We start from the raw sequence: 72,089 nt of genomic DNA on the forward strand, positions 1-72,089 counted from the left end.
CCCTCTCTGATCATTGCAGAATTTCTCTTGGGGTGGTTTTGGGATAGCTGTGTACAAGCAGAGTGAAATTGATTTTTTTTTGTTAAATGTAGGATGCTTAAAATAAACCCTGAAAAGTTTAGAGACTTGGAGGATATTCCCTGACAGAAGAATTAATTCATTCCTTTGTTCAAAACCTCACCCTAATTATTGATTGTAGGGATATTTAACCTCACATCATCTGTCAGGCAGGTGAAGTAAGTTTTGAGTTGGGCTGGTCTTAATACACACAGCCAGAAATGGTAGCAAAAGGAGTGTTTTTTCTCATGTCCCCCTTCACTGGGTGGAGGAGACATCAGTAGTGACTTCCAAGTAGTGTCTGGTTATTCAAAGCAGATTTTATTGGATAGTGTTTTTCCTTTTCTTCTGTAGGTGAAGAAGAGACAGGAGTTGCTGACACCATTGCACATTAGGGTAATTTAATAACACTGTGAGTAAACAAAGCACAGTTTGGCAGCCTAATCAATATAGCCACACACTGAATTCTTTCTAGGTATGCGTCATATTTAGACTCACAACAAGCAAACATCTCATTCTGAATCCTAGAAACTAAATCGCACTGCTGAACAAAAATAGTATACCAATTCTTGCTAAATCAAAGTTAGGCATCAAATTAGGGTGCATTTTACCTTCTTCTCCACAGGGTTGTAGAAAATTTATAGAAGTACCTACTTGATTAACTCCAACTTCATGTATAATAGGCTATCCCTCTTTATTGCACGGCATGTCATATTCTATATCATATGAAAATCACTAAGAGCTCTTCTGAGTGAGAAAACTCAGAGAAGGTTAAAAACATTAACTTTAGGAATCTTACGCATTCAGCTCAGGTCTCTGTGTAAAGCTGTTTTGAGGACGCTGTAGTCAGTTATTGTATTCTTTACTCTGGAACACTGAAAGTTGGGATGTCAGTTTTCTTTGGTGGTGAAAAACTTTCTAAGTCAATAAGTACTATCTGCCAGTACATCACCAACAGTTTTGGTTTATGGGTTAGTAATTCCTCTGTCATGAGGCAGATGGTTTAGATTTTGATATTCTAAGCTAGCATTATCCTTAATGTAAAGAAAACATAATTTCCCTCCAAACTGAAATTGTCTTCTTCATACATCAAATTTGCTTCTCATTACTGAAATGGTATCTATAGAGATTAATGAATAACATTACAGATGGCGTGGTGAAGGTTTCTTTTCTCTAAATAAGAGTATGCCACTATAGATCATTCAGACTTCAGTAAACTTCCTCTGAATAAGACCTCTTATTCTCACGTTCAAATTTTTAGTTTCAGTAGAAAAGTCAAACACAACTTAGTTTAATGTGAATAAGAAGGGGAAACTTTAATTTACTGCTGTCTATCAGTAGAGTATGTATCAAATCTTGAAATATTTTCAAAAGGAAGTAATGCTGAAACATGATTAGGAAATTAATCCTTAATTAATTCTGCACTTGTGTGTGTTTCAGGTTTTTTTCAGTTACAAGCAAGAGGTATAGGTATACATCATTTTTTCAAGAAAGCATGTAGGGTTCTAAGTTAACAATCTGTGGGGTTGGGAAAATGTATAAGACAGTGATGGAAACATATTTGTATTCTCATAGAGTAATAAATGATCTGTCATCATTAATAGCCAAAGGAAAGGGCTGGCAACTTAACCAGAATAAGTAATAAAAGAGCATGAAAGCCTGTCATTACCTAATGAAGCTGAGGCATTAAAGGTATTCAATCATAGTATTTGACCAGTAAACCTGGATTCTCTTTATTAAAAAGGCATTTATCTAATGATGCATAGCAAGGTATTTCCAGTAATTGAAGATGGTTTCCCTGATGGAAAGTGCATTGCAAAGGACCAGAGGAAAAATAAAGTGTTGCAAGGCCCAGACTGTGAGTGCTGGTCCTGCACATTTTTGTGCACACACTCAACTTTATGCATATGAGCAGTTCAGTTGTATGTTACATATGACTATTCACGTACATAAAATTACTAGCAAGCTTAAAATAATGGAGATTGAATTTTGGCTGTATGTGATCAATCCATATAGATTTGAAAACCTGGGGGACATATTTCTCAGGTACAGTTCCACTGACAGAGTTTGTTGTCTTCAGTGAAAACACTTTCATGTGCTTCAGAGGGATTCTGCTCTAGACAGAAATAAATTCAAATAAATTAGGAATGGCTCATGGATTTTCCATACATAAAGAAGGAGGGAAATTAATCCCATGAATGATTCACTACAAATTACTCACTCAGCTCAACCGCACTCAAGGAAATTGGTAGTCAAAATAATTGATTATAATTCTGTGAATTTTTCTTGCTCATTCAATGTGAGAACAATATATACCCTAGAGTAGTGTTGTTCAGAATCTCTTTATTTGGACACAGCAGGAAATTCTGATGTTGCATAGCCCCGAGGGGATAATAGAGAAACCTGACAAGTAGCAATAATGGGATTTTTCTGATGCTTGCCCATGTACCGTGCTGAAAGGCGTGAGGAAATTCATCTTCATATAAAAAAGGAACTTTTCAGAGAAAATGATAACTTTGGAATTCCTGTATAGAAACATTTCTTTTTTTGCAATTTAATACATAGATGAAAAAAGAAATTGTAATTATTATAAATTTGCTTTAATCACACTTCTGTTTTTTGAGTTATTTACCAGGAAATAGAGTACAACTTTGTTTAAAATTGAGACAGGGACTGCACAAGAGAGAAAGTTGCAAAAGTTGTCTTGAAATTGCATGGTTTTTGCTTACACACAGAGTGAATGAAATATTCAGAAGAATTCTTCTAAATGCTATATAAAATTACTTGTTTGCACTTTCAAGGTCAAAAGATGGTGATACAGCATCATCCTCCTATCCCACTTCACTAGGACATCTTAGTGCTCAGACCTAAGAGGAGAAGTAAAACCTGGCTTGTGTTTTAGTTTTTGGACTTCTGCGGCTTGTAATGTCTCTGGGCTTGTCTTGTCATTTTATAAGCAAGAGACAGACAATTCTTGGTCACAAAACCCATTTCCTAACAGAAAAGGTTGATGGGGAAAAAAGAAGAAAAAAAGAAAACTTTCAGCTTGATTTATATAAATACACTCTCCTTTCCCAAAACAAAAATATTTGACATGACATAACCAATGACATAAAGAGTATGCTAATATCACCTTAATTTGAAAGTGAGTATTGCTAAAAAAGAGTTTTAAAACAAGTAGCAAGCAGCCTGAGGAGTTTAGACAAAAAAAACCCCACATAAATCTTTTTAATCTTTATCAGACATTGCTGATGGACAAGATAAGATGAAATATTACCTCTGGTCTGTGCATTATCATATATTGCACCACTAATAAAGTTGCCATTTTTCTCAAGCCTCTCTGTTTTTTCTTTCTGAGAGCCAGCATACTTGCACAAGCTGTTTCCAGTTTTTTGCCAAATTTTATCAATTTGCGGCAATTATTGAAGCAAGGTCAAGCTGTTGCTTTTAACCCTACTAAGACCTTGATAATAAAGTAATATGTTAAAAAAAATTACCATGGTAAAGTAAATATTAGTTGTGAGAAAATGTAGAGGACCTATGTGTTAAGCAGGTGGATTGTTAACAGGAAATCATGCTGCTGGCAACTGACCTTACCCACAATGCTTGTGAGAAGAGAGAAATACCTCATTTCATCCTAAATACCCTGCAGGGTTATCTCACCTTATAAGTGGTCGCTTATTATGCCTGCTACACCAACTAAGTATAGTTTCATGAAACACCACTCTTCGAACTCAAACCTTCTGAAACTGTAATTATTAGCATAATCTGGTAGGTAATAGTTACTTTAAAAATCTTCATACGTGTTAAATTCTCAGTTCATTAACACAATAGAGTCTTAGTTGTTTAATAGTAATGTATACTTAGTTCAAAGTACAGTATAATATATAATATATAATAATATATAATATATATTTACAGCTACAGAGTATATATATATCTTTATTTCTTCAAACTGAATAGTAAAGTTTGGTAGAAAAGGTACTTTCAAACTGAAGAAAAATTTAAAATATATTTGAAGAAGAAAATGTATACTATTGCTACTTTCTCCTTTGTTCTTCTGGAATGTTTGCCTTTTAAGATTTACTAGATACTGAATTTGGAGTAATAATATCAAATCTCAAGTGGTTTTTTATGTCCTGCTATAATACTATGAATAGTCCTAATAATTTCATCATATTTAGTATGATGTAAATTCTTAATATATTACATTTGTGACCCCAGAATATCCATATCAATGGAGTTAATGTATAAGCCAAAACTCATTATTGTATTCAGAAGCAGGCTAATTAAGAACCTAGCTGTAAGGAAAAAAAATCTCTTATTAGAAAATTAAATGAGAAATTCAATCAATTAATAAGGAATACAGAGTACCTTTGACTTTCTTCTAATGTTGCTATTTCTACTTTTATTCATGGGTGAAACAGTTGGGTTTGTAAATGAGTTATCTCTTATGAATTAACGAGGTTCTTTGTAGATTGGTTTAATTCTGTGCATACTTCATTGATTTTGGAAATTTTTGTTGGGGAATATGATTTCATGTCATATTATCTATTGTGTATACAAACAAGTCCTCATTCATCTACTAACTGGGGATTTTGCAATTCAAGAAATGCAGTTGACATGCTGAAAGGCCAACAAGATTTCTGGAGTGCCTGACATACAAGGAGAAGCTGAGAGAATTGGGACTGTTCAGCCCTAAAAAAAGATGGTGAAGGCAAGACCTTACTGCTGTCTACAATGACCTACCAAGAAAGTGTAGTGGAGATGGAGGCAGACTCCTTTTGGAGGTGCACATGAAAGGACAATAGGCAATGGACACATGTTGAAACAAAGGAAATTCTAAATGGATAGTAAGGAAAAATTTAACAGAGAGGATAATCAAATATTGGAACCAGTTGCCTAGAGAGGCTGTGGAATCTGCATCTTTTACCATATTCAAAACCCGACTGTATATGACCCTGAGCAACCTGATGTAAAATGACCCACTTTTGAGAGGAGAGTTGGATCATGTGACATTTAAAATCCCCTCCAGCTTAGATTATTCCATGACCCTATTTTATAATTCCATGAAATGAAAAAAAAAAATGTTTAATACTATTTTTCTTATCTTTACACTTCAGAAAAGGAGCTAACAAAGGAGAGGGAAATTGTTCATTCATGCAGTAGTGTACACAAATGTCTGCCAGTGTTTTTTCTGTTGTTCATCTCTTCTATTTCTTCTGCTCAGAGTTCAACGAGACAAAGAGTGGAGCGACTTTCCCTGCATTTTTCTCCAATGTTTGTAATCCTTTATGTGTCTTAGCACTGAATACACCATGACTTTATTCAAACAAGTAAAGATCTCAGAAGTATCAAGCACAGTCTTTTCATTTACCTACTTTGCTCTGTCTCCAAAATGCCCTTTAGAGTGATATTTAAAGTCTATCATTATCTCCTGTTTCAGCACAATTCATCCGTTCTTTCTATCCAGCCTGTTTTATCTTCTTCCCATTTTCTTCTATATTTGAACCTGTTTCCCGTTCCATCCTAGCTAAGGGCTCTTCCTCTTCTCAATTTTAACATTCATTGATTTTAAAGTAGTTTTGTAACGGCATTATTTCATGTTCTTGTAGTGGCTTTTTCTTAGTTTCCTACAGTTAGCTACGTTTTATTATCTTCTTTTACAGTTAGTATGATATCATCCATTTATAACTACTAAAGAGAATTGGTGTGTATAATCTCAGCCAAGTTGCAGAACCTTCAATTTGATGGTTTTCCCTCCCTTTTTTAAAGAGACATTTTAATTCCCCAACAGAGGGGGAATATATAAGTTTTTTAATCTACTAATGACCATTTCAAGTAGACTGGAAAGTTCTATACACTTTATCTTAGTGCAGAATTTTATCTGATGTGCTCTGCAATTATTGTTTTTATCATACAACAAACTGATGTTGATGCCATATTGTGTTCAGCACTAAATAGAAACTTGGTACATTTTTTGCAGTTGAGTGTCTGCCTGATACATTTATCAGAGCATTCTTTATGTTCCCCAAAGTCCTTGTAAAGCAGAAAGAAATAGTGTAAGGATAAACAGCTTTATCTGCAGATCTGCTCCCAGGGTTTTTTTATCACAAAAAGAGAAAAAGGTGGTCTTATATAATGCAGTAAAGAAAAAAATTAAAACATCAAAGAAAAAGCAACTTGATGAAATATGTCATCAACAATGTATAATAATGAATCATTGTATCTGGGTAATAAGATATCCCTATTGTGACAATAAGGACATCCCACTGTTGTGACTTCCCAAGACAAGTTCAGTTAGATGAATTATTAGCTGTATTTAAGATAGTTTTCTCAAGTTTGTAGTAATAAAAATATACTTATTTTTAGGTTTGTTTGCATTCAGTTTTAGACAGTTCATCAAAGGATAGGAGTAGAGCTGTTGAAAAATAGTACTCTGATATTTACATGTTTACTTTTCATTTTTTTTTAGGAACATTTCTTGGAATTTTAAAATATAAACTAGACGATCACACAGAATAATAAAGCTAATTCTTCCATCTTACATTTTTCTCAGGATCCCAAGGGGGCTTCATGCAGGAAAGCAGCGTGGAAGATGCAGTTCAGACTGGGAGGCAGGACAATTATGGGGAGGAGCCATGAAGCACACGCATTACATTTGTCATAAGACAGAACTGTGATTTATGTTTGAGGAATGAAAGAAATTGTTACAGGATGAAATCAGCAGTCATATAGTACAGATTTAGGAACATTTGGATCATGTCTTCATTCAAATACTCTTGACAAGTCTGTATAGCTGAATTTCTTGCTGCTGGGTAATCTGGTACACAGATATGATTAGAAGTGTATTAGAATTAAACTAGTCATAACTGAGAATGATGCACATTTCAAAGTGTTTCTGTTTTCATAGGAGCAAACCGGTAAACTATGTTGAAGATCATGACAATGATGAAATCCCTTCTGGCAAAGACACATGGGAATATTTTTTAATATAAGATTAACAACTCCCCTGCCTCCTTTAAATTAAATGGTTGTTCACCTGAGCTATTAGTTCTGTAAAGATGTTCGAGTACACAGACTTACCTTGTCTGGTTATTTGGTGAGGGGCCTTGATGGGTCTCAGAATAGGTTACTGTGTTCAGCGATTTTCATGTCGTAAGCTCTCATCTCAACATGGAAATCAAGCCCATTTTTCACTGTCATTCTTTCCATTCTGTGCTCTAACCCTCTGAAAGCATCTTTCCCCAGTGCAACCCATATGAGCCACTCATATTGTAATTATCTGAGCAGCCAAAAGCCTAGTGATTTATTGGCTTTATTCTAGCTGGGATAAAATGTAAATCTGGATAATAGCTGTCATTTTCAGGTTCAGAGCTGGGAATGTGAGACAGTGATTGATTTTTAACTGTCCATTTCCTTAGCTCAGAACATTATGTAATGTTTCATTTTGGCTTGCACTGGATGTCTGTCACTGCAGACACAACAACATGTGACCACATCAGGGTGTCTAACCCCTTTTAAAACTGTTTTGTTCTGGCACCTCCCAGAAATTCTTAATCGAAACCAATTTTCATTTGGGACTGAATATTCTCAAGACTAGACAATATTTAATAGGTTGTGGGTTTTTTCTTTTTCTTTTTTTTTCTCCTTCTCTCCCTCCAAGCCCCCCAAGACATGAAAATTTGAAAGGGCAACCAGTAGATCATAGCATTGATCCATGAAGTTATTATCCACAAAAACTAGAAAGCTGAGGAATATTAACACAGCTGATGACATCTAGTTTTCATATCAGTATTATGTTAGTGCTGGTTTACACATAGTAATCCTATTAGTTCATGGTGGAAACCCTTTTTCTGTTTTACTACATATTAAACAGGCTTCATAATGCCATACCAGTTGGGTCTGTATTTGAACTACCAATAATGAATATAGAAGATTATCGGTTGACATGATTTCTTTGCAACAGTGTATTATCCAAATTGGGTTTCACATAAATGGTAGGCACCATGGAAGAAAGAAGCTGTTAATGCACTGTGTTATATTGATCTCACTGATCCTTTCTATATGAGATATGTTAGCTAATGAGGTCTTCCATTTTTTTTCTCTGAAGCAAAATTCACCAGAAAATAGTAATAAGGCCTCCTCATAAACACACATTTATGAGCACTAAAGCAAATATTTCTAAAATAGCATCGATAATATACAGTGCTCAAAGGATTACTGTCATCTTCATAGTTTCTGACAAGTCCATGTTTTACTTAAATGAGTGGAGACTGAGTTTAATTCTGCCACAAGGAGTTCCCTGATGATAGGACAGCTGTATCTCAGACTATTTTATTTTGTTAAAACATTTATGTTCATGGAACTAGTGAGAAACTGACTCTGCAACAATACTTATAGACTAGAAATAACCTATCACACTATCCACCTGTAAATATTAAAATTCTGTGGTTTGCTGAAAAAACCCACAGAAATGAAGCTATGCCTGTTTTCCTTTGGTTCAAAGAAACAGAATAAAAATAAAACAATAGAGATTAGATGAAGAGTGAAAGAAGTTACATAGACCACATCTGAAAACAAACACACATTTTTGTGAATTATTAATGGAGAAAGTAGATTTTGAAAATGAACTTCAGTGAATGCAAACATAAAAAACTTTTTTGCAGCTAATAGAAAATGTCTATTCTTTCCTATGGATTTTAAATTAAATGCAATCTTTACATAATAATGTGCTATCTGGCCATGTTTTGTATAAGGAGCAAAGCACAGTATTTGTGCAAAATAAAAAGAAAAAAAACCTCAAATAATAACTCAAAAACCCACAAATAATAGCAAATCAGAGTATATTGCCTATTTAGCAGCATTTGTCTGTAATTGACAACAAGAATTAATTTTTCATAATTAAAGCTTCCTGGTCTCCACTGAGATATGGTATACACACATGATCAGTTAAAATCTATTAAATCCTTCTTCCCTTAAACCTATCCATCCTATTCCTACTTGTCTCCATTTTGCATTATGTAGTAAAATAACTGCTCCTGACACGAAGTCTTTGCAGTCAATAGTATTCCGGTTGTTACCAGTTCTTTGATGGAAACGTATGTTTAAAACACAAATAATACTTCTTTAGGCTTGCAGAACAGGAATATATTTTACATAGAAGCACATCAGGTCTCTTTTAAAAGTAATAATTCATTTAGTTTTTCTTTGAAATACTTTTTTTTTTTTTTTAATTAAAGCCCATTTGTGTTCTGGTTTTGAACGTGGTCTGGCAAATAACACAGTTATAAAACAGTAACAGTATTAATTATTTTGTTCCCCAATTACTACTAGAAGCAATTGAATTGCTAGCTATTAGGGGAATTGCTATTGTTTTAATTCGATGTCATGATTATACAGAATGATGAAGTGAACACTAGCAGAGGTCAGATTAGCAGAAATTCTCTCCTATTTCATAGTGTGTGCCTTCATATGTCACAGTGACCATTTGTTGTTCATAAACACATTGAGTTCCTCCTAGATGCATCTGAATTTGGTAATTTTTTGTTTTAGATGAAGTGGTGCTAGAGCTCACTGCAGTTATGTTTATCTTTATTAGTCCATCATTTCCTTAGGACTAAGGATGTTCTGCTGGCTGACAATTTATGTTGCTCTCTGTTCACCACCTGCAGAAAATTTGAGAAAAAATAGCTTTCCCTGCCAAGTACTTTTTGTTTGGGTTATTTGTTTGTTTGTAGAAGCTCATTACATGCAATGTCATGAAAAATAATATCCTGTTAGGGTAGGGAGAACTGGTTGTAAGCCAGTAAGTCATCTTCATCAGGGGCCCTACTTAAATGCCTCTATGCAAACATACGTAGCATGGGGAACAAACAAGAGGAGTTAGAGACGTGCGCATGCCTGCAGGGCTATGATCTTATTGGCATCATGGAGACATGGTGGGATGGCTCCTATGACTGGAATGTTGGAATGGAAGGATACAGGCTCTTTAGGAAGGACAGGCAGGGCAGACGAGGAGGGGGTGTCACCTTCTATGTCAATGACCAGCTGGAGTGCAGGGAGCTCGGCCTGGGGGTGGATGAGGAGCCGACCGAGAGCTTATGGGTCAGGATTAAAGGGAGGGCAGGAACAAGTGACATTATAGTCGGGGTCTGCTACAGGCCACCCGACCAGGAAGACCAAGCGGATGAGGCCCTCTATAGACAGATAGGAGCAGTCTCACTTTCACAAGCCCTGGTCTTCATGGGGGAATTCAACCACCCCAGTATCTGTTGGAGGGACAACACAGCAGGGCATAAGCAATCCAAGAGATTCCTGGAATGCATTGATGATAACTTCCTTCTCCAAGTGACAGGGGAGCCAAAGAGGAAAGGTGATATGCTAGACCTTGTTCTCACTAACAAGGAGGGGCTGGTGGGGAATGTGAAGCTCAAAGGCAGCCTTGGCTGCAGTGACCATGAAATGGTGGAGTTCAAGATCCTTAGGGCACCAAGGAGGGCGCAGAGCAAGCTCATTACCCTGGACTTCAGGAGAGCAGACTTTGGCCTCTTCAGGGAACTGCTTGGTAGAGTACCATGGGATAAAGCCCTGGAGGGAACAGGGGCCCAAGAAAGCTGGTTAATATTCAAGGATCACCTCCTCCAAGCTGAGGAGTGATGCATCCCAACAAAGAGGCAGTCATGCAAAAATAGCAGGAGGTCTGCATGGATGAACAAGGAGCTCCTGGACAAAATCAAACACAAAAAGGAAGGCTAAGGAGGGCAGAAGAAAGGACAGGTAGCCTGACAGGAATATAGAGAAATTGTCCAAGCATCTAGGGATCAGGTTAGGAAAGCTAAAGCCCTGATAGAACTAAATCTGGCCATGGATGTCAAGGGCAACAAGAAAAGCTTCCATAGGTATGTCAGTAATAAAAGGAAGACTAGGGAAAATGTGGGCCCTCTCCAGAAGGAAACAGGAAACCTGGTTACCCGGGATATGGAGAAGACTGAGGTACTCAACAACTTTTTTGCCACAGTTTTCCCTGGCAAGTGCTCAAGCCACATGGCCCAAGTCGCAGAAAGCAAAGGCAGGGACTGGGAGAATGAAGAACCACCCACTGTAGGAGAAGATCAGGTTCGAGACCATCTAAGGAACCTGAAGGTGCACAAGTCCATGGGACATGATGAGATGCATCTGTGGGTCTTGAGGGAACTGGCAGCTGAAGTTGCTAAGCCACTATCCATCATATCTGAGAAGTCATGGCAGTCTGGTGAAGTCCCCACTGACTGGAAAAGGGGAAACATAACCCCCATTTTCAAAAAGGGGAAAAAGGAAGAGCCAGGGAACTACAGGCCAGTCAGTCTCACCTCTGTGCCCGGCAAGATCATGGAGCAGATCCTCCTGGGAACTATGCTAAGGCACATGGAAAATAAGGAGGTGATTGGTGACATGGTTTCACTAAGGGTAAATTGTGCCAGACAAATTTGGTGGCCTTCTACGACAGGGTTACAGTGTTAGTGGATAAGGGAAGAGCAACTGACATCATCTACCTGGACTTGTGCAAAGCTTTTGACACTGTTCCACATGACAACGTTGTCTCTAAATTGGAGAGACATGGATTTGACAGATGGACCACTCAGTGGATAAGGGATCGGCTGCATGGTGTCACATCCCACCTGGGGAGGAGGGGGGAGGAGTGACTAAGATTCGCAAATCCTCTCGGTGTGGATTAAGGTGGGCCAACACTCAAGGTCCATACACAAACACCAGCATTAATAGAAAGCTTCTATAGAGACAAATATTGAGTACAAATATTCAATACCCGCCAACCCTCTCACAGTTATATCTACCCCAGCTATGCGGCTTTATGGAAAGTCAAGGTAAGCTGTGAAGTACTTGACTTCAATTTAACAACTTTAACAACTTAATCGCCTTAGGAAAACTGAAAGAGAGAGAGAGAGAGAAGGAAAAGAGAATCACCAGTCCTGGATCCAGCGTTGGTCCTGCCAACAAAGGTATTCGGTGAGGGAAGGAGGAGAAGAGTGAGGAGAAGTGAAGGTTCTTATAAAGATGTTGATTCTGCGGAGGATGCTCGGTTATAATTCCACAAATCAAGCATGCACACCGTCATACAAACTACAGCACATTTATCAGGCTACATGATTAGTATAAACCCACCTAAATTTACACTTATTGGTTAGTGATTAACATTTCACACACTATTGGTTTACTGTATTTAAATTAGCCTTGCTTATTATGTAAATTAGCACGCATGCTCCTTTCAGGTGTGCGGGGGCAAGTCTTTTCAGTCCCGAACTGAGTTGATGGTCGCGATCTCCCCTCACCACATTTACCTTTCACCCAGTTTTTGCAGTTTTATCAAACTTCATGCTTCTCTGGCCACTGTCCAGATGCCAAGATGTTCCCTTTTATTGGCTTGTTAGCAGTTCTTCAAGGTTAGAGCCGTTAGTTTTCCACAGTTCGTTATCTTTTACCTCCCTCCCAAATTGCTTTCCCAAGGCAAAAGTGGTTAGTAGTTTTGCTAATTGGAATATTACATCAGAGATACCAGTTGAATTAAGAGGAGCAACCAGTCAAACCAAGAGAAGTGATACCAGGACTGTCCCCCAGACAGCAGGTGTGTGTGTAAGGAATAAGATGTTTCACAGACCGTGGGGAATGGGGCCAAGGCAAGGCCGTCCTGTCTCCACAGGGCTCCCTCCCTCACCCTCACTCCAGGGTACTGTCCAGTCCTGGGTCCTAGCGACCATCACTCTGCTTTGTGGTTTTAGCACCCAGGCTGTTTGAGACATCTTGTTGTTTTGCACTAGCAGTTCTCTACACATGGTCACACTCAGAGTTGCATTCAATGGCTTGATGTTCAAGTGGAGACCAGTGACAAGTGGTGTTTCTCAAGGGTCAGTATTGGGACTGGCACTGTTTAACATCTTTGTCGGGAACGTGGACAGTGGGATTGAGTGCACCCTCAGCAACTTTGCCAACTACATCAAGCTGTGTGGTGCAGTCAACATGCTGGAGGGAAGGGATGCCATCCAGAGGGACCTTGACAGGCTTGAGAGGTGGGCGTGTGCCACTCTCATGAGACCCCACCTGGAGTACTGCATTCAGCTCTGGAGCCCCCAACATAAGAAGGACATGGACCTGTTGCAGCAAGTCCAGAGGAGGACCACGAAGATGATCAGAGGGCTGGAGCACCTCTCCTATGAGGACAGGCTGAGAGAGTTTGGGTTGTTCAGCCTGGAGAAGAGAAGGCTCCAGGGAGACCTTACAGCAATCTTCCAGTACCTGAAGGGGGCCTACAAGAAAGCTGGAGAGGGACTTTCTGCAAGGGCATGTAGTGATAGGACAAGGGATAATGGCTATAAACTAAAAGAGGATAGATTTAGATTAGATACAAGGAAGAAGTTCTTTACTATGAGGGTGGTAAGGCACTGGAACAGGCTGCCCAGAGAAGTTGTGCGTGCTGGTTTTGTCTAGGGCAGAGTTTATTTTCTTCATAGTACCTAGTATGGGGCTATGTTTTGGATTTATGCTGGAAACAGTGTTGATAATACAGGGATGTTTTAGTTATTGATGAGCAGTGCTTACAGAGAGTTAAGGCCTTTTCTGCTTCTCACACCTCCCTACCAGCGAGTAGGCTGCTAGTGAACAGGAAGCTGGGAGGGGACACAGCCAGAACAGCTGACCCAAACTGACCAAAGGGATATTCCGTACCATATGATTTCATGCTCAGCAATAAAATCTGGGGGACGAAGGAGGAAGGGAGGGCATTCAGAGTGATAGCGTTTTGTCTTCCCAAGTAACTGTTAGGCGTGATGGAGCACTGCTTTCCTGCAGATGGCTGAACACCTGCCTGCCTATCGGAAGTAGTGAATGAATTCCTTGTTTTGCTTTGCTTGCGTGCATGGCTTTTGCTTTCCTTATTAAACTGTCTTTATCTCAACCTACCATTTTTCTCACTTTTACTCTTCCAATTCTCTCCCTCATCCCAGCAAGGGGGAGTGAGCAAGCAGCTGTGTGGTGCTTAGTTGCCGGCTGGGGTTAAACCATGACACTGGGGATGCGCCATCCCTGGAAATGTTCAAGACCAGGTTGGATGGGGCTTTGAGCAACCTGGTCTAGTGGAAGGTGCCCCTGTCTATGGCAGGGGAGTTGGAACTAGATGATCTTTAAGGTCCCTTCCAACCCAAACCATTCTATGATTTTGTGATTCTATGATTTTATGATTCTATGATTCTATGATTGTTTAGGCCTTTGCAACATAATGATGAATATTTTATGATCAGTGGCTTCAGTTCTGAGTACTGGCTCCACTCCTCTGAATCAAAGTTTTACTTTTGCAGATTGATAACAAGTTTACATAACTTTTCTTAAGGGTAATCTTTGATCTTATTGAAAGAAAAGTTAGGCTATAATGTTCTTAATGTCCTTGTAGAAGCTGAGAAAGCCATGTATGATTTCTGTGGTGATACTAAGGAACCTTTACACGTAGCTGTATAAGACATAAAATGAAATAGATTTTGGAAGCTGGCATCATCAGCATTTCTCCACAGCTCTAATTGATTGCATCTGTGCACAGATATGTTTTTGTCAATGAGCAGAATCATTCCTTTCATACATATTTTTAGCTCTCTAGGTCTCTTCAAAAAAGTCTGTTTTTCAAATGTAGCTTGAGCATTTCAATTACAAATGTGGGTAAACAGGTGGGGCAGAAAAGCTGTCGATAAGGTTTTCCGAACATATTTTTTGTGAGAATTTGCAGGTTTTTAGTCCCTTCCATTCATTTTTTAGGTACGTTACTTGATTTCAGTCATACTTAACAAACCTCAGGTATAATCTACCACATTTTTGAAGTGCTTCCTAGTCATAGACACAAAGTTATATCAACTTCTTTTTCTTAAGATCATCTCCATGCATAAATTGGAGCAATCCATTTAAAGCTTGCAATCTCCCTTTTTTTTTTTTTTTTTTTATTAATAAAACAAGGTGGGAATCAGTACTGCCTAAAGTTTTACTCATTATGTTTAAATACTTCTTTTGCTAATCTTTTCTTTTTATTTGTCCACAAATGGTGAATTGAAGTTAATGAGTTAATTGCAGTATATAGTAATATTTAAGTCAATAGAGATACAGGTATTTAAATTGAGTCTTTGGAGTTCTGCACTATGGAAGACAACAATTGTGTCTGGAAGGTCATAAAAGGAATGTGGTAAGCTGGTTTTAGCACTTTCAGGCATACACACTAGTTTACTAAGACCCTGAATGACATAAAAATGCAAGAATATAACTCTCTCCCCTCCTCCCCCTTTCCCCCGACTCGTCCCCCACTTTTTTCCTTTCTTTCTTTCATTTATTCATTTTAATAGCAAAGAGTAACTAGCCTTTATTGTTGCAGCTTTATCTTAGGTTTCCCTAAAGTGTCTGAGGAAAGAGAGAAACAATATGGGAAAATTGTTTCTTGCTTGTTTGGTAGTGATATGTGGTCTGTGCTTTTCTCTTCCCTCCCCTCATTTTTACCAAGTTTTGTATTTTAGATTGTTGGAAATTTAGGGAAACTATATATTTTAATTAGTGCTGGGTCTCTCCCAGGTGTCACACTTTACCTAGTGGGCGAATATGAGGTAAAATACTCAGCCACCCCAGGAGGATCCAACATTTTCCGCACATTCCATTGAAGACATGGTCTTTTGTGAAATTACAAATCAGCTTCCCTCCTCATCTTTTGACTCTTTTCAGAAAAACTCTGCCATGCTATCTGTAAGTCCAGGCAATTCAAATCCTTTCACGTCATGATGCTAAAATCTGCTGTCTTTAAAGCTGTGTTCTCCAACAGCATTTAGTGGGGTATCAAGCACTTGTTTTAAGCATGTACTGAATGAAAGTCAGCCTTTCAATGTGTACATTTGAGCTTGAAATATATATTAGAAAGAAGCCTAGGCACTTTGAGAAAGTATTTGGAGATTAGGGAAGAATACATTTTCTTGTCAAGTTAAGTTTGTATAAACTAATTTTTTATTATCAGTCACATCAGAGATGTTTGATATAACAATGTTTATACATTCTAGTTCATCCAAATATCTTCTAAAATTATTGTGTTTGGGGGACTGGGGGGTGGGGCTTTTTGGAATTTATTTGTGGAGATTTTTTTCTTTGGCTTTCTACGTTTTATTTTTATTCTTTTTTTCTGACTTATTTAGAATCATAGGATTGTATGAGTTGGAGGGGACCTCTGGAGGTCATCTGGTCCAACCTCCTGTCCAAAGCAAAGCCAACTTAGATTAGTTCTTTCAAAGCTTTCTGAAATATATCACCATTAAGTAATTTAACCCTTCCATTTCTGTTATGCATTTCTGATATTTATATTTTTAACGGATGCCCTTCTGAGTGTTCTTCAAGTTATATCCGTTTTCTTCCAGCTTCCAGTTTAAATGTTGCTTTTTGTCAGCAAAATCTTACTCATTTCTAAACCTGAAGATTGAACCTTCTTTGATTTGGTCAGAGTCAGAATTCTTTTCTTGGAGGCTTATGGTGCAGAATGAAAACTTTATCTCCTCTGAAAAACTTAGGAAGGATTTTTGTAAAAGTTGTATAATCTTTTTGCGAAGTACATAGCTATAAAACCAGTTCTAAATTGATAAACAAAAAAAAATCACATATTCCTTTGTAAATAATACTTCTTAGTTTAGCAAATGATTCACAAAACAGCTGTCCTAGGACATCACTATCTCCTGGTAGGATTCCAGCCTATGACAATAGGGGTTTTTTACATCAATTTTCTTCAGGTAAAGAAGTCAAAGTTTAGTAAGAATAATTACAGAAATAACAAACAATGTGATAACACTGAACTTTTTTTTTTTAGGTGACACAGGGCTTTTTGTACCTCACATAATTGTAGAGGAAAACTTGAGACATAGCAATGTCTATAAAATGTCTCCTTCATGTGCAATTTCACAGATTTTTTCCCCACTCAGTCCTAACAAAGTTTTCCAGGTTTAAGTATAATGTTAGTTGACATAATTTCCTACATGATCTGAGATAGCATTTCTTCTGGCTTTTATCCTCTTTTTTTGTACAATACCATGATAAGACTATTTTGAGGACTGGGCAAACCGATCAAGTGGGTAATTTGACTTTTCTTTCCTTGCTTATAATAGAGTTATTATGACAGAAGAAACTCTAAAATATTTTTTTCTGCAAGCTGACATGCCATTAGGTAGAGAATTGTCAATATTTTTTAAGCAGTAACCCAAATGTGAATCCAGCATGGCAAAAGCTGTAGGTCTTTAATAATCTTCATTTATTGCCATGTAACATTTGCATTGACATAGACTTTGAATGCTGATAGACTTTGTTGTGTCCTGATGATTCTTTAAATCTAATTTAATAGAACTGTCATAGCTCACCAAAATTGTTTACCAAAAGTTTCAGCAGCACACCACTAGTAATTTTTGTTTGTTTCCCTGAACCAAGTACAAATAATTATATGATAGATGTTAGGGAAATGAGGATTATATCAATGTATCAATTTCTTTGCCATTTCAGGATTGTGTGTTCTTTGAAGTACTTAATACAGTAGCAATGAGCAAATCTAGATCAGAGGAGATGATACAGGTCTATGGGGCAACAGTGATCAGGTATGGATACAAATCACATCTCAAAACTGAATAGTTGTTTAAAACTGAAAAGAAAAAAAAAAACCAAAATCCTAATCAAAATCAAAGAATATCATTATTTTCATCAGATTTCTTTATGTCAGACTAAGTATAAAGGGTCAAATATCACCTTAAAGGTTAAATGACATGAAAGGTTTTGTTGAAAGCTAATGGCAAAACTCAGAGTACATTCTGTAAGATTAGACTGCATGTGAAGAAAAATCCTGAATGGAAGAAAGAAAAGTAGGAATCTGAATTATCCCCTTGGTGACCTGTGTGAATGATGTATTTTAGCCTGAGGTGTCAACTTAAATAGAAGAATTAGTTAGAAAAAAATAATACACCAGATTTATTTTTCTGACTCCTGCTTTCCCTTAGCAGAAGCTTGACTTGTAAAATTACTTCCACTTTATGAAATGTTTAATGTATTAATATTTCTTTTTATGATGATTTAGAATAAACCAAAATCTTATAAAACAATATTTACACAATAAATTACCTTGTGCTGAAAAGTTTCCAGTGGATGGAAACCTGCTTCATATATAGTGAGACAGAAAAAAAGTAAGTGACATCTGCTTATAACAGGAAGCTCCTCTGATTTGTTTATAGATAACTGCACTGTGTCTGATCTCGGAACATGAACAAGGATTTCTCAAAATTTGACCATTCCTTGTAGAATTCTTTATCTGTAAAATCTCGTAATCTCATAAAATAAACACAGAACAAGGTCTACTAACATATAATGCATTTCAGGTACAAGATAATCCATTTATGATTACATATTTCTAGAATATCTTAATGCCGCATTAATGTCCATAACAAGTGAAGCACAGAGAATCAAAATGTTTTATTCATGAACACATATAAATTTCTTCCCCTCCCCTGACATTTTTACTAACTTCATATAATTTAAGTTGAACATAAGAAAAAGTCAACCTGGAAGCCTAATTTCCAGTGCTAAATATTCACTCTAGATATCTGGAAAACTGGACTGGATCTTGAAACGTACATATCAAATGGAGTTTTAAGTGAGAAGAGTGACCATTAGGGCCCTTCATGAATGTTTGAAATACAAGCTTTCAATAAAACAGAGAGGTACACATTCTAAGATTCTGCTAAGCTTTCACTTTGGAAGCTGAAATTCAATTTTATCATAAAATATATCATTTGTTCTTTACATCCATTATAACCGCATTGTGTGCTTAATTATAGCAAATTAACATTATAGTTTTGTGTTTGGGGTTTTTTTGGTGGTTTTGTTTTGTTGTATAGAAGAAGCAGCCAGTAATACAAAGAACACAAAAGAAACATTCTTTACTTTTCTGAACCTTTTCTTATTTCAGCTTTCTTCCATACAGTCTTATAACACTATGGGGCATTCTATAATGTATGGGGGATGCTGTTACTGAGGTCAAAGGGTAATTGATGGAATTTGTCATGATTTTGTAGAAAATAAATGTATATTTTGGCAAAATTTACCTATTTTCTCACCCTGTTCTTAAGACCAGTTTACATACTTTAAACATTTTTTAAATAATGGTGTATTTACTTATGATATAAAATTAAATGAAGAAGAAAAAAGAAATATAAATATAATATTAAAAAAATCTGGAAGTCAGATAGTTCTATTCATAGTAGCATTAACAGGTGATAAAAATGGTGCTTATGAATCCCCAACCACACTGCCTGATCCAGGACAACCATAGTACTGTTTTAGAGCTTCCATATCTCTGTTTGGGAAATCTTGAGGATAGGTGCATATATGCGGTAAAGGACATGCGCTACTGAAGTGCATGTACTAGTCCACTACATAGACAACCAGCACAGGGACACTTTTCATGTGTTCTGGATAAGCCGAACCCACAACTTATGCAGAACTAATTCAATGAACACTCAGTAAATTCCAAATGATCCTGCTGGATTCAGAGAGCAAGTGTTGTAGTAAGTCTCTTAAATATGACTCTCAGATCTCATACGTTTTTTTCCCCACATGCATGTATATAATATATAGATTTTTTACCCAATGACTTCAGTTCTGATCTTCTGGACCAAAAGCTACAAGTTTATACCATGAGCCGAGAGGAGTCTTACCCTGCTGCTGATGTACTCTGCTTTCATTTTCATTACTAGAAGTTATGAAATTCATAAGTTGGGGCATTTATAGAAAAGCTGTGTATCTTTTTCTTTTCTTTTTGCTTCTATGAATCTTGCAGAGCAAAGGCATTAATGTATAAAACCTCTCCTGTTTATTTCTTTGGGCTATATGGGTAATTACAGAACAGATGAGGGAATAGTATAAAGATTGACAGAAAATCCTTAGAAGTAATCTGAGTTTGTCTTTCTTAATGTACATGCTCATTAGTAGTCTGTCATTTTTTTATGCAGAAGTTTCTAGGATGACTCCAGGCTGTTCTTAGGCTCACGGGGTCCTCAGTAAACAGCAAAGTATAGACCCTTTTTTCTTCCCTGCTGCATTTTCATGACGTAGACTGTTATGTTACTGTCAAATGAAATGTCTCTTCTCTTCATCATTCAAGAGGTCTAGTACCTCAAAAAATTGTCTTTTTAACTTCTCCTTAACCTTAATATCTGTGACTTATGGCTATTTCTTATAGAGAAAGTATATGAGCTTGTACCCATGTACCTTAGGTAGGTAACATATCACAGAATCATAAAATCATAGAACAGTTTGGGTTGGAAGGGACCTTTAAAGGTCATCTAGTCTAACACTCCTGCAATTGGCAGGGACATCTTCAACTAGATCAGGTTGCTCAGAGCCCCATCCAACCTGATCTTGAATGTTGCCAGGGATGGGGTATCTACCACCTCTCTGGGCAACCTGTTCCAGTGTTTCACTACCCTCATCCTAAAAAATTTCTTATATCTAGTCTGAATCTACCCTCTTTTAGTTTAAAACCATTACCCCTTGTCCTATTGCAACAGGCCCTGCTAAAATGTTTGTCCCCATCTTTCTTATAAGGCCCCTTTAAGTACTGAAAGGCTGCAATAAGGTCTCCCTGGAACCTTCTCTTCTCCAGGCTAAACAATCCCAACTCTCTCAGCCTTTTCTCATAGGAGAGGTGTTCCATCCCTCTGATCATTTTTGTGGCCCTCCTCTGGACCCTCTCCAACAGGTCCATGTCTTTCCTGTGCTGAGGACTCCAGAGCTGGATGCAGTACTCCAGGTGGGGTCTCACCAGAGCAGAGGGGCAGAATCACCTCCATCAACCGCTGCCCATGCTTCTTTTGATGCAGCCCAGGATATGGTTGGCCTTCTGGGCTGTGAGTGCACGTTGTCAGCTCATGTCTAGCTTTTTATCCACCAGTTACCCCAAGTCCTTCCCGCAGAGAGAAGGCATGTCCATGCATTTGCTGTTTGTTCTATATGTAAAAATAATTTTTAAAATCACCAGTTTCCCATTTCTTCTCTCATTCCAATAATGTCTTGTATGCTTGAAAATACACTATTTGAAGTGAGGGGTAGGAACTTATCTCAGTGCTGTCCCCTGTGGCATAGGACTTAATGCTGGTGTCTAATAAATAGTAACAGCTGGGGCTCCGGTGAATATTGGGCTTTTTCTAGTTTCTTGGAAAAGAAATGTTGCAGTTTACTGAATACAATATAGGAAAGTGGTGGGTTGACCTTGTCAGGTGCCCACCAAGCCACTCTATCACTCTCCTCCTCAGTAGGACATGGCGGGAGAAAATAAGATAGAAAAAACACATGGGTAAAGATAAAGGCAGTTTAATAAAGCAAAAGAAAAGGCTGCATGCGGAAGCAAAGGAAAACAAAAGATTTATTCTCCATTTTCCATTGGCAGGCAATGTCCAGTCACCTCCTGGGAAGCAGGGTTTCTGTACACATAGTGGTTGCTCCGAAAGACAAATGTCGTAAATAACGAATGCCCCCCGCTTCTCCTCCTTTCTCTTAGCTTCTGTTGCTGAGTGCATGTCATATTGTATGGAATATCCCTTTGGTCAGTTTGGACCAGCTGTCCTGGCTCTGTCCCTTCCCAAGATCTTGCTCACCCCCAGTCTACTGGTAAGGGGGTGAAATGTTGGAGTAACAGCCTTGATGCTGTGCAAGCACTGCTCAGCAGTAGCCAAAACACTGGTGTGTTATTAACACCTTTCTAGCTACTAACACAAAGCACAGCACTATGAGGGCTGCTATGGGGAAAATTAACTCCATCTCAGCAGGACCCAATACAGAAATGCAACAAAAATAAATGCCCACTGCTGCTCCATATGTGGCTATGAATGAGAACATAACAATATCTACAACTCTATTCATAGTGTCATAGAGTTCAGAGTTAGTTCTGAACTACTTAGTCATCTTGTCAGCCTCCAAGGCCCACATGAATGGTCATTTGTGTATTTTCATCACAGAGCAAAATGGAAAACTGCATTGTGAATTGACTATTCAGCAGGCAATAGTTCTGAGTTCCAAGGCATTTAGAAGCTTCACATACAGTACTTGTGCCATTCAAAGACCCTAATATCCTGTGATCAAGAATGAGAGCTCAATGGGAACTGCATAGTAAGAAAACAAAGAGCGAAGGAGACTATATGTGACCAACAGCTTGCTATCACATTTATTGCCAGCACACAGCTGGTTTATGCACTGTCCTAATGAATTAAGAAGACCCTGATCTTAGATCTCCACATAGAAGATTTTTGTCAGAAACCCAAGGGGAAATTGCAAGTTCTCAAGTATGTATCTTAGTAAAGAATCCTTTGACAAATAATATCTTTTTTTAAAAAGTAGAGAACATTTTGTTTCCCCTTACACTCACAGTTCTAACAGGAGGCTTTTGAACACCACATTGTGACAAGAAGAGGAAAAGTAAAATAATGTTTTTTCACCAGCTTTTTGTATTATAATGTTAGCTTTTGTATCGCCATAGCATATAGGGATCAAGGTCTCTGTGTATACATCATTGTAAAAAAACAAAGCTAAGGAAAAAAGGGCCCTATTCTGAGTGATTTGCAATATAAACAGAAAAACAGATGAGCATGACAGGGAATTTTCTGAGCACGGCAACTCTGAAACAGTGTTAGGGTTTATGTAAATTTTACAGAAAAGGAAATTAAAAAAAAAAAAAAAAGGATTTATACAGATTAAAAATAACTAGCCTGGAAAAAACCTGTGGGATGGTATTCTGGTATTGCCAGTGAGAGGGGCAGCATAAGGTGCCAAAGTAAACGAGTACAACAAGGTGATAGAAAGAACCATATCAGGTTAATTCCAAATGGTGAAGGTGAAAGAGAGGTTGGGTATGTTGGGCATAATCCGTGATGTCCTTGAAATGGAAGAGGTTTGCTTGATTCAGTGGAGAAGTGGAAGCCAGCAGACGGTCAAGAAGTGTGACACTGTCAAAGTGACAAGGTAGACAAATCTCTGCAGCTTCATTTGAAATGGACAAAAGCTGTGTGAGACTGCAGTTGTCACAACCCGAAAGAAAAGGATGGTTCAGTAGTTGACAAGTTGACAAGAGTCAGGATGAGAGTTTTAGGTATGTGGTAGGACAGAAAAGACTGGTCCTTGAAGAATCAGCAAACACCGAAGTGAGGACCTAAAGCGCTTTGACCTAAGTCAAAGATACATCCAAGCAATGGTACAGAGTAACAAGAACGATGTGGTTAGAAAACATGGCATCCAAGAAAAGGGAAGCTAGAGAAAATAACAAAAACTTGACCGTTTTCTGTAATTCATGCTGAACATTGGTAAACTGTTGTTCCCTGAGCAACTGACCCTGGAACTGCTGACTGGAAGAGACAGCAAGGGGTGGAGCCTGCACCTGGCAGCGCAGGAGATTTATGCAGGCAAAAACAATCAGCCCAGCTGATTGCAGCAGCATATATGTTCCCAACGGGCAGGCACATGGTGGTGAACACCTGGCAAAAAACATTGTCTGCTCCTTTTCCTGAGCTTCTAACACCTGGTAGAACCAATGCAGCCACACAGACAGAGCTCCTGTTCAAGCATGAGACCACCCAGGTTTCTGGCTGTGGGATGTGTGAAGGGATATTCCTAGGGGTGGAAAGTGATTGCAAGCAAGACTGTAGGAGGTGCAACCAGATTGATGAACTGCTCTGCTTGGTGGCTGAGCTGCAGGAGGAGGTAAGCAGACTGAGGAGTATTCCAGAGTCTGAGAGGGAGATTGATTAATGGAGCCATACTCCATTAATGGAGCCATCTATGATGCATAGAAGCCAACTCAGCATGGCCACTACAGAGGCAGGTCCTGGATCTGCTTTGTGCCAGGAGGAAGGCAGTATCACAAGGGTTAAGGAGGGGGGGAAGAAGGTTACAGCATGGAGCAGTAAGATAATCCCTCCTTACCCTCTAAGTTACCCCATAAGATACCCTTACAGAACAGGTATGAGCCCTGGATGTGGTAGATGAAGCACATGAGAAAGAGCAGGAACCTGAGCAAACAGTCTTGCCAAGACCAGAGAAACCAACCCCTCGCAACAAAACCTGCATTAAGAGCAGTGCCAAGAAGAAACAATGGTGAGTTATGGTCATTAGTGATTCCCTTACGTGTGGAACAGAAGTACCCATTTGCAGATCGGGCCCTCTTTTCAGGGAAGTTTGCTGCCTCCCTGGGGCCTGAATTAGGGACATCACCACAAGACTGAAGAGCCTAGTCCAACCTTCAGACTACTGTCTATTTCTGCTCTTTCACGTGGATACAAATGATGTCACAACAAAAAGTCTGAGGTCAATCAAAAGAGACTTCAGAGCTCTGGGAAGAATGCTAAAAAATTCAGGAGCATAGGTAGTGTTTTCCTCAGTCCCCTCAGTAACTGGAGAGGCTTCAGAAGAAACAGGAGAGCCCAGGATATCAATACCTGGCCCCACGACTGATGCCTCTGACAAAACTTTGGAGTTTTAAACCATGGAAGAGCCTTTGAGAGACAAGGTATTCTGGGGCCTGACAGGATCTACCCGTCCCATGGGAAAAACGGGTCTTTGGGCATAAGCTGAAGAGACTGATTGAGAGACCTTTAAACTAGAATTGATGGGGAAGGGGATACCAACAGGACTGCAGTAGGTAAGCCAATGGTTGGCATGGCATTGCCTGAGGGTGGCAATGCCAATGGGAGCATTTACACTGCTCCTGGGAGCACAGAGGGCCCAGGAGTGTATCTGAAATGCTTGTACCCCAACACATGCAGTATGAGAAACAAACAGTATAAACTAGAAGCGTTGGTCAGCTGCCAGAGATACAATATCATTGGTATTAGTGAGACTTGGTGGAATGAGTCCCATGATTGGAGTATTGGGATGGAGGGCTACAGGCTATTCAGGAGCAATAGGCAGGGCAGGCGAGGTGGAGGTGTCACACTATACGTAAGGGAAAGATTCGATTGTGCAGCCCTTCCAGTTAGTTATGATGTGGTTGAGAGCCTCTGGGTGAGGATGCGGGCGATGAAAAACAAAGGATGTGTTGTAGTGCTGTTGAGTCTCTTGAGGGACAAGAGGTCTTGCAGAGGGATCTAGATAGATTGGAGCATTGAGCAATCATCAATGGGATGAAATTTAACAAATCGAAATGCTGGATTCTGCACCTAGGATGGAGTAACACGGGGCACAAGTATAAACTGGGAGAGGAGTGGCCGGAAAGCAGCCATGCAGAAAGGGATCTGGGGGTACTGGTCGGCAGCAGGCTCAATATGAGTCAGCAGTGTGCCCTGGCAGCCAAGAGGGCAAACTACATCCTGGGGTGCATCAAACACAGCATAACCAGCTGGCCAAAAGAGGTGTTACCCTGCTGTATTCAGTGTTGATGCAGCCTCACCTAGAGTACTGTGTGCAGTTCTGGGCCCCACAATTTAAGAAGGACATGAAGGTCCTTAAATGAATCCAGAGGAGAGCAATAAAGTTGGTGAAAGGGCTGGAAGGAATGTCCTGTGAGGAGTGGCTAAGGACTTTGGGCTTGTCTAGTTTGGAGAAAAGGAGGCTGAGGGGTGACCTCATGGCTCTCTACAGCTTCCTGAGGAGGTGGAGAGGGAGGTGCTGATCTCTTCTCCCTGGTATCCAGTGACAGGACACATGGGAATGGTTCACAGCTGTGCCAGGGAGGTTTAGACTGGACATTAGGAAGCATTTCTTTACCAAGAGGGTGGTCAAACACCAGAAGAGGTTTCCTATAGAGGTGGTCAAGCCCCAAGCCTGTCAGTGTTTAAGAGGCATTTGGACAATGCCCTTAATAATATGCTTTAACTTGGTCAGCCCTGAAGTGGTCAGGCAGTTGGACTAGATGATTGTTGTAGGTCCCTTCCAAATGAAATGGTCTATTCTATTCTAAATGGCCATGGGAAGATTTCTGAGGTACAATGCAATTTTTTGTACTGTCTTTGTAGAACACTATTACTGGGTCAAAGTACACAATAAAGTATTTGAATATTAATGAAATAATATTTACGAAAAATGAGCCCAGCATAATGTTTAACAGAACAAAACAAAATTACAAGTGCTTTCATTAAAATGTCAGAATACCAAAAATAATCCAAGGGCCAAGTTTTCTTTTCCACTGAAATCCTTTTAGCTCCAAACTGTCAAAACCCATCTCAGAATTGGCAAATGACAAAGTGGCATCCTTGAGGCAGTCTAATTTAGTTGGCAGTGACCACAGAGAGAGAAGTGTAATTCCTACTTACTGTTGTCTTTACTTGAAGGCTGAGGATGAAGGCAACATCTGACAGTGCTATAATTTTTCTCCCAGAGTGGTAGTGTGTAAACTTATTTTTATTAATAATTATAAAGTCATTTTCTTGATCTACAAGGAAGCAAGCAAGCAAACCATTTTTTTTATTAATTTACGTAACCTTAGCAACACCCCAGTATCTTTATGGAACCATTGGCTGTATTGAAATATCTAAGATTTTAGAGTTTTTCAGATGAATTGCAGAAGCATAGAATCACAGAATGGTTGAGGCTGGAAGGTACCCTCTGGCATATCAGCCTCTCCTGCCAGTTTTGTGTCATCAGCAACCTTGTTGAGGATGCACTCTGCCCCATCATCCAGATCATTAATGAAGATGTTAAACAGTATTAGACCCAGTATCGACCCCTAGGGTACACTGCTAGTTACTGGTCTCCAACTAAATTTCATTACATTGATCACCACCCTCTGACCTGAGCCGTTCAGTTAGTTTTTAATCCACGTCACTGTCTGCTAATCCAGCCTATACATCAACAGCTTGTCTATGAGTACCTTATGAGAGACAGTGTCAAAGGACTTACTGAAGTCCAGATAGACAATATCCACTGCTTCCTGAAACTGAAACTATGAGCTGCCTGAAACTACTTTTCCTGATCCATAAATCAGTGGGATCTTAAATCTGTTTTTCTTTTTGTGCTAACAACTGGGAATATTTTCTGTACTATAAAGCCTATTTATTCACAAATTAAAGCCCTTTTCTTCTCTTTCACTGTTACCTCATTTTGTGTTGGTAGGTGTTTCTTTAGCAGAATTTATTTCTCTTAACTGCCCACATTTCTCTTAACTGTGGCTTCTGTGGAAAACTTCTAATAAAAATCCTGTGACTACAATACCTAATAGAACATAAAATATATATCAGTTATAACTTAAGCATAAAGACACCTATTTATAGCTTTTTATAAAATGTAATGTATAAATAAACGTGTAAAATATATATGTACAACTATATAAATAAATATGTGCAAATAAATACATAAATGTATAAACTTTCAGTAAATGGTGGGTTTTTAAGCTCACCCTACAGCAGGATCTTGGTGATTTGTTTTTTACCTCCTAGTTTCAACACTCAGTTGGTAAAGGAACCAATTAAACTCTCTGGGTTCTCCCTGTATTTCATTATCTTCCCCAAAAGTTTCCATGTTTTCTGTTAGACCCTCCCCTCTTCTCCCTCCATGTCTGAGTCCATGAGCAATTACGGATTAGGACTCGGTTCTACCTCCTGTTCCACTAACCATGACTTATGTCAAGTTCAGCTTAGTATCTTTGAAATTCTGTCTTCATGGAGACAAGGAAAGTGTTGAACAATGATTAAATCACACATTTGATGAAAAGTAGTATCTGAAACACTAGTATGTCTAAGAAAACCTATCTGAAAATAGGTACAATTCTTCACTAACAGTTTTTTGGGATACTTCTGTAAAATATTCTTTTTGTCTGCAAGTCTGTCATCTTTTTAGAGCTTTCCCATACTCTCTGGACAGCCCAAGGGAAATATATCTCTTTGCAAGTACCATAGATTTATAAGAATCTGTAGCTATCTAGATTCCATCTTTCTAACTTGGTGAAGCAACTACATCACATCAGCCCAGAATCTGGCACAATGCAACATAAGATCCCAAGTTAACACTATAAATAACTCTAGCTGATCTTCCACACTTTGTTGGTATTCCACTAATAGTCCTGGCATTTGCTGGTTAACCATCAAAGGAAAAGATCATTAATAAACTGCTGATAACTACTAATCATATACAAATATTCTAAATGCGTAGTTAATTACTCTTTAAAAAAAGATTGTGTCACATATCTGCACCACATATCTGGTGAGGCTGCACCTTGAATACTGTGTTCAGTTTTGGGTCCCTCACTACAAGAAGGACATTGAGGTGCTGGAGCGTGTCCAAAGAAGGGCAAGGAAGTGGGTGAAGGGTCTAGAGCACAAGTCTTATGAAGAGTGGCTGAGGGAATAGGGGTTGTTTAGTCTGGTGAAAAGGAAGCTCAGGGGAGACATTATCGCTCTCTACAACTACCTGAAAGGAGGTTGTAGCAAGGTGTAACAAATGATAGGACTAGAGTAAAAAGCCTCAAGTTGCACCAGACAAGGTTTAGGTTGGATATTAGCAAAACCTTCTTCACCGAAAGGGTGGTCAAGCATTGGAACAGGCTGCCCAGGGAAGGGGTTGAGTCTCCATCCCTGGAGGTATTTAAAAGATGGGTAGACGTGGTGCTTGAGGACATGGTTTAGTGGTGGACTTGGCAGTGCTAGGTTAACGGTTGGACTTGATGATCTTAAAGGTCTTTTCCAACCTAAACTATTCTATGATTCTATGTATAGATGTCAGTGAACATAAGCAATAAAAATGCACTGTTAAACCTTCTTTTCACAGGTTCCAATCAATGGCTAGTTTCTTGCTGTATTCATAGAATTATTTTAGACTCATTCTCAGAATATGAACTCCATGTCTCTCACAGAGTCTAAGATAATTTTTTTTAAAAAATGAAATTGTGTATTAAAATTATCCATATCCTCTCCCATATTTCTTGGTTTATTATCATTTTAAAATTGAAGGAAGTATAACTTGGTATTTGAAAATATAAAAACATTAATAAAAACCCCTCCTTATAGAGAATGAATATTTTGCGTTGACTCAGTATTCAATGTATTTCTAGACTGTTTTGTATTCATGAAATGATAATAGTTTTACTTGCTAATATTGCAAAATAGACCTTAATCCAATGGATTCCCCCAGTTGTCCACACTGGCCTGCATTGTCATTTCACAAGCAGAGCCTCTGGCAATACAAGCGCTAAAATTAATTGAGTTCAAAGGCAATGTATACTTAGGCTACAATTATAGTTTCTCAGATTACCCAATGAGTAAATATTTACGAATAGTAAACAAACTAGTTTGTGTTTGCAGGACAGTATCAACATAAACCATAATTTAGGACTATTTAAATCCAAGAGCTCTGATGTATTCTAGAGAACATACTTAGTAGTTAGTGAATTTGACGATGGACATTCTTCTGCCAGTGACTATGACTCATTGTTTTACACTCTAAGACAGAAGATTATAAGATGAAATAAATAAAATAGGTTATTGAGAAGCTCATTAGTGAGGAAACTTAGAAATGGTTCTAGAAGAGACTCTCTGATTCCAGAAGTTTTCCTGCATGAATTATCAAGGTACTAACACTCTTGAGCAAGTTCACAGCCTTAAATCAACTCTTTATGAAGACTTTATCTTAATAAGAGAAGTTAGGCAATTAGCTGTGAAGTGTAGCCATACATGTAATATTTCTGATAGAAAACAGAATGTATTCATCACTGAGATTTTAGAAAATTAAATTTCTTTGTCTCAGTGTTAAGGATAATTTTAGATACATCTCTTCCTGAAATGCATTTAAGCATATCTTACTGGCAAAATCCTTATTCTCCAGCCAATTGTCTTATAATCTTAGGAAACAGTGTTGATAGGCTATGCTTAGGAGAGGTGAATTGTATTTAAGCATTTGAAACAAATTTTTTCATTAATGGAAAGTCCATAAAGAAATCAATTTCATTACCTAGCTGACTCTGACATTAGAAAGTTTTTGTCTCCTCCTTCTTTTCTTTAGCTTCTCTGTTAAAAAAGCCAATCTTCATAGGATTCCTCTGAGGAATGAGAGGGAGTTCATTTTTAAAACAAAACCTCTGGTGTCTGAATTTTCCATTTTACTACAAAGTAACTTTTCCTTCTTTGGAGGTATGTCATGTATAATGACCTATTCATTTTTAGTAACCATTCAGAAAGTACAAAAATTACCTTTGTCCATGCTTTGACTGAGAACTGCCCTTCCCTCACTAGAACAATACAGAAGCTGAGATATTCTCAGTGATCAAAAAAAAAAACTATTGCAAAATGTTCCACATTGTCCATAATCTTCTATTGTTTATACATTTCTCCTTAAAATATACTAAAAACTTATGTGACTCCAATCAAAGACCTTTGGTAGTTGCGGTCATCAAGCAAAAACCCTTTGCTCAGCCCCATCTGTGTGATTCCCAGTAAGAATCCAGCAAGGGAGAGGAAAAAAAAGTGGCAATAATCCTTGGTGGTGCAAATAGTTTCCCAGCAAGTCATTAGTTTAAATAAGATTGCATAAATTTATCTGATTGCTTCAATTAACTCACGTTCATAAAATAACAGAGGTGTAACAATACAAATTCAAATTTCCTAGTTTAGTGATCTCTGATTGTAATGAATGTGGACTGCAGTCATCTTGTTCATATGGACAAGAAAGAATGGATGGACAATACATAGTGCATCCTCAGGTAGTTTTAGAAATGTATCACCTTCCCTCACTCCTTAGTCACAGCAGAAATATGCTTACATGCTTTGAGACAGACTAGAAAATTGGATTCAGACTATCCTTCATTTTTATTAACTTCTAGCAATGTTAATCAATAAAAAAATAACTGTTTATTCAAGGAACCTATTGGGAACTTGTGGGGCACATCCATGTTAACCTCCAGAAAAAAGTCAGGATTTTTCTTTTTTTTTTTTTCCTTTCTTTTTTCTGACTCTTATTCTAAGACCTATAAACTAACATGACTAACAGATTTTTTTTTAAAGTCCACCTACCGAAGTACTAATTCCTGCATTGTGTAAGCTTGTTGCAGAAGTTCCACTGTCATCTCCAGGAAAAGATCTGGTGCATTGTATTGGTGATGTGCATGCTTCCCTTATTTTTGATAGTGTCGTAATAAGCCTCATTGAAAAGAGACACACATTTACAGTAGAAAATCTGTCTGAAAAGTGTAGATCCAAGCCAAGAAAAAACATAGCTTACATACTGAAGATATTGTAACCAATTTTACAAAAGCAGAAAATGACATCTTATTTCTTCACAAAAATTATTTCTTCTCGGCAGTATTATAATCTGCCTCTTTCATATAAAACAGCTCTGCCTCTGGTCTTACATTTCCTGGAGGCAGCTGATTCCCTTGACATGTCTTTTTAACAGATGATTACAATCAGAGTCCCATGTAATTCAGTAGCTGTTTTCAAAGAAGAAAGCTTAATCTAATAACTTCTTATTAAATTCTTAGCTCCTGTAGGAGTGTTTTTGAAGTATATTCAAGGTAAATAATTTCATTTTGGAACTCAGCTGCTGGTTACCCTCATCTTCCCTAATGAAAATTTATTTCAATGTAGCAGTAGATTCACTATTTGTTACATTTTGTTGTTTTCTAAATGGGAGAATTTGTGTATGCATATTAAATTCTCAGCAGAGACTACATGATCTGAAACAAATTATTGCTTTCATAAATCAAAAGATTAACTCTTTTCTGCCTGAATATTACCTTTTAGAAGAGGAAAATATTTAAATGTGGTACAGTTGTTTAATAACTCAGTGAACTGTGAAAAGGACATTTTCATAGCAAAGAATATATACTTACCAAGGCTTCTTAAAAATCTTCATTTTAAGAAAAGAATAATCTTAAGTTTGCCAAAGTTTCTTATTAGATACACCAAATGTCCTTACTTAAAAAGATATAATTTCAAGGTTCCCAAGAGGAAATAGCTCTCTAGGAGCTAGGAATGGTACTTGCAGGATGAATTCATATTTGTATCAAGCCATTTATAATCACAATATGTAGACAGGCCAAGAATGAGAGAATGAAATCATTATCATAAGAAATCATTTTTCATAACTGAAATACTTAGTGACTTGATGAACTCCCAGGGGTAATGAGATAGCTGGTTTTGGATCTTTCAGGAAATCCTAAAATTCTGAGAACTGCTTTTCATTTTTTAACTGAAATATATATATGTTTCTTCCTTTCTTCCTTTCTTCCTTCCTTTCTTCCTTTCCTTCTTTCTCTTTCTTTTCTTTCTTTCTTTTTTTCCGTCTTTCTCTTTCTTTCTTTCTGTCTTTCTGTCTTTCTGTCTTTCTGTCTGTCTTTCTGTCCTTCTGTCCTTCTGTCTTTCCATCTTTCTTTCATCCCCAAATTTTCACACTGAAATAAGAGTGGATTGGCAGGAAGTCAGGACGAAGCAATTCTGAGAGCCACTGATGGGCTGGGACCCTTGGATCTAGGCAACTGCTCCCCAGGAAAGGGACCAGACAGCTCCAGAATTTTCAGAAATGTCTACTGTAGGGTTCTGTAGTTTTCTGCTGCAAAATGACACCTCCCATCCATGGCTCCTAGTAAACCTGTGCAGAGCTTTGTGTACCTGTGACATCTCAGTCCCAGCCATGTGCCTGGGGCTTCTCCCACCCTGCTCTGCAGGACTGCTGTTGCCTCACCTTGCCTCCTCCATATGCTGTCCACAGGAACTCCCTACAGCTCTGGACTTTCAAATGTTGGTGTGCCCCTAGCACTGTCCTGCAAACGCTGGCTTTGAAACTGGCAAGTTCTCCAGTGACCTTAAGAAATCACACCAATTGCTGCCAGAATCCTGAAATTTTGTCATTAGAAGTTTGTTCAAAGAAGTAAGTTTCCCTGAAACTTTAATTTTTATTTTTATTAAATAAACACACACCTCCTGGACAAACAGGGAAACTAACAAAACCACACCAAACAAGCAAATAAAATACCTGCAAACCTCTTAACCATCTGTGCCTGAACAGCCTGTGTCAGAAGCAGAACTTGGATCTGAAGTTCTGAGATCCAAGTCAGTGCTTTCGGTATAAGGATGTTGCTTCGTTTTGATGGACATTAAACAAACAGAAAATTCCCAAGAGGAAAAGTTGCTGAGGTACTGACAGTTAGTTGATGCTGACTGTTCTCACTCCTCCAGGCCCCCCTCTTTCAAGCCTTTGGCTTTGTGCAAGCATCTTTTCCCCCACTTTGACTTGAAAGAAAAATGTAATCAGCAAAAAATTCTGATTTCATGGAAAATGCTCTTCCAGTTAAGAACTGGAATTTATAGGTCAGACATTATATATTTCTGTTTTTATCAGTTCATTGCCCAGGATGTTATCTGTGTCTGCAGAGAGGTCCTTCTCAGATCTGTGAGCATACTCTCTGCAGTCCTGTGGCTGCTGTTTCATGGCTCTGAACTGTCAAGTGTCAAGCACACCATGGAGTACCAGAACAGGTGTCCCTGGATAAGCCCACCCTCCAGAAAAAGAAAGTGCCATTGTATCAGACACACAACTTTAAATGTGACAAAGAGTTGTGACAAAACAAAATTTTATTGTATTTGTAGTTATTTTTCTAAATACTTCAAAATCAAGAAAGTTCCAGATGGCAACTGTCTTGGATAAATTAATGCTTTCTTTACAAAATACTTTCAGTGTTCAACTACTTATCATGGTTAGCATTTATCATCCTTCTATTTAAATACTTTAATGACCTTTAATCATGAAGGATATATATAAACTGATTGACTATTTATTGTATAGTACTTGTAAACAAATTGTGATTTCCACTCTAAATGCAATCAAAAAGAAAAAGAGATCACTTAAATTTACTTTTAAACAATCATTATTTTTAGCTGAATTTCATAATTTGAAAAATGTGAAGAGTAATTTCTCACATACATTACACGAAATATGGAGAGGTAGACTAACATTTTAAAACACAGACTGTGTAACTGACGCAGCTATACCTTTTCAGGAAAAAAAATATTATGCTTTTAGATCTAAATTCTCTTTAACTACACCAAGACTGATAGGTTACCTTTGCTCTGTAGTCACTGTAGCAGACATTAATACAACCAATGCTTGTTGTGTAGCCACAGCTGCAGAGACCACAGAGTGGGTTTCAAAGCTTTCCAAGAATTTATGCACCTTCTCAGTCAGTTAAATCAGTGCACTGAGGTCTGTGCTTCCATGATGCCACTCAAGCTTCTGGCTTTATGTACACTAGCATGAGGGAGTAAACTCCAGTATGGCCTTCACTGTCTTTCAGGATCTCCACCTTACAGGTACTGGATGGACAGGAGCCTGTAATATCTTCTTTGTTTAGAAAAAATTATGAAATTAAATGTTTCCTTTTAAACCACAATAATGTTCGGTTGTGGTCAGGTGTTTGAGCCAGTGGGGCTGTTACTGCAAACCGGTCCAAAAAACTTTCTAAGACCGATTTGGCATTTAGAAAGTAGGCATTCTTTATTGCAGCGCTGGATGCACGGGGGATATCTCCACCTAGCATGCGTACTGTCATACAAAACTACAGCATATTTATCAGGTTACATGATTAGTATAAACCCACCTAAATTTACACTTATTGGTTAGTGATTAACATTTCATACACTATTGGTTTACTGTATTTAAATTAGCCTCGTTTGCTATGTAAATAAGCACACATGCTCCTTTCAGGTGTGGGGGGAAAATCTTTTCAATCCTGAATTGAGTCGGTGGTCGTGATGTCCCCTTGCCGCATTTACCTTTCACCCAGTTTTTGCGGTTTTATCAAACTTCATGCTTCTCTGGCCACCGTCCAGCCTTTGGTGCCAAGATGTTCCCTTTTATCGGTCTCTTAGCTCTTGAAGGCTAGAGCTGTTAGTTTACCACAGTTCATTACTTATACAAACACTTTCATATCTCTTAGCTCCCTCCCAAATTCCTTTCCCAAGGCACAAGTGGTTAGTAGTTTTGCTAATTGGAAAATTACTGTTTCTGCTTAGCTTTAGAAACTATTTACAACAGCATATCGGTTTGTGTGGTACATTCTGCATATGCATGTCCCATGTGTGCGCTATGTGTGGGTGCACACAGTGTCTGTGAGCACTCTGCATCTATGTACATGATACCCTAACTAGGGTATCAGGGGAAAAAACCCACAAAAATACCATACATAATGGCACTCTGGGAGGATCGAGGTTTGTATTTACATGCTGGTTTTCCTGACGTATGATCTTTCTTTAACTGTCATGCTCTGCTGTGCTGTCTTGCTTTGGGACTGGTTGTCTGATGTCAGGTCTCATTGTGCTGAATCCAGGAATGGAGTTACATCAGGTAAACAGAAAACAAAGGAAATCTTTAAGGAATATCTTTATCCTCTTTCAAATTTTGTATTCTTGCCTGCTTTATGCTTTTTTTCCTTATGTATCTCTTTGAAGGACTGGTCCTTCATTAATTTGTGTTATGATCCCTGTTATAAATAAATAAGATAGATAGACATGTTCTTTTAATAATTTTTTTCCCAAATAAAATCATATCTATATTTTATTTTATTGTTGTTTGGGTTTGTTTTGTGTTTTTGTTTGTTTGTTTGTTTGTTTGTTTTTTCTGGAAAAAGGTGCCATTGTCTTAGATTAAATGTTAAAAGTTTACTCCCTTCTCAAGCCAAAAGCCTGTGATCAAGGATACTCCTGACTTGATGAATAACAGTTTGCATTAGTTCTTAACAGTATGCTCTATGTGCTAATAAAACATGTTTTCTGACACATTTGTCAAACTGAATCTGAATTACAGCTCCAACCTGCAGACACAGAGAGAGTGCATCCTGTTTCAGAACTGATGCGCAGCAGCTGAAGGTTTGATTTGTTTTCTGAGAAGACAATAAAAAGTCTGCTGATGTCAGTTACAGAAGGGCAGAAATCTCCAGAAATTCATTATTTAGGCATTAAACACTGAAACCCTTAAAGTAGCTTTGCTACATTACAAAGAGAGAGAGAAAAACATTGTTCTGCTATAACTATGTGGGAAAAATGCATAGAGACTTAACAGGGGAGTGTAATATGATTAAATAAATAGCATGAGTGTTTAAAATAATATTCAGGGAAGACAATGTTTTTTAAAAATTAATTTTCTGTATTTTCGTGAATTTGAGTAACTAGAGGAACATACATGATTCTCACCTTCTACTTAGCATTTTGAAAAAAACTAAAGAACCCCCTCCCCAGTTCCAATTATATAGTGTATAGTTCCAGATATGACCACCTGTAAATAGATTAGTCCGTTTACACAAAAAACACAGCTGCCCAGCCATTTTCATAGGCGTCAGTGTTGCATCCACTTTCGGTCACGTTATCTTAGTAAACTAATGGAGGCAGAGACTCAGACAATTACAGAGATGGTTGTGAGCAGAAATAATGTTGAATTCTACTGTAGGCCAGGGTTAATTTGCTGCTGGAGCAAGAAGACAGCAGAGTAACGGGGCCTTGAATCTGAGTTATAATTGCCTCCTGAGGCTCAGCATGATATGGTTGTGTTCATCTTCCTCCATCAGATCATCAGAAGGAACAGGAAAACAGCAAAAATGTCTTCTTTAAGAGGATTGGTCCTAAGCCCCGTGTAACTAGGGAGCAGTTGTAAATAAAACTACTTGACAGTTTAATACTTTTGCTGGCAATACTTTTCAGCTTTTAAAAATCACTGAAACTATAGTAGCAGAGATTTACTACTTATCTGCTGTTAAAACATTTGCTCACAAAGACTTTTTGGATTTCCATTTCTTGATAAGTAAATAAAAATCTTCCACAGAACAGAATACAAATTAACTAACTTATTTCTCTATTCCCTCTTTGATGCCCTTAGCTTTCTTAGCCTTTGTTTTATTTATTTCATTTGCTGCCTTTTATTTTCCTTCCAAAAGTGTGACTTATTTGCAATTGGGTTGCATTTTAATTTTTACCTCAGTTTACATTTATATATCTTATATATTTCTAAATAAGTTAATTTTCTTCTTCTTTTTGCTTACTCTTTGGTTGGTTTGTTTTTTAGTTGAGGGGTTTTTTTTAGTACTCTGATGTTCCTAGCAGGCTGAACATCAGTGTGGCTTTATGTCATGAAGAAGAGAGAAGCAGAATACCCTAAGATTAATGTATACTATGGTACATTATTGTTTAAATGGCTGAGTCATTTTATGCAACCATGGATCTTGCATTTCTACATTTTACACCTTTAACCCAGTCCTTTTCACAAGTGTCCCCATCCATTTCTGTTTTAAAGATTCCCTGAAAACTCCAGCCCATTTCCACAAGGAAGGAAATTCGGATACTTAGGTCCTTCCTCCTTTCATTTTGTTCTGCGTGTCACGAGATCTGATTAGGAACATTGCATATTTATCTTTGTTTGGCCCAACACAATTCTTGTATTTCTCTTTCATCAGGCATTTTGTGTATCCTTTATATACGGAGGAGTTTGCATGCATTTCTAGTTTCTAGCCCACTCCAGGTTCATAATTTCTGTTGTCACATGCAAGTTTGAGTACACTTCTTCCTTTAGCTGCTGTGTGATTTTCCCCTTAGCCATCTTTCTCTGTCCTCTCCCTACACATGGAATGGGCTTTTACTTGGCTCCATTGCCCCCCTTAGCCCTGCAAACGTGTTTTTCAGTCTCCTTCATGATCTAATAATTTTTCAATGTTTATTTTCCTTCTGTGAATGACATGATTTGAGGAATTGGTACACAACGAGTAATATATTAAATCTATGCATTACAGGAAAATTTAATAGTTGAGATTTAAGACAGCACACATGTGGATGCATGAGCATATTTTTAAGGAGTGCAACTTACTACTGAATTAGCTCAGGATAAATAACTTTTCTGACAACATAAAGTTTCCAGGTGTCATATATCATAATGTACCATACCCAGCTTCCTCTCATTTGTCCTGTGCCTTCTGGAGTATTAAGTAACCTTGATGTACTCTGGACATGATCTGGGTAGTTGTCCTCAGGGAGGTGGCTGTGTGGGTGGTGGTGGCCGTGAATGAGAAGGGAGAGGAAAAGAGAAAGAAGCCTTCTCTCACTGAGGTCGGGCTCTGACCATTGGGTTTGTCTCAAAAAAGGTGTCATGCTGTGCTGCTGTCAGACCAGACCAGGCTTCCACAGGTACATCACTATCTCGATTATTACACTTCCTCCTCAAAGTTGTTTCAGCAGCAGAAAGGGATACTTCCTACCTATCACATACTGTAATGAATGCTTGACTGCTATAATTTCTAGCTCGTGTCACAAAGGAGATGGCAGTCATGTTTTTTTCACAGCTCCTTCCTTACTGATGCCATGCAAAAAGGCTAGTACCCATTTAGTACCCATTTAGTACCCATGCTTAGACTGCCCTGCTCAACATAGTCACTGTGCCACTCTGGCAACTGGGCAAGAATGAAGCCATTCAGTGGCCACCTCCCTCATATCAGGGGAATCTACAGCTACTGTCTAAGCACCTGCCATGTGGAAGAAGAATATGCATCTGAGTATCTGAAGGGGAGACCTCTCAGATACTTTGTTCAAAAGTTATTGTGCTTCAATCAAAAAAAGACAAACATTTAAAAAAGCAGGGAAGTCCATCAGTGCTTAACAAGTTCACCTAATCAATAGTAGTTTCTGTGTGCTCAGGGACTGTTTTGTTTAAGGTTTTACTTCTGCTCAGATTGTGAGATGACAATCAAAATTTCTCCTGACAGTGACAAAACCCTAGAAAACTTTTGCCATCCTTGCCATATATAACCCGCAGAAATACCACGATCTTGATTATAGTCCACCTTCAATATTAGTCAGTAGTGGAAGCCCACATGGGCACTAATGAAATTTTATACCAACTTGAATAGTTATTTCTGTTGTGATAACTCAGGCAGTAAAGTTAGAATTGATCTACTCTAACTTTAGCAATCAAAAGGTCACATATTTAATCAAAGACAGCTTCCACTGTGGTCCCATTCCCATAGTTTCCTACTGATGTCAATAGAAAGACAAAGGCATCTCCAGAAGAAACTGTATCCCATCCTAAGACAACAGGGATAAATCAGGCTCCAGAGGTATATTTTCTTTAACTACAGAGGAGTCTAGCCCTAGACTAAACATTTAAGATCATATTAAGATAGCTAAAGTTAGGTAAAATATATCCCATATATAATGAAAAATGACAGATAAGGAATAATATCTTATTCATTATTATTCATTATTTTCTCAATTTTACCTATATATTAAAAAGGAATTCAATTTTATATGTTGATATAATGCAGTAATGAACTGTAATTGTACTAACTGTTCAGTGAATGTAACCTCTGTTTCTGTAAATAAGTATTATAAATTAACAAGTCCAATATAATTCATCACTTTACTGTGTAATACTTTAAAGAAAGGAAAGTGTGTATGTTGATTGAATATGTTCATAGATTTTAGGATAATACTAAATAGAAATTCTAGGAATATTTTATACTACTTTACATTAAGTGATTTTGGAATAAACCCTGAAGTTCTTCTAAGGCAATAAAACAAAATGCCTGTTGTAATGACATCAATTCATCATAACACTAAAAATTTCAACTCAGCTTCCACAAGTGTGTGTTAACTGAGAACAGATGTTGACCCAAAGGAGATTTTGTCTGAGTAACAATGAAGGGCTTAATCTTAACTCTTAATTGTTGTATCCATAATAAACACAGTAAAAGGAGCTGTATCTATATATGTGCGAATAAGAAAAGCAAAAGCATAGGTGGATATTTTTCCTTGCATGCAGCATGACATTTCAGAAAGCAAGGTTTAACTACCTTCCCATAAATAAGTGCAATTGTTCTTTGAAAAACACACTTATTACTACCTTACTGATATCATGGACCTATTGTATTAGTGCTCACACATGCACATAGACACAGAAAAAAATCTTCCCTGAAGCATTTACCATGAAGTGGTCAAATTCTGAAATCTTTATTTCAGCTGCAGTACCTATTTTGATAAGAAACTTGCAAATTAAAGGCATTGACAGACTCTTGAGTGTGAACACAAGACAAGTTTATTTATCAAAGAAAGAGGAGATAATGAAAAGCTATATAATAACTTCTTCAAGATCATGAAGGAAATATATGACAGAGTTAGAGATGTCTCTATCCTCTCCCTTGACTGTGCTTTCTCTTGTGAGCCTAAATTTTACCTGTTCGAAACACTTCCTTGGCAAGATGAACATGGGAGTAGCCATGCTGATGCACTGATTAATGATATGAGACTGTTCATCTCCTATCAGCTGAGCTTTTTTTCTCCTATACCAGCAGTTAGGCACCTGACTCACAAAGACAGATCATGACTGAAATTCTGTGGATGACAGCACTGACCAGATTGTCTGTTCTGATACCAGACCCTCTATTTTTCTTCTACACTTCTGTCCTGATAGCTTTCCATTCATTTAGTTATTGACTCTGCTTTTTTTTTCTGAATACTTAATTCTTCCCAGGCATTTTAGGCCTTTTTATAGAATGCCACAGTTCTTGGAATTACAGGACTGAAATATCTTTGTTGAGCAGGTTTTTGGCTTCTCTTAATCTGTTTCCAATTGTAAAAAGCCAGCATGTAAGTATTACTTTCCTCAATGCTTCACAAAAATAATTAAATATTAAGAGAAGATCCAATACTACACTGATCAAAAAAATATAGTATCAGAAGTAGATAAGCTAGAAAGGTAGTAGGAAAACTCATGCAACTGCTCATAAATGTGAGCAAAGACTCATATACTAATTCACAGGTACCAAAAATATAGCTTCTTATAAGACATCCTAAAAACCAAAATTTAAAAATACAGAAATGTTTCATAAAATTAGTCTTTGTTACCTTTGCATTAACATTAAAATCAAAAGGAATTACAAAAAGTTTTGAGAATTCTTTTCATGAATTTATACTAGATATCTCCTGATGCATGTGATATAAACCTCTGACTGTAGAAGGAGTTAATCTGAGTTCAAATACAGTTTTGTGCAGTGTAAAAGTTTGGGTGACTTCTCAATATATTTGCCCCTATTTGTATTTCATCCTGAATACCTGTTCCTGGAGAAAGGTGATTTCAGGAAGGAGCAGCAGATCTGAGAACTGCACAGCCTTTCTTCTCTTTAGGTTGCTTCCACACAGGTCTATCACTCTTTCTTTAATGACAGACACATTTTACAGAGATCATTTGCCTTTTTCTGCAGACAGACCTCTTCTCTGAACAGCTGGCTTGGTGTAGACCCAGCATCTGCAGCTTCGTATCTTTTCCAAGACATCTGAAAAGTATAAGCATTAGGGACTGGATCAATCTCTTAACAACAAACTGCATTTGAGCTAAGTTGTGAGAGTTCTTGCAGATCTACTGTATTATTTGTCCACAATTCATTACCAAGTGTAGCTCTTCACTCCAAAAGAAACATCAGAAATTGTTGTGTGAGACTAAATTACTTATTTTGAGGTTTTCTGAGACCATGAGCTTAATGGTTATTGTACTTTTATTCCAGTTTCAAGTCTCCTCTTTGTTTGCCTGCATATTTCTTTTGTTTGGTTATTGACATTGTTCTTCTGCCCAGACTGTTTCTGAAATTGCAATGTACTTTGCATTCTAAATCTTCCATATAGGATATATTTTACTTTTCCTACTTGAAGCTAATTGTATTTTCTTTATTGTTTTACAGAAGAAGCTGAAGGCTGTTACTCTATTCTGAATATCACCATATATATGAATAGATGGGATGATAAAATGTAGATATCTACATGTAAATCGATTACCCTGGATCACAGGGTGTCTCAAATGGTCTAGGTGTCATAGGTGACAACAAGCAGCAGATATTGGGCAGTATATGTAGGTGTGTATGAATGCCCCGGACTGAACTTTTGAACTCTCAAGCATAAACTTGGTACTTGCTAGCTGCAATTGGTATTAGCTAAATTGTGTATTTTGATAACATCTGGATTAAACAAAAGGGGCATGTCCTGAATCCTCCACTTAGAAAGGAGATGTGAGACAGAACCACAGGAGGTTGATCACATATTTTGCTTCTGTACATGGATTATAGGAAAACCAGGGACTTGGGGATCCAGAAAGAAGAGCTGGTGTTGAAAAAAAGGGTTCCTTAAAAGAAGCGATTTCAGTAAGATGAGGACCCAGAAAGAAGAAGGTGAAGATCCTGGCTGGAAGAAAGATCACAGATGTGCAGAAAGATCTTGGGGATCAGGAAGGAGCATGGAAAAAAATGCCAGGAGGTGACCAGAGGCCTCAACCAGTAATGCCCAAGACTGGTAGCTATGAGCAGCTGCACACCATTGATAAATTTCTCCCCAGCCTCCCTGGCCTGGCAGCAATCTCCCTGCTGAAAAAGGAATTCAAGATACAGAAAACATAATGCTGTAGGTGGCTGGGTAGGCAGGTGGAAGGAGAGTGAGTGTGTGAGAATCAAGTAGGTTAAAACCTCAAATTTTGATTCTTAAATAAACGCTATCCAGATCCAGTACATGTTGCCATTTACTCTGCCTCACTTGTGAACATAGGCAAGAGCCACTCTCCTTACATCTGGCCCCATTAATTCTATCCATTGTAAGAAGTCTGTATAGATCAAGGCAAATATGCAGTTTCCACACAGAATATCAATTAATTTATTAATTGAAGAAGGCTCATGGATATTTAATACTTTAGCACATATAAAACATAATTACCATAAAATGTCCAAAGTGTAATTTATGAAAAAATATTCATCATCTGAAAAGTAATAATTAGAAATCAGAAATTATTCACAGAAAAACTGCAAGAAACACCAGCTTCCCTGCTTTGGTCTGTTGTAACATCCACGTCATGCACAGAAGGCACATTTAAACAAATGTTCCCTGGGTGGTAGTTTGCAGATGGCAGCATAACCTCAATATGTGATTGTTTTAAATGAGAGAAAAACCTAACGTTCAAGATTTAAAAAGAAATATAAAATACCAAGGTACTCAATACCTCATTTGCCTCAGTCTTTCCTGGTAAGAATGGCCTTCAGGAGTCACAGGCCACTGAGATTATCATAAAGTCTTGAGCAAGAAAAGCTTACCTTCAGTGGAGAAGGATCATGTTAGGAAACACATAAACAGACCAAACAAACAACTCCATGACATCTGATGATATGCACCAAAGGGCACTGAGGAAGCTGACCTATGTCATTGCAAGGCTACTCCTGATTATCTTGGAAAGGTCATGGTGACTGAAGGAGATTCCTGATAACTGGAAGAAAGCAAATTTCACTCCTATCTTCCAGAAGTGCAAGAGGGAGGATCTCAGAAACTACAGGTATGTTAGGGTCACTTCACCTGGGAAGGTGTTCAAGCAAATCATCTTGTTTGTTTACAAACATATGAAGGACAATAAGATGACTGTGATTTTTAAAGGGAAAACCACATCTCACCAACCTGATAGGCTTCAACAAGGAGATAACTAACTCAAAGCATGAGGGGAGAGCAATGGATGTTGTTTATTTAACTTTAGCAACCCTTTTGATGCTGTCTGACGTAAGACTCTCAAAGACAAACTGATGAAGCACAGGGTAAGCTGGACAGTGAGGTGGACTGGAAACTGGCTGAACTTCTGGTCATAAAGGATTGTAGCAGCACAAAGTCTAGCCAGAGGCCAGTAGAGGTTGGTACTGGGGCCAATACTGTTTAACATCTTCATTAGTCACCTGGATGATGGACCCAAGCACACTCATCACAAATTTGCTGATCGTGTGAAACTGGGAGGAGTAATAGCTGATAAACCATGGTTGTGCTGCTATTTAGAGGGACCTCAACAGGCTGGAGAAATGGGCAAATGGGAACCTTATGAAGTTCAACAGTGAGAAGTGACAAGTCCTGCCCCTGGGAAGGAACAACTCTATGCACCCGTACATGCTGTGGTCTGACTGGCTGGAAAGAAGCACTGCTGAGAAGGCCCCAGGGGTCCTGGTGGACACCAAGGTGGATGTGTCCTTGAGGCAAAGGCAACCAACATTATCATGGGCTGCATTATGCAGAGCATTGCCAGCAGATCGAGGGAGCTGATAATTCCTCTCTACTCAGCCCTGGTGAGACACATCTGGACCACTGGGTTCAGATCTGGGCTTCCCAGTATCAAAGAGACATGGGCATACTGGAGAGAGTCCTGCCAAGGGCCACAAAGGTGACTAAAGGAACATCTTTCATATGAGAAGAGACTGGGAAAACCAGGATTGTTCAGCTTCAAGAAGAGAAAGCTCAGTGGGCATCTTATCAATGTGTACAAATACTTGTGGAGTAAAGACTGAGACTCCTCTCAGTGATGCTGAGATGGACAAGAGGCAATGGGCACAATAGAAATACAGGAAATTCTGTTTAAATATAAGAAACAACCTCTATTACGGTGAGAGTGGTCAAATCACATCAAGTTTTCTCTGGAGCCTACATCCTTGGAGATAATCAGACCCCAAGTGGACATGACCCTGAGCAACCTGCTGTAGCTGATGCTGCTCCGTGCAAGCTGGTTGGACTTGATATCTCCAGAGCTGTTTTCCAGTATCAGTTACCTCGTGAGTCTGTGATTCTGTGGGACAGTAACATATGAGGCACAACAGGATCAGATTTTTATTCATTCTGTGCCTTTTATCAAAAACCACAGTAATACGGAATAGAAAACAATAATTTTTTTCCTGCATGAACTTTTGGTTCCAATACAGTAAGTAGTGAATATCATTCTTTTAACTGAATAACATACAATGGTTTGAAAACTTAAAGAAAAGAAATAATTATCTTCTTTCACAGTTTTTGAATAGGGCTTTTAACTCAGACAGAACTCTCAAAGTTCAACCTCTGTTTCATCTGACAGAACCTTTCCACTGGGGTGTAGTGCAAATGATCTGATTCATCAAGTGTAGTTCTCTCTCCTGGCCTTTTCTATGCAGCCTTTTAAGAGCCAGTTTCCATTTCCTAGTGTTTCAAACTTGTACACATCTATTTTTTGTAAAAAAAATCTCACTTCTGCCACTAGGGAATCTGTGTTAACTCCTATTGACTTTGATAATAATTTGACACACTTCAATTGTTCAGTCTCAGCAACACATATTTCTTTTCTCTCTACCATGTCCATGGCAAGAGCTAGTTAATTAAAAAAAAAAAAAAAAGGGGGGGGTATCTTTTCTTTTATCTTTTTAGTTTATTTCAGAGATAACTTCGACACTAGTAGCATTCCAGAACTAGCCCTCTGCCTTTAAACATTTATTTCTTTATTTTTACAAATGTAACCCTGAATATTTTGAGTAAGCCTAGAGAAAAAAATTATCATGTGTTCTTGTCATCATAAATGTAAAACTCTTTTACTCAGTATGTTGAAGACCTGACATATGTCAGCCAATTTGTCTATTAATTTTCAGTAAAAAGTTGTCACTTCTATAATTTTGCAGAATTATCACAATGATTTCACACTTTCCTTGTGTTGTTTTCCGAACAGTAAGAATATTGCTTAAAATCACTAAACATTTTCTGGTATATGACTTATTCACTGTACATATGTGAGTATACCGAAATATTGTAGCTGCAGAGAGAAACTTTTCTGACAAATAATGAAGTTTCTTTAGTTCCACAGACCTGATGAACAATATGATAATTGTACTGGGCATAAGCCTTCAATCAGCGTTTGCTACAAGCTCTACTTTTAAAGTTTTGCCAGACACTCAAGCAATTAATCACTGGTATTCATGTGAGAAAATATTCAGAAGGTTGCAGAAGATACCTGTAGATAGGTAAATTTTATATGAAAAGTGAAAAATCTTTTTGAATATGAGGGTATAATTAAAAATTTCCAGCTTTTTATACTCAACATTTTGTCCAAGCAAAAATAGCTCTTATTCTATCTGCAAAGGAGATTAGATTAAATAGTCTTCATTATAGCCCTGCTCAACCTTGTCTTAAACATGCAGTGTAAATCAATCAGGAGACCTTCAGCTAAAAAACTTTATTTAAACTATAATGTAATTTGCATGAGAACAATTTTATATGTCATTTAATCTATCCCTATATGCAGCTGGTGCAGTTTCTTTCCAAATTTACTTATTTTAGGGTACATATTTAGTCATTTAACTCTTTCAGCCTATTGCTGAACAATTTCTTTATTAAAAAGGATAAGGTGATGAAAAAGAGATAATAAATGCAGAAGACAATGAAGTGGTCCATTACAAAGAAAAGCCATCAATACTGGATATACCTTCAGACTGACAATTCTGTGAATATTCATGAATGTTAGCAACAAAGACTGAAGATGAAATACCAAGTAATGCTGATATCAGACTCAATGTTCAGTGCAACATCAGCAGCAGCAAGTGGGATTAAGATGGTCCCACCCAGTCAGATGTCCCTGAGCAGTCACTCAACTCTGTTGATTTAGCAGTCATGCTCTTAGCCAGATTAGTGACATAAACTGGGTTAAAAAAGGGTCCTCATTCCTTCCCTCTTTTTCATTTTTTGTTGATGCATCTGCAGGCAGATGCTCAGGAGTGGCCACCTTCCTTTTCCTCCTCATATACATAACTAATTTTATAGTTCACTGCTTCTATCTGTGTAAAAGGAAAGACCTTACAAGAATTTTGAAGCAAAGAACCTGAGAAGAAACATAATGGACTTGATTCATCCCACCTGAATTAGTCACAAGACTAAGTTAGAAGTCTGTTTGCCAAACCTCAGTTTGTAGCAGTGGCAAGAGGTAAATGGCTTTAAGGAAACACTCAGCTCTTGGTGGGCTGAATAGCCCTTTAGAAATGCCTGCCTCTCATCAATGACTGTTTGCCTAGAGTTACTGAAAAAAAGGCTCTTTATTTTGTTCATTTTTCCCCAAATTGCACAGAAAAGAAAAGGAACAAAGAAGTCTAATATTAAATACTGTGAACTGTAAAAGCTATTTCCAACCAGCTAGAGACAGCCCAGGATAAATCTAAATCGGCAATAGGTATCCCTTTCCTCTCTTGTCCTTTCTATAAATGAATAACCTCTCTCTTTTTTTCTCTTTTTTCTTTCTTCTTTTTTTTAATGTGAAAAACCAGCTTAAGCTTAGCCACAAAAGATGGTTTGAACTCCTGTTTCTTTCCCAAGAGAGAAGAATTAAAGGTTTCTTTTGTTCTTACTGGATCAACTGTCTAGCATCAAATCATCAGAATCTCCCTTCTGGTGACAGCAGATTCATTATCCAAAATCAGTGGTAGATGTCCTCAGGTTTCTGTCTCTTTCTACAGGCCACTGATCTTGAGCTTATTATTGCATGTGTGAAAATTCAGAAGACCAAGTTTTCGTCTCACTTTGAAAGACTGAAGATGCTTAATTTGCAGTATTTTAATTGTCCATGCATGACCAGAGCTAGCTGATTAAAATGTTTCTTCAGGGTTTTCTTGAACATTCATATTAAATACATTTTGCTACTATTTTAATCCTGTATTTTAAAATGCTTAACTAATTTATCTAATGTTAATTTGAGATGCCCAGTAGTATGCAAACTAATTGGAAAGTACATTTGTAATGCTGGGGAAAATATTTCTTTTGCCTATCTTATATATAGCAGCACATTAATAAAAAGGAGGGAGAGAGATGAAATAGGAAAGGAATAGATTCTTTTAAAAAAGAAGAAAAGAATTAGTTGAAAATGGGGAAGAAAATGAAAAGGGTACTGGAAATGTAGTGTTCATTTGAGGGGAAAGAAAGCAAGAGCTAAAATGGGAGGTAATATATGATCAGAGACTTTCTTCAGACAGCTTTTACTATTCACTGACTCCCTATAAATTTTATTCTGATTTTTAGCAATGAGTAGTCAACATGTTCTGAGCTAATGTCCTTCACTTGACTTATCAGTTAGCCAATAATTTCTTGATTTTAAATGCTTTCCAAACTGGTACATGTAGTAAGGTAAATGAAAGTAAATTGAGATGAGATGTCATTCACATTAATTTTCCAGCTTCTGCTTTGCCTTGATAAAAGGGGAAAAAAAAATTAAAAGGGTCAAAACCAAGGACAAGTGTGTTTTAAATGCCCTGTTTTGAGGCTAAAGTATGAGCACTTTAAGATAGAACTATGTGTACAACTGAAGAAATAGGTTAAATCTTTAACCTTGTGCAGTGCAGGGATGGATATAACATATAGCACATTTTTCCAAGTCATCTTGTCAAAAATATCTGTTCCATAGTATTAACATAGTGGAAGTTGCTCGTAAATATCGTGATCTCAAGTTCACATCAAGAGGCACAAAATACAATTTAAAAGTTTCCTCTTGTTCTTTCCGAGTAGGGGACAGTCTATCCTCTCACTTTGGGACACTTACGTCCAAAAAGGAAGTATGTTTTGTTATGGTACTTCTGGAAATTGGAAGACGGAATACACTTAAAAAAGCAAGGTAGTTAATAATAGGAACCAAGGAACCGAAGAACCTGCAGAAAAAAATGCAACTTCATAATCCTTTCTCTTAGGAATAGAGATGTGTAATTTATAATGGTTGAGGCTGATTGATAACAGTTATCAGAGCAAGCCTTGATGATTGCTTATTTTTTTCTTTGACTTGTAAGCCAAAATAGCTAATACAGGTGGCAGTTTCAAAAACCACTTATGCTCAGCTAGTGTACCTGAGGCTATGGCAGCTGTTAGAATATTCAATAAATTGGAGGGAAGACAGGTCTAGGGGAGCTTGTTGATTTTGAAGGATCGCTTCTTCCAAGCTCAAGAATGGTCCACCCCCGCAGGTGCAGGAAGTCAAATAAAGGTGGCAGGAAGCCTGCATGGGTGAGCAAGGAGATCCTGATTAAACTGAAGCATAAAAAGGAAATATGCAGGAGATACAAGCAGAGACAGATGACCCAAGAGGAATATAGAGACACTGTCTGAGCATGCAGGGATGGGCTTAGGGAAGCCAAAGCCCATCTGGACTTGAATCTGCTGAGGGATGTGAAGGTCAACAAGAAGGGCTTCTACAGGTACAGCAGCAGCAAAAGGAAAACTAGAGAAAATGAGGGCCAGCTGCTGAAGGGCAAGGGGACCTGGTGGCATGTGACATGGAGAAGGTTGAAGTACTTAATGGCTTCTTTATTTCAGTCTTTCCATGGTAAGACTGGCCTTACAGGAATCAAGTAGATTTAAGATGTGATGTTTGCCATATACAGTCACAAGCTGTGTCGACAGGAAGTTGTGTGTAAAGGTAGCATGTATGTTTGTTAACTGCCACATTAATGGTGATATTTAATACATGCTTATGTGATCTTCTGTGTCTGCCTGTCTCTGAGCACATTCTTTTTTTTCTTTTTTTCTAAAGGCAATCTCTAATTCACACATCAATTCTTCAGAACCAGGCAGAGGAAATTCATGAAAAGTCAGATAACGTGAAGCAGACTGGAGGAATAGTAGCATACTTTTCAAAGGTAAATGTCCTGAATACCCAAATCCAGACATGAAAAGATGTATATTACTAATATGTCTTCCCTTTCCCTTTTGTCTTTCAAATTTTCACAGAAGCAAAGGAAGACGCAGAAAGGGCTACTTTTTCTTCCACACAGATACAATTTGGCACAGATTCATCACATGTCTAGGTATCAAACTGATGTGCTTAAGTTAGGACTGCCATTGCCCATCTTCTTTCAACATTCAGCAGACTATAGTGAACTCTAGAGATCTGATTCACCTGCTGACACTGCCCATTTATCTCCTTTGTTAAGCCACTTTTAAAATTAGAACTCTCATAAAGTTGCTGGAAGTTAGAAAATGTGCAACTAGGTTTAGCTGCCCATAACTCAATTAAAAGCAGTCCTAAAGCTTGACAGTTCAATGCTTTTCATTTGTTTTTATTCTAGTGATATTCTTACCCTCATCATAAACACATGAATGCTGCACCTGCCCCCAGCTAGCAAGGTTCCCTTTACATAGCTAACTGGAAGAAAACCTCAGTCTGAGAAATTAACATGTTAGGAAAGTGAAAAAAACCTTTCAGAGTAATGCTGGCATCCAGCCAGCTGCCAGAAAATTACCTGGAGCAGTGTAGAGAGGCTCTAGCAGACGAACTTGTGCACTGGATTAATGACCTGTGAGTGTTAGTAGCTCCTCAAATGCTGTTGGCCGAATGACAGCAACTTTTGTAAAAGTCACCTCAGTTAAGTCACTCATATCTGCAGCATTCCAGTCTGCAACAGCTTCCATCCCCTTTTCAGATTGATTTGTAGTCTAAAATGATCAAGCTCCTTTAAAGCTTCTTTATAAGAATGTAAAGTGCATCTGAGTGCTCAGACTAGGTCAGTGCCCTCAATTGCCAAAGTTAGATGGAAAGTTAAGAGCAGGTGTTGGGTCACTGTCAGCATACATAGCAAGAAAATTGGATCTTTGGCGCTGCGAAGGAGAAATAAACCGTTGGTGATGTCATTAAAGCTACTAATATAGCCATAAATACACATTCTACTTAACTATAAGAGAAGAATTGCAAGACAAAATTGTAGATCAATTCTAGCGTTAATATTGCCCCATGCTGCCCACAGTATCATTGCTTCAATTTTATATTATTATTCAGTTAACTAGACTCCAGCTCACAGATGTGATCACTACCTGAGGTATGTCTAAATTCTTCCTTCACAACCATCAGCTTAAACTTTTATGGAATAAATTGCTGCATCATCTTGTGGTCTTGAACCCCCTGCATAAACCATGTGCTTCTACATCACCTGAAAAACTTGCTGGTAGGAAGAAACAGGAAATTAGCCTGTATGTATTAAGTACCTCTTCTTTAACATCTCAGTATCACACATAAGCTTTAGTTAAACATGGTAATGCAAGAGTTAATTAATTTAATTTCCTTTACTTTCCAAAACATAATTCAGGCTTGTCTCTGTCATTCATCTTAAATCATTCTCATATTTTGACAACATCAGATACTGCAGTGGTTTACGACAACCAACTTGCCTATGGTGAAACTACTGCATTTTCCTCTCATCTTTTTGCATAGTTCTCTGCAAGTAGCTTAACTTTCTTTGCATAATATTTGTTTCTGTTTAACCTACCTAGATATGCAAATAACTTGATAAAAGTGTAAGCCCAAACTATTTCAAGTAGTTCCTAAAAGTATTTCAGTACTATCACCCTGACACACAGATGATAATTATACAGTGCGCATCGATTTTCAGAGCCTTAGTACTTTCTATTTCTGACACTTGTCTCTGTACATATATCAGGCTTTCTGCATGGTAGGAGCACATCTCTGTCATAAATGGATGCATTTAATCTTTTCTCTACCCTCTTTATGCTCTCACCAGCATATCAAATACTTTAAATTTTATATGAATTTACTGGTCTGATTAGGAGATCTTAAAAGGGGAATGGTTTAACCATCCTCCAAACTGACTTTTGTACTACAAATTAAATGTGTTAAAATGCTTGGATGAAAGGTCTAATCACACATTAGGACAGCCTTAATATGGTAAATTCTATTTGTTTTTCAATGTCAGACAAGATCTCTAAATATGATAGCAGTTTTTGGTTTGTGGGGTCCCCTCCTTTGTGAAATATATATGATTATTTATCAGTCTTGACCTTGGTGAAATTTGTCATTGTGATCAATTGATTCCTTAGACCTTTCTCAGTTATACAAACAAAATCCATGAACTACATATTTGTATCATATGTGTCTACAACAGTCCTACACAGAGAAATCTATGTTACCACAGCCACATTAAGCTTGAGTGTCTGTCTAGGATTCCTCCATAAATACTAATTTGAAATAAAAATCTGAAACAGTATTGTTAAGGTAAAATAATGTTAATTTTTTAGTAAAATTTAAATGTATTTGGGAGGAGGAGTAAACACCCCATACCTGTGTCATATCTGGTGCTTTTCTTGTAGAAAACTGTGCTTTTGCTGCAAAAATTATACATTATTTTGCAAAAATGGTGAACTTGCTTGCTAAGCAAATGATATATAGTAGATGACTTTATTTCCATCCTCTTACACAAAACATCTTTTGCTTGCAGAAAAGGCAACTTGAATAAACAATAATAAACAACAATAGGTAGGATGTTAATGCTTATAAATCAAAATTTGGTTTTCCTCTACGTTTTTTTTTAATGTAAACAAATTTTAAGTCTTAGATTAAAATGAATGTCAGCAATTTAAGTGAACAGGGCTATGATTCTTACAAATACTGTAATGTGTCCCATTCATCTGATGCATGTTTACTAAATTAGAAAGAGAAAAAGACAGTCTTATCTCCTCAAGAGCTAATGATCTAATATATAGGACAAATTTTGAATAAAAGAGGAATTAATTCTTTTTTTTTTTTTTTTTTTTTTTTCCCCCCCCAGGATTAGCCACCACATTGCTGCTAGAATCAAAACTACCGTCCAAGTGTTCGAAGTCCGATCCCATGTCTTCCCTTGGTGGACTAGGGATCATGGAAAGAAGCAGTACAATACTTCTATGTCTAAAATACCAGTATGACCAGAGCTGTTTTTTCATTTCTGATGGAGTCTTTTATTAAGCAGAAATATGTTGCAGCTAGAGTGCCATTTCTCAGAACTGCCAACTGTCTAAATGTATGACTGAGACTTTTCGTAATAGTTTTATCTTGTGATTCCCTGTTGCAGGGATTTATTGACTAACATAAATTCTGTTATGTAATTACCCTGCTACTAAAACACACTACATCAGTCTCTGTCTCTTTTGTTGGAGCTGCTCCATTTTAAATAAATAAATATTCACTGGGCCAGAACAAATGAGTGATTGCCTCTATACACCAGTGATTAAGGCACTTGCTTGGGAAATATGAGTCAGATTGAAGTTGTGGCTCCAATTGTTATTTATACAAGGTGGAACAGCTCCAGCCTGTCCTTTAACTTTCAGCAGCTTAGGTAGGTTGCATGTCACTTACACATACTTGAATCCGAGTTCTAAATCAGGCTGATAAGGAATAACTTGACACTGTGTGTCTTGTAACCCAGGGACAATTGGACATATTGGGAGAGGAGGAGTCAGTACTTTTCTACTACATTAACCAAAGCAATATGTGTTCCAGCAATTTCCAAAATATAAAGAAACATCATTAAATTAAATCTTTCATTAAACTGCATTTGATCTCTCTCCACAAGAGCTATACATTGCTTTAAGAAGTTATAGTTAATACTACCTTGGAGATATATTTTTTCATTACAAGAATGTTCCTTGAGTCCCTTATATAATTAAAATATATATATTTATAAAAGTGGATGTATACTAATTACTAAAAATTTTCTACTCATAACCTGTCCAGAAAAATGATTGAACGTTACTACAAAAACACTCAGAAAAGTGGAACTTTACTGTACAGCTATTGCAGGTATAGCCTTCTTCAGATTGCATGCAGTTATCTCTTGTATGATGTTGCACAAGTGCTTATGATAGCTAATGTGAGTGAGCAAACAGATGTTTGGCTATTTAAATGATACTGCAATTTGATTGGTAGTACAATATAAAATGTATAATAATATATATTTACAGATAATTACATATATATTTTATATATAATTCTATTGTGAAGTCTTTGAAAGGTGCTTTTTTTCATGAGTTCCTTTTTTTTTGGGGGGGGGGAAGAACTAGTAGAGTTACCTGTGATGGAAATAGTCTGCCTTAAAGATGACTTAAGACATCTATAAAATAAACATATACCTGAGCACATTATCTGTTTCAGAGAGTGGTCAATAGAAGGAAATAAGAGTATCTAGTGTTCAATTTCTATGACCTATTTTAGGCCTGAATACTAAGGCAAGATAAATCACAGCCTGAAAATAGCTATTTCTTTTCTTTTGTTATAAAGCAGCTCTAGATGGCTAGTTAAGGGCATGCCTGTGCTGTAAACTGCAGTTAAGATGAAGCAAACTCTCTCTTCCCCTGGCAAAAATAACTGTACTGAGAAGTTTGTTTTTCATTACTCCCATTTTGTTTTAATAGTTTCATAGTGTTAGTTTAATACATCTAAGTGATTCTGCCTGCTGACTAGATATACAAAGTTTTATATACAGTGCACTAAACTATATCACAGTTATTGCTATTTAATTGCAGATACCTCCTTTATTTTGGAAAACAGGATCCATGATAATCTAGTCTACTATTATATTTAGCTGGCAGGGGTTATGTTGCAGAGGTGCACAAAGTCAAATTAGGCAGGTGATGTAACCCAAAATAATATTTATTCTAATCAAAAGTGTTGGGTACTCCGACGAACATTAGCAAACCACAGGTTCAAGATGATTGTGGGAATTTAATACTACACAGCAGACTTAAGAATTCTTAAGCTTCAGAATGATGACTCAAAATGCACAATCACTCACCTAATAAGGAGAGGGCTCTCAGCCTTAAGGAGTTACCTTGGTTGGGGTCCTAACCCAAGGGGAGAGTCCCCAACTGTAGACCCGCTGCTCTGAGGAGGACTGACTCCATTTGCCCTCTGGCAGGACTCTGTTTATACCCTAGTCGAATCTGACCTGTGGTCATATATGGTCATATCAGTACCTATTGGCCAAGGGCTCTATCTACCAGCGACTGTGTACGAGACAACAGCCACAGTAGGGCAATAAGGGTGCAAAAAGTAAAGGTGCACAGCAGGCTCTATGTTTCTACAGTTGGAAAGCCCTGGTCTTTATCAGGGCGGGTGCATCTACCACAGGTTATTAAGAAAGAATTAACTTCTCAAAGACTATGTACTTTCCAGGCATGGTTCTCTCTATCAACAGGACCTTTTACATTTCATTTTCAAAAAGTAATTTATTGAAAATAATCAATATCTTTAAAGATTTCTGTTACCTTATCTGAAGGCTAATATTTCAAATTCTAGCAGGAAAGGTGTTAACTAATATTTAAGCTGAAGATCTGTTTGATATTACTGAATTAAAAGACTTGAGCCACTGCACAGAAACATGTCTGCATGCAGAGACATCTGTTGTTGTATTCAGAGGCAGACAGTTTATTTGTAAGCTCCTACTGTACTTTTTTTGAGCCTCAGAAATTACAGTCTTCAACCTGCCATTCTCTGACTTTAGACAACCAGTTTCTCAGGACAATGTCTTGCATGCTTACTGTGTCTGACTTGAACAGCTACTTAATAATCTACAGATTCTGAATTTTATTGTAGTTAATGAGCTATACTATAATATGGCTTTTTGGAAAGCAAAATGTTTTTATACACCTTTTTGGTTTCAATTCAGTGGGAACTGTTTGAAATGTCAACAAGAAAGCTACATAGCAGCTCCCCAAATAAAAACATCCCACTACACACTTGAAAGACAGCAGGACAATTTTTGATCCTTGAAGATTCTCTTTATATAGCATAATCGCAGTTGTCAACATTGTGTTTCAACATGTCAAAGGAAAGTTAAATACTTAAAAAGAAACAGTTAAAGTAGACATAGAAGGTTGATAAGAGTATCTCTATAAGGGCAATGTTTTCTAGAAATCTTCTATTATACTCTCCCAAATGATTTAAAGTGTTTAGAACAGACTAATCAAGCAAAGACTGTCTAGCTCATAATGCTCTTATGACATGATTATTATGGAATAGAAATATTTCAAGGAACAAAGATCATTAATTTATCCAGTGGTTCATGAAAGGGTGGCAATTTTTCTTCCTTACTTGTTACTCTGCCACTTGGTGTGACACATACGTACATTAGAGGCACATAGGATATGATTACCTGTAGCTAATTTACAGTACTCAATTTCATATGAAATAGTCCTAGTGACTTAAAATTGGTTACTTAATTAAACAATATACAAATCAATGACAATTATAATATAAATGTTATCCTGGAAACATCAAGATCTAGACACAAGAAAAAAATGTTATAATCTATTGACCATCTCTCAATATAGTGTAGATGATTCTGTCCTTGCGTTTCTAATGTATGTTAATAAAACCTATTTTATTTTTAAATACTTTACCATTTTGAGCTACTTTAGTGCCAGCTGGTTTACAATACCAGTATTGCCTCCAGTTAATTTATTTCTGCAATTGGTTTTAGTGCCTGTACTAGACTTTCTTACCAATACATGATGTAAAAAAGCCGAACTCTGTTCTAATACAGCAAGAACTTAAAAAGAATACAGAGATAAATTTTATTTAATATTAATATATTTCAAGTTATTCTGTGATTACATTTCAAAATGATATTTTAAATATGACTCTTTGTAAAACTAATTTTAAAACTTACTAAAGATGTTAAGATACAAAAAAAGTGTGCCACTGATTCTTTAGTTTTAGTGCCTTTCTATACCAGGAGGCATATTCTATCAACAGTCTTTTAATGAGAATGGTAGCTTTCACTTCAATATGTTCAGAGCCTGCTTTATGGCTATAAACTTAAGGTCTAGATGAGATGTATTAAGATCTTGTTCATTGATCCCTGTCAAAGATAGGCATGATGTTAATGTTGGTCTACCATACAGAGCAGGTAGGAAATATGAATAAACCAGACCAGGAACCCAATGCAAAGTAACTATTATCTGTATTCATCATAGAATCATAGAATGGTTTGGCCTGGAAGGGACCAGAAAGATCATCTGGTTCCAACCCCCCTGCCATGGGCAGAGACACCTTCCACTAAACCAGGTTGCTCAAAGCCCCATCCAACCTGGCCTTGAATACTTCCAGGGAGGGGGCACACACAACTTCTCTGGGCAACCTGTTCCAGTGCCTCACCACCCTCATAGTAAAGAACTTCTTCCTTGTATCTAATCTAAATCTACCCTCTTTCAGTTTATAGCCATTACCCCTTGTCCTATCACTATGTTCCCTTGTAAAAAGTTGCTCTCCAGCTTTCTTGTAGGCCCCCTTCAGGTACTAGAAGATTGCTATAAGGTCTCCCTGGAGCCTTCTCTTCTCCAGGCTGAACAACCCAAACTCTCTCAGCCTGTCCTCATAGGCTCCAGCCTCTGGTCATCTTCATGGCCCTCCTCTGGAGTCACTCCAACAGGTCCATGTCCTTCTTATGCTGGGGGCTGAATGCAGTACCCCAGGTGAGGTCTCATGAGAGTGGAGTAGAGGGGAGAATCATTTTCCTCGACCTGTTGGTCACGCTTCTTCTGATGTAGCCCAGGGTATGGTTGGCTTTCTGGGCTGCAAGCACACATTGCTGGGTTATGTTGAGCTTCTCATCAACCAGCGCCCCCAATTCCTTCTCTGCAGGGCTGCTCTCAATCCATTCTCTGCCCACCCTGTATTTGTGCTTGGGATTGCCCCAACCCATGTGCAGGACCCTGGACTTGTTCTTGTTGAACCTAATGAGGTTCACCGAGGCCCACCTCTCCAGCTTGTCAAGGTCCCTCTGGATGGCATCCCTTTTCTTCAGTGTGTCGACCGCACCACACAGCTTGGTGTCGCCAGCAAACTTGCTGAGGGTGCACTCAATCCCACTGTCCATGTTGCCAACAAAGATGTTAAACAGTGCTGGTCCCAATACTGACTGCTGAGGAACACCACTTGTCACTAATCTCCACTTGGACATCAAGCTGTTGACTAATTCTTTGAGTGCAACTGTCCAGTCCATTCCTTATCCACCGAGCGGTCCATCCGTTGAATCCATCTCTGTCCAATTTAGAGACAATGTGGTACATTGTTTGTCATGTGGTACAGTGTCAAATGCTTTGCGCAAGTCCAGGTAGATGACATCTGTTGCTCTTCCTTTATCCACCAATGCTGCAACCCCACTGAACACCAACAAATTTGTCAGGCACAATTTGCCCTTAGTGAAGCCATGTTGGCTGTCACCAATCGCCTCCTTATTTTCCATGTCCCTTAGCATAGTTCCCAGGAGGATCTGCTCCATGATTTTGCTGGGCACAGAGGTGAGACTGACTGGCCTGTCCCTGGCTCTTTCTTTTTTCTGTTTTTAAAGGGAATTACTTGTGTATAAACTGGACAAATTAACCTATAAGGCTGATCACCTGTGGTACAGTTGTATGTTAATGCAAGAGTCTTTTTTTCCTAAGGATTTCAGTATTTCTTTTCTGCATTTCAGTGTGCTGTATAAACATGTCAGCTTGCTTGGTGCTAGCCTTGGTATCTGTAGCACGGTAGCAGCATTAGGATATATCTGACCAGAGCAGAAGGAAGCTTAAACACCTGATTTACCTTATTGCTGAAACCTGAATCGTTTATGGTATGAACAAAAGGAGGGCAAGAGTAGGAGTGAAGCTGCAGTAGAACACTGAGTGCAAAAGATATCAAATCTCTGACATGGTCCAGTAGGGTAGGTCTCTGTGCACAAGACTTGTATAGAGCACACAGTGAGAAGTGATTATAGGATGCTGAGGAACTGAAAGACATATATTGCAGAGTCTTATTTCACATACATATGTATGTGTGTATATATATGTATTTATTTATATGTATTTTTATTTGGGTATAAGTTTATGGATTCAATGTGTATCAAAGGTGAAGCATTATTTGGATCAGACATCCTGTCTGAATTTTCTGCTTTTCCCAAGGTATTATTGGCCTGGAATTTGGAAGGTGACTTTTAATGAGCAACATTTAAAAGTAGTAATTTTTTAATGCACTCAGAAGCCTAGTCAGTAACAAGTATGATTTTACTGAAAGACAAAAAGAAAGACTTGATAATTTATATTAAAATATGCTAGCTTTTCTATTTCTAAAATGACAGAAATAAATCATTTATACTGCCTTGCAATTAAATGCAAAGCTAGTTCAGTCTTCTACTGTATATTCTTATTAGAGGAGATATTGTCCTCTCCAATAGTTCAATATTTAGGAGAAAGCCACTGGAGCCAAGTGACTTCCTAGTTAATGTGGCTGGCATCAGGGATTTCAGAGGCACCAGCATTTTAGCCTATGAAGCAGTTACTCATTACATTCAACCAATAACTTTAACAGCTGATAGATATTTAGGAAACAGTTGTTACTGCACTGGGCTAATAATCTAAACCCAGAATTTAAAAGAGACTGCTATCCTGAATTATACTGACATAAAGACTTCTAAATTCATGTCATTATTCCTGAAGACTCAAGACAACAAATATATCTTCTTCATTTAAAAAGAGTGAAATTAGACACAATATTTTTGAAACTCAACTAGGAAAATATGGACTTAATTGCTGTTAAAAGCACAAAATTGACAAAAATTATATTAAAATACTTTCTTGGCTCTCCATTTCTGTAATAGTTTTTGGAGGGGAGGGTTAGGTGGGGATTTTTTTGGTTGGGTCAATGGGTGGGTGGGTTTTTTGTTGTTGTTTTTGTTTGTTTCTTTGTTGTTTTTTGTTTGTTTTTATCCACTTTGCAAAGTTAAAGAGGAAGCTAACAACAAAAGATTATGTTCTTTACTGGTGGCATTTACATCTGTGTGGTGGTGATACCTGTAGAAAAAAAGGAAAAAACAGTAGGAAATTGACAGTGTATTTCAGCATCCTTCCTCCAGCCTGAACTAATCCTTCCTCCCTGAAACCACTGTGAAGATTCTAAGCTTCTGAATTTTTTAAGCAAGAAAAAACAAAGCAAAACAAAAGCCTGCCAGAAAAAAATGTTTGATATTTTTCCAGCATGGAACAGCTTCTGCTCTTCTTCAGCAGAACAAGGATGCTTGTTTGAGGCCTGGAACTGACAATATTGCCTGGATCAGTGACAGGTATCTGATCTCATCAATTCACTACTAGAAACAGGTGCATTACACTCCTGGATTTCCAATGTGCTACAGGGCTCTGTAATCCCTAAGAGCTTCAGAAATAACAACTTGTATGTGTCATATGACTGGGACTACCTGTCTCTCAAACCAGAATCTTCCTCTCCAAACGACAGTAGTACAGCTCATTCTCTGAGGCTGTCCAAAATGGTACACCACCAAGCCCTGTTGCTAAACACCCCTTAAAAAGACTATAAAGTGTCATATTCTCCACAGTGACTTGTCCAATTTCAGTCATATTTAGATATAATTTCCATGTTGAACTTCTCTGCTGCAGAAGACCATTGCAGCAGTCACTACTAAGATTTGTAAGATTTTTTTGTGGATGTTATCTGTTTCCAGGTAAACAATCACATCCGTAGAAGAAAAATGTATCAGTGCCTACAGGATAAAAAGACCTCACTTTTTGCTCTAAGTCCCTGGTTTGCAAATCACTGAAGTGCACTGAAGGTAGACTGAGGAAGAAACTACTACCCTTCCTTTCTTATCCTTACTAGTCATCCCCTGTCAGTCACTGCCAGAGCCAAGATAATGGATTACATGGTCTTTTTGTCCAATTTTGTAGGGATATTTTTATGTTTTCCAGTTTAGAGGCTTGAGAAGAAAGTAAAGCTACTAAAGTCTCTTCCAGAAAACATACTGCTTTTGGGATCCAAACCCAACCTGACTAGTTAAGATTAAGGTGACATCTTTAAGATTAGAACTCTTTCCTTAAGATCCTTCTAAAAATTAGAGATCATTTAAATAAAATAATTACTTCTGTGAATAAGTAATACTTAAAACACTTTTACTGGTATTTATCCCTGGACTTTAGACAGCTAAATTTAAGGGTCAAAATAAACAAGTGAGCTAGGTGTCTAAGCTTCCATTAGGGCTAGTGCAGAGCTAGGGATTGATTCACCTACGTATGAGGCGTCCTAGGTAATCCCACATGGCTTTTAGATGCTGCTACAGAAACATGGGGCTCCTATCTGCTTTGTGTCATATATGCCAGATCTATGTGGATATCTTAGCCCAGAAACATTTGAAGTGACACTGGACACCCAATTCTAGGCAGATGCTTTAACATCCCAATCAAAAAGTCAATAGAGTCTGGAGAATTATGCAGGTAGCTATATATAGATGACTACTTTCTGTTGATCTGAATAGATCTCCAGAGTCTATTAGTTACATATAGATCTTTGTTGATCTATTGACTCTCTATTATATATGTTGGGAACTTAAAACACCTGGTTTACGTGAGGACCACAAAAAGCTGAAATTCTTTAGTGGTTTGGGCAGTATTAGTTACCTAAACATGGAAAACTAGTGGCATTTGCAACTTGTTAAGTTATTTAAGACATGCACACCAGGCAGGTGGTGATCGGACAAAGAACTTATTGGAAGCCTGCACCTTTCTGCAATAGCAACTGGAGCCTGAGTGGGATACCCGACATATAGCCTAAAATGGCACTAGATCATTAACAAATCTCATAATTAACAAAGCAAATATGAAGTGAGATGCAGTTACCTAAATATCAACATTGTTTCTGCTGTGGGCATCTTAAAGTAAGCCAATTGACCTCCAGTTGCCAGGCCAGAAAGGTTCTTCTATAGCCTGTGTCTTTCAGATACCCTAGAGCATTCAAATGGCAATGGTCACCTACATTTAGACACCTGAAGTCCTCTGCTACTAATGCAGCACAATGCACAGTCATATTTTACAATTCATGTCAATATAAAACTGAAAAAGCATAAAGAAGAAGATGTGAATATTGAATAGAATATGAAAGCCTAAAAAATACATTGCAAGCTAGCAAATTCCATTTTAACTTTTGAAGGGAAAAACCTCTGAAACAGTTAAATAGATGATTAACATTTAAATAGATTCAGCCGGTAAGTGTGCTACTGCTAAATTATTTAAAATTCTTATAGCACATAGATCAAATAATGTTACTTGGAAATTTCGTCAATGGAAGAGGCTAGTAAATGGAAACAAATGATATGTGACAATAAAAAATGGCTGGCAATATTGGATTATATAAAGGAAGCATATACAGTAAGGAAGGAATGAAAAATCCTAAGGAGATAGTTCAAGTGTGTTTTTCTGTGCAGTTCTGACTATCCATGTCCAAAAAAAAGTAAATATACCTGGGAAAGATATAATGAAGAGAGACTATAAAGATCAAAGATCAAGATAAGTCTTACAAAATAAGCCTGCAAGTAGCTTTGTTTTCTTCTCTCTTAGATACAGCAGGGGAATAAACACAAGAGAGAAAAATGAACACCATAGTCCAAAAAACAACATAAACACGTCTGCATATGGCTACAGATTGTCAGAGAAGAAAATTCATCTGGAAATTAGGTGTGCTTACCCATGAACCTGAAGTTCCAAAATAGTTTGTAATAGTATGAATGGTGGAAATAGGTCCCAGTGTGACAATATCACAAAATTGTAATGCAAAAGGACAAGGACAACATTCTTTGGTTCAATAATGGGATAGACTACTCCCTGGACATCACAAGTGATGAACTAAGAAGTTCATGTTAACACCAAACTACTGTTTATAGCATGATTCTGTATAAAATTTCAGCAGATCAATGAGGAAACTCAAAGACAAATTTTGAAGAAAAAATTATCTGTAAATTGTTGGGCAATATCTACAAAAAGATATGACATCTAAGGCAAAACTAATGTGGGATTTAGGAACTCAACTTTTCAGTTTCCTAAAGACCTTAGGGACAGGAGAAATTTATTATGGACTGGTTCAAAAGGGTCTGAAAACCAATACTTTCTTTTAAACACAAATAACAGAAGCTCTTTTCTTCAGTAGAGTAGTACACACTTCGCTGTGTATTATGGGAAGCTGGGGGTTTAAACAGCTCTTCTTCCAGTAGGGTTTCAAATCTCTCTGCAGGGAACGCTAATGAACCAAAAAGGGACAAGGGACAGACTTGCCCCTGACTGCTATCAGCTGTCTGCGAGGGAAAGAACACTGTTTTGCTTCTTTAATAAATGATACAAATGGGTGTCTTCTAGCTTTTCAAATGAGGACTGACAAAAGGCCAGATTAACAGAACACAGAACAAGAGCTGCAGGAAATACTGAGGTCCTTATTCTATTCCTATTAAAAAAAAAAAACCAACCTGTAGATTTCATTGGATTCCATTTCAAGTCCCAGATCATTATCAGGCATTGCTATATTGAGGAATATTAAAGACAAAAATTCTTCTGTTAAATAGAAAAATTCTTCTGTTAAATACAAAAATTCTTCTGTATATGGGAGCTTGGATTTCTGATGCATTCAGGGAAAGGAGACAAAAATACCCAATTCCACAATCAATTTCTCCTTAAACCAACACGAAGTAATTTTCAACACAGTAATTTGGTTCTTGTTGTTTGCATGAGCACAACTTTCAAAGGATTTGTAGTTTCAGCTAGACTGTGAGGACGGATCTTTCTGCAGAAATAAGGTGAAATAGTCCAAATTTCTCTCTGGCATCTTATGCTGAAGCCAGATTTACAGATTTACATTTTAGTTCTTATGGGTAGAATATGTACAGCTGATATCAACACCTCCAGAGAACAAAAGATATTGTTGATTTTTATTGTTGAATTTTACAATACAAATAGATTACTAAAACTTGTCATGCTATATCTGTGCTCATTAAAATGATACTCTCAGAATACCATAAAATCCATACCACTTGAAAATTGCTCTCAGTGTTTACTGCATTTTTATACAATCACTCTCTGAAGCAACACATGGGTCAGACTTTTTGGCCATATCTGTAATATGTTGACATTTAACGATGATACCTTTCCTCTTTTCCATTTTATTTAAATAAAGTTGAGGAGATTAAGTCAGAAAGCACATATTGGGAAAAAAAAAAAAAGAAAAAAAAAAGAGTGTGGTAGAAAATAGCAAATATTAACTACTGTTGTAGTCAGTGAATTGCAGTTCCCATTGAATTCAAGGACACATGAAAAGATGGCTAGATCACTTCAGAATGTGTATATGCATGTGTGTACATTTCTATGTTGTTATCATGTACAAACTTAAAGGTGCTTTTTCAGTGAGTTCTGCTGTCAGCTTTCTTAGCAACATTTGCTGGCTTTAAACAATCCCATTTATAAACTCAAAGAAAAATACATCTATAAGTAGTGTTGCAGAAAAAAGATCCTGATATACATTTCAGCCTGTGTTTTTAAATCCTCTGACTGAAACTCAGAATCCTTTTACCAGCTTAGAACACTGATAGTAATTCTATTACCACTGCAATAGCCATCCCTCTCTAATTCTCTAGACGCAATTACTGTGTACCATGCGAGATGAATACAAATTAACAGAAGAAAAAACACTGTAGAAAAGAGAAAATCAGTGTGGTCTGAAATGTTCCTGCAGGGGATGCTCTTGCACTCTCCAGTTTAGCTGAATAATCTTCCAGAAACAGTTAAAAAAGAGAGGGGGAAAAAAAGAAAAGAGAAAAGGACAAAAAAAAAAAAGAAACCCAAAACATCAAGCAATGTTCTGTATATGATTTTTCTTCTGCCCTTGGTAATTCATACAGATAAAATTAAAATTTTAATTAACATTGTTATCTAGGATTTTCTTTTCATTGTACATAGCTATTCAGTACTTTAAAGAAAGCACTCAGTGCTTATATTTAGAGAAAAAAATCTATTGTGTTTCACTTTTTAGTCAGTAAATGTTTCTGTTTAAATTTATGCTAAGTTATAGGGGAAGAAATTTCACTATAATGTGTTTTTTTTCTTGAATAAAATTCCTGATCCCTGCTCCCTTTGCAAAAAAACACCATAAGCAACCTTTAGCAATGGTCATACAAGAAAACAAGGTGAAAGCAAAAATAACATCCTGCTTTAGCTTTCACATTTTTTTGCATAAAACTAAGAAAGGCTGAAGACTACAGCTGCATACAGTTTACCACTACCTATTCTGGAAGCATATGCCATGGTGACAGCCTATTTTATTTTCAACAGAAGAGAATTTAAAGGTAAGCAATACTACCTAGTATTTCAGTTTTGTTAAAAAAATACTACTCTGTAGGAGTTGGGTAAAATGTTTGTCAATTTTTAAGTCTTCCTATTTTGCCTTACTCCTCATATAGTCTTCTTAATGAGAGGCTACCTTCCATTTTTCTTATCTTTTGTAATGTATAAAACATTACATCCCACCATGCTTTACAACTCTAAGAGCATCTGCCCTGCTTAATGCAATGCAGATCTGTCTTTTGATACAGAGGAACTTTCTCTACTGTTAAAAATAGAGAAGTAAAAGACTTCTGGTTTTCAGTAAGAGCTTTATTGTTAAAAATCTTTATTTATTAAAAGTAATAGACTCCGGACAAGAACTGGACTGCTCAACTTAAGTGCTAACTTGGACTTTTATTTTCATCTCTGTTGAGGCAAATACCCAGGCTAGGAGGGCAAAATCTTCTTATGGAGACTCTCAAAGACACTCATCCTCTCCCACCTCAATCAATCATTTAGGCATTTACTTCAGGAGGGTCGTTTTTTTAAGTAAGTGCTTTGTTTTACATGAAGGTTATATGCCCACGTTAAATAGACTCTGTTCTGCCCTTATGACCCTAAGTAAGAAGCAAGCAATGTATTTTTCTCTCATTATAAGAGCACAAGATCTACCTGAATGTCTGCCAGGTTTATGCCACAAGTCTACATCCCTTCACCATCCTCTCATCTTACATTCTACTTTGATTCCTTATTTATCAATTATTTCTCTTAAACTTAAGAAGTAGATCAACAGTGATCCTTTCACTGACTATATTAAACTCATCTGCTTCTCAAAGCTTTTTGGACAGCTGATAAATAACAGTTTTCACACTTTTCTTCAAGGATTTGGGAGGGAGGGAGAGACAAAGGGAGGGAAGAAGGGGTGAGTGCTTCCTCTGTTGTTGATTATAAAATCTTCCCAGGTGCTAAAGAGTCCACTCTTATTTTAGCTCAACGATGTTAAGCTATGTTGAGTTAACCAAGACTATATTAACAACACCTGGGAAAGTTAAGACTGCCTGCTTTAAGCTTTTCTCAAGAGCTTTTCATTGGTCTAATTCCTATCCAAGCTAAACAAGACCTAATCTTGTGAATCTTGATCTATTCCTCAAAAGGGTGAAATCTGCCTGCTCTCAGAATGAACTGGGCCAATATCCCCAATATCAATACAGGCTGGGGGAAAAATGGATTGAGAGCAGCCCTGCAGAGAAGGACTTGGGGGTACTAGTGGATGAAAAATTGCATATGAGCTGACAATGTGCACTTGCAGCCCAGAAGGCCAACCGTGTCCTGGGCTGCATCAAAAGAAGCGTGGCCAGCACATCGATGGAGGTGATTCTGCCCCTCTACTCTGCTCTGGTGAGAACCCACCTGGAGTACTGCATCCAGCTCTGGAGTCCTCAGCACAGGAAAGACATGGACCTGTTGGAGCAAGTCCAGAGGAGGGCCACAAAAATGATCAGAGGGATGGAACACTTCTCCTCTGAATAAAGGCTGAGTGAGCTGAGGTTGTTCATCCTGGAGAAGAGAAGGCTCCAGGGAGACATTATTGCGGCCTTTCAATACGGGGCCTTATAAGAAAGACGGGGACAGACTTTTTAGTAGGGTCTGTTGTGATAGGACAAGGCATAATGGTCTTAAACTAAAAGAAGGTAGATTCAGACTAGATATAAGGAAGAAATTTTTTATAATGAGGGTGGTGAGACACTGGAACAGGTTGCTCAGAGAGGTTGTAGATGCCCCATCCCTGGCAACATTCAAGGTCACGTTGGACGGGGCTCTGAGCAACCTGATCTAGTTGAAGATGTGCCTGCCAATTGCAGGTCCCTTCCAACCCAAACCATTCTATGATTCTATGATGTGCCTTCATCTTCACTGATCTTTCAAAGGTATATTGGAGTCTAGAAGTGGTCAGCATGATTATTTTTCATTATATGCTTTTGCTCTGCTCTGCCCTCTATATTTGAACAGAGTTACCCAAGACTCCTATTAATTCTGTTGTTTAATGCAATAGTTTGAAAGATGTATGTTTAGAAGGATTATTATCATTAGTTGAATAGTTCTGAGGAGCAAAATCACTTTCAATTTCTTAATACTGTGTTTTTCTGTCAGAAATACAACAAAAAATTCTGAATGAAACACTGAAGAAAAGCTGAAAGAAAAGGTAAGACTGAGGAGGCAGAATCAGAGGAGACTATTGAGTATAGTAGAGGTTAGTAGGGGTTAAATTTTTAGAAACAATTCAGAAGAATTTCCTTTTTTGAAGGTGGTCAGAGAAATTTCTACTTTCTCCTAAGTTAGTCTTACCACTGACTTTGAAAAAAATAAATTGTTCATGGTGATCTTTATCCTTCCATATTTTGTCCTGTAGACTGCCTCAATAGATATGACCTTTTTTGTGAGAGGTAAATTATTTTCTTGCTGCTCCAATAAATTTAAATGGTAAATATCATTACCTAATATGCCACTACAGAAAACTTTAATGGAATATTTCTATCTGGCAATGTAACAAAAATCTGTTTTATCAAATCCTGAAAACAGTATTTAGGCAACAAGTTTATGTGTTTTTTTTCAAAGCATAAAACTGAGCTTAAAAATATTATGGACAGAAGTTTGTTCGAATTTACTACTGTAATGTCAAAACTATGATCTCCAATCTTATTTTTTTTTTTCCTTTGCTAAGTGTTTCCTGTTTTATCTGTATAACAAAAATTTTGAAATACATAATGCCATATTATAAAGGAGATGCAGTTTAAAAGAAAAATGATCAAACTTTCTTCTATCAAACCATTGAGATGTGTGTCGTCTTTTTCTTCTTTCCTAGGGTTTTAAAATACCATTTAGCATAATTTAAAGCAACGCAGGGGATCACAAGATTCTGCCCAGGGAGTTCCAATATGGTCCTTCCAAACATAAATACTTTCAGAAGTGTTAAGCAGAAGGTTTTCCTAATTGCCATAACCTGTGGTCCTATTAATGTTAGCTGGATTCTACTCCTACACATGACAGAGAGGCCAATAAGATGTGTAATAACTTGATCTAGGGACTTATTTTTGTCCTTGCGTGATTTTATTGAAATTGTGACATGCGGAGAAAAATGTTACAAGGTTTTTTAATTATTATTATTATTACTGTATAGATTATGTAGTGGGCATAAATAATTGTTGAAGAATTGTCCTTTGAGTATGAATGAAGATAGTTTCTTTTCAAGAGTTAGCATAGCAAGTGAATGATGTGATAACAACACTTCAGATCATACTTAAAGATTTCAATGCATTAGAGAATTATTTTCATGCAGGTTACCATAAAGTAAATATCCATAATAGAAACAAAAGATAGTTTGTCCCCATTTATTTTTAAACCATTGTTGTTCTTCCTTTTTCTTGCCAACTCTTATATATCCTTCTATTCTTTTTATCAAATGTTCTCGTAAAGAAATTAAAATGACAGAGCAAAAGAAACCAGTACAGCAAAGCTTGCTGGCCTTTGCACTGGGTCCAGTAGAGAATGCTGGTGCCTAAATGTTTTCTGAAATGGAATCAAGCATCATGACTTGGAGTTGTAAGCTAGAGGGCGAGTTACTACCTTGGGAGTAATAAATCAAAACCACTCAAACAGTTCAATGACAACACTTCCAGTTATTTAGCCACAGAATCTCAAGCTCCACTTCTTTTCGTAGCTTAGCTGCTCTTATCAGTGCAGGCTGTTCTGTCTAGCTGGAAGCCAGAGACTGAAATCTCTTCTGAAGCAGCTGCCTCATAGAGTTGGGGTTTTTTTGTTGTTGTTGTTGATTTTTTAGTTGGGGGGTGGTGGTATTTCGTTGCTTGGTTTTGCTGTTTTCTTTTTTTCCCCCTACATTTATTCTTTTTTTCTAAATGGCCTAGGGCTGAATCTTCTTTTTGTAGTTCAAAATCTGGTCACTAGGGGACTCCTCCAGCAGATAGTACAAATGTGCTGGTATTCCTCAACAGAAGGAGAAGAACAAACTTTGCTTTCCTCTTTCTCAAAAAGTTTTCTGCCAAAAGATCTCGATAAACTCATTGTAGTTCCTGTTCCACTTTAGCAAAGAGCTACCTTGTGAAAGCTCTGAAGAGGTAAGTCCAGAGAGATAACTAAATATACAGAACAGAAAGATTTTCAGGCACAATCTTCTTTGGAACTTTCTCTTGGCTGGTTGTCTGGTCTAGTGCTCAACATTGTGATTGTTGTGAGCCTCTGTGTTGGCAGCTAAATACTTCCAAGTAGGAGACTGAAGCATCCAAGGTACCAGATGTACACTGTACAGCAGCAGACTCACCTACATGACTACACCCTTCTCACCACATCGCTCCTCAACCTTCTGGCTTCTCATTCTCAGCCCTTCTCTTCTGGCTCACGCTATTCCTGCAAAAGTGTTTATGCAGCCCTAACCTGGCCCAGAGAAAAGCATCAGAGGGGAAGATGAAGAAATTCTTATGACTAAAAAATGCTGCATCAGCCTATCTGTACATTTTTACCCAGATCAGTTTCCAGATAGTTTTCTCTGAAACTACACAAACACCTAAGCAGGCACAAGAATAAGCAGAAAAAAGGCTGGACAACTTGATTCTATTTACGCTGGCATCACTGATGAAAAGCCTTTCAAGAAGCTAAAAATCTAAACTACTTTTTGAGTACCATGCCTGAGGTTGCCCACCTAACTTTTATGTATAACAGAAGATTTTCTGTTTCTTACAAAGTATATACTAAGTTTCCTGATAGATTGATCTGATCTCCATCCTTTTTTATCTGCTTTTCACATTTTTTACTTTGTGGGATAAAATTTTTATATTACCTTTTTTTTGTCAGAACAGCAGATGGCAGATTTTTATAGCAACCTGATTCACTTAGTAGGGCGAAGGAAAAGAAAATAATGTTCTTTTCCCATTGTACAATTCTTTCCCTCCCTTTTCCTTTAAATAATCCTCTGGGTAAAATGGTCCAGACTTGCAAAATGAATAAGAATTGTTCTTACTGAAATGTAGCCTTTTATTTGTTCCATACAAAATTAGTTTATCATACTTTTGCAATAGTATTCTGAGTACGTAAGACAGAAAGATTCATAGTTCCTCATAGTATCTGTTGGGTTTTATTGTTTTGTTTGGTTTTTTTTTACTGTAAACATCACAAAATGAAATAGCATAATTCTCATTACAAGACACCTTTTTAGAGGGAATAATGATTTTTAAAATCATATTATATCATCAAGTTAATAAAAATAGATCCTTTAGGTATCACCATTGCTTCAAAAAGCAATTTATTTTTGAAAGATCAGTTTTTCTAGTTTTTTTTTTTTCTTCTAAAAGCTGCTGAATGACAGCTTTCTAGTGTTTGAAGCTTTTCAAACAAAAGTACAGGAATAGACACCTTAATAGATGCAACAAATCTACATGAGACAATTCTACTAACTTAAGCTATTTATTGAAGGAGATTTTGCATTAATTGAGTTCTGATGGTAAACAGTCTGTTTTCAGTCTACATATATTCTCATCACCAAAGGTGGGCCCATTTGAGTCACCTTTAGACATCTATATCACACGTGTTTACCTCAGAGCTAATTTGTAGCTTGGTTTTGTAGCCAAGGAAGTAAAATGACACTTTTAAGTTACTCTTAATTTTATCTTATGGCAGATGCCTAAATCTGAACTTCTGAACTCAGAGTAACCTATTTATCTCTAGTAAGTTAAAGGGGAGTCTAGATGAGAAGATCAGAAGTAGATGTTCATGTGACATGATAACTTAAGCCATATTATACCAACTAATATCTCTACCTTTTCTTACTCACCAAGGACCTGTCTTTTACTTCCCAAAATCAGTTAATTTAAAGTGAGATAATTCAAAGTGAGATCCCTTGAAGCAGATTTAAAGTCAGCTTTGGAGGCTTGCAAAAGTTTGAACTGTACTGTTAGAGATATTCTAGGGTAAACTACATAAAAGTGAAATGGGACCAAGATTTGGAGATTGTTCAAACTAGCTATAGGGAATGTATTGAGTTAATTAATTGTCATCTAATTTGGCAATCAGCTATCTTCAGGAAAATTATCATATTTTTCGGCAAGTCCTGACTAGCTCTCCTTACTGGGAGAAGAACGTAACTAATAAGTTTCTTTTTTCAGCCTTTAAATTTTCAAATAATAAGAGTATGGCAGAGGCTATAGAAAACAGTGACTCTGTACCAACCTCTTGAAGAATATTTTGACAGCCAACTGGAAGAATGTTTGCACTACACACAGAATAGGTTTTATATTCTGTTGACTTTAAAACCAGTAGCTTAGGCACCAGTGTCAGCCTGGCCCACAGTGGAGCAGCACAACATTGTTCGCAGTTGTGTCCCCCTAGTCATTTAGGAAATATTTGATTGTGTGACACTGAGTTTTAGATGGGGCAGTGAAGTGAGCTCATCTGGGTTACAGCATTGCTCAGGTAAAGTGATGTAGCACAGAGGACAATGACTGATTAAGGGAGTAGGGTGGTGGTAGGGGACAATGTGCAACAGAAACATTGCATGGGGCAGGCTGTGGGCAAAGACAAGAGAGACTTTCTCCTTCTGATAGCCTCCTCTCTCCTTTCTCATGTACTTTCTTATAAAATCTCTATGGATTTTAAGTCATAATTCTAATATCAGCACAGAATTCCAGTTTGCTATATGGTTACAAACATAGTGTAGCTGGGGATCAGGGTTGTCCTTGTGTGTGCACTTGGTCATCATTTCCCTGAGTGGTCTAGAAACTTCTCTGAGACAACAAAGTGACTTGAAAGAAGTGATTAACTGAAGTCCTAACCATCTTCACAGAAAAGTGTTTGACTTACTGTTACAGGAGTTCTCATGCTGGGAATGTCAGTCAGCCCTGGAGATTCCCCCAGGCAGTCCCTACTCTGGATAGGCTCATTGATAGATGTTCTTTGTATACTTAAGTGTCCTGGGAGAAGAATCTGGCTGTCCCAGGGACTTCTGGAGGTTGTTTCTGCTCCAGAATTGACTAAAGTGTGCATAGATGATATATTTGTAAATAGTCAGGAATGGACACATAGGACAGTCTGTTGCAGTATTTAATACATGTTAGTTAGGCTATGGAGTAGTTGGGATATGGTTTACATGTAGTTTAAGCTAGTCAACAGAAACAGATCATGCATAAACCAGAGTAATCACAGTTGGTATGGGCCAACTGGTTATAATAATTCACTAGAGCAGCAGTTCAGGCAGTCTCATCAGACTCAGCCAGAGACTCCTTTGTGTTGACACTTGTAATGGAGACTGCCATCACCAACCACAGTAAATGACCACCC

This window comes from Platalea leucorodia (genome assembly GCF_965183815.1).
Source record: "Platalea leucorodia genome assembly, chromosome: 2".
NCBI lineage: Eukaryota > Metazoa > Chordata > Aves > Pelecaniformes > Threskiornithidae > Platalea > Platalea leucorodia.